This window comes from Strongylocentrotus purpuratus, unplaced genomic scaffold (assembly GCF_000002235.5).
Source record: "Strongylocentrotus purpuratus isolate Spur 01 unplaced genomic scaffold, Spur_5.0 spur5_scaffold_18, whole genome shotgun sequence".
Lineage (NCBI taxonomy): Eukaryota > Metazoa > Echinodermata > Echinoidea > Camarodonta > Strongylocentrotidae > Strongylocentrotus > Strongylocentrotus purpuratus.
The window spans coordinates 27,402,098-27,474,186 of record NW_022145603.1 but is presented as its reverse complement, the minus strand read 5'-3'; the positions used below and the strand labels follow the sequence as shown (position 1 = coordinate 27,474,186).

Below are 72,089 nucleotides of genomic sequence, written 5' to 3'. Positions count from 1 at the left end.
AGGACATTGTTTTTTAGCTGGGGTTAGGATTTTTGTGAAATTTCGGAGATCAACAGAGTTCTGGCTCTCAAAAGACACTGTCTTTCTCCGACAGTCTGTTGTTGCTTAGCCTATAATCTAGGCGGAGTGCCGAGCTTTTTTCTTTGCTGCTAGACTAACCTTAAGCAGAACGTCTGATACGGCGAGACTACGAACCGTGAGCCGCGACTCACGGTTCGTAGTCTCGCCGTATCAGACGTTCTGCTTAAGGTTAGTCTAGCAGCAAAGAAAAAAGCTCGGCACTCCGCCTAGATTATAGGCTAGTTGTTGCTGAAATTGATTTTTTTTTTTTTTTTTTGATAGACTTGTCAGCTTGTTGGATAACTTGATTTATCACTATCACTAGGTCCCTTCTTGATCATTAGTAATAATTATGATGATTTTCAGTGTAGTAATAATGGTAGTAGTATTAGTAGCTGTAGCAGTAGTAGTAGTGGTGGTAGTATTTGCTTGCTTCTGTATTTCACAAATTATGTGGATTACTTATTATTGGCAAAGTTGAAGGTCTTACAAGAAGATTTGTCCATGGGGGGGGGGGTGTCATACGCTCCTCTCTCTCTCTCTCTCTCTCTCTCTCAGAGATTTTTCGGTTGACCTAGCCCCCCCCCCCCCCCCCCGCCCCCATACATCGGTAAAATAGCAATGGTAGTCGGAAGTGTTATGTCGAACAAAGCACCGCCAACGGACGTCAGTCCATATTTTGATTTATAACTATTGTAGTGTAAGTCTGAAATTCTCAAAGGACGTTATCTACAGGATCATAAAAAAGAGACCACTTCGTTCAGTTATCTTTGACGGCTTTCCTTTGCATTGCGGATGTTATAAGTAACCTTGCATTCACACTACCAGGATTCATTGTATAGCTGTACAAGTGTTGTTTACATTTTAAATCTAATCATGAAACATCGAAACGCCTGTTAGAGCATCGTTTCGAGCTAAAACTCGATTTAGAAGCAGCAACCCGCTCTAGTCTTATTGTCGTATCGTACTAAAATTATATATGGTCAAGGCTTATCATAAGCACACATTAATGGTTGGTCAGCTGTCATGTTAAATGACCTCGTCAAAATCAATTTCTTAAATACGATGTTTTGTTACACAATATTTTACTTTTCTCACCTGTACGTTCCTGTCGTATATAATAAAACCATCATTCTTTATAAAACATTTTTATACGGGCTTTCCAGGGGAAACAACAGCGGAGGGTTTCGTATAAATTACCTTCGGTCTGAACGGCTATTAGATCTTTTCGTGACCTTTCTTCGTTTAACCCTTTCCTTACGGTGGCTGAATAATCCTTATGTTTGACAAATAAGCACAAAAAGATAGAGCAAGCAATCGGTTTAAAACATCGTCGTAATTTAAATTCTGCCTCTGCAATAAAGTTGTTTATATTTAGCCGCAAAGTAACCCGGTTGTTGGACGATAAGGTTTATTACTCTTGCAATTAGTGACATAAATTATCAAGCGAGCAAAATCAATGTTGATATGCTTCATGAAACACTTTATGTTGGTTTGTATTTCTCTCATAGCAGTAAAAAAAAAAAAAAAAAAAAAAAAAAAAAAAAAAGGGGGGGTCTTACGTCAATTTATTGTTGTGATTACTGAATATTTTAGCGTTATCGGCGGTCTCTGTAAAGTAAAGAAAAAAATATATATAAACCTCAAACAAATTAAGAAGAATTGATTAGCTTAACGTAGAAAATATTTCTGAACATTACGCATTATTTCATTCTTAGATATTTAATAAATGTACATATAAATCATATGCACGATGGAGACATTTGGAAGTATCATTATTTTTCATTGAACAAATAGATTTCGCTACGAATGTCACTTTAATATAATAATAAATGCCAACTTTCATTTTGTTATCACTTGACTTCCGTGTCCGCGTTTTGTTTTGGTTATCATTTTACCGAGAAAATAGTAAACAGGTCATAAATAACAATATCGGTTTTGCAGACAACCGGTTCATATCTTTTTCTGCCTGTTTGTTAGTTTTGTTGTATTTTGCCTCTTTCGTTGACACGCCAAAATCTATAATGGACGTAGGCGTATTAATCAGTATGTATACATGTCTGGTGTGGTCACAGACGGTGGTTGGGATGGGTAGGGACATGGGGCCTACGGCGAACCAAAACATTTTAATAAAGAGTGCCAAAAAAAAACGTCCGTGGTCACTCGAGTCCCGAAAGATGAAATCACGAAACCACGTTGTTGTCCAACTGAACGCAAATTGTAATAAAAACCAACGACTTTCCATTTTCTCCATGAGATAACACCAAAAAAAACCTAAACGGAAGTATGTAACTTCATACTCATTACTTGTAATAGTCGATCACTCCAGTCCAAAACGTTAGACTAGTGTATATAGTTGAAAACATTTTTTGTTGAAATATTACGAAACTATTCCCGCTTTTTCACTTGCATCTCCTTTCTTTTCGGGGGCGTATTCCCAAGAGTTCTTCTTAAAAAATAATGGTCGCCCCCTCTTGCTGGAGGTCAAGATGGAGACAAAAGTTGTTATACTTGTCTCTCTCTCTCCCTCTCTCTCTCTCTCTCTCTCTCTCTCTCTCTCCTCTCTCTCTCTCTCTCTCTCTCTCTCTCTCTCTCTATCTCTCACTTGCTCTCTTTCTCTATTTCTCTTTTTATGACAAAAGAGTGTATATAGCTAGTGAGCAGGGGGAAAATGTGTGCGTATAGACCGATTCGGTTTCCATACTTCGTCTACTATAGCTGGGAGCCATCCAAGAACATAAAAAAAAAAAAAAAAGATGCAATGTTTTATGTAATCAGACAGGACTGGTACACGGCCAACTAGAATCATGTGAGCTAAAGCGGGATATAGTTATTTAGCATTCTCGATGGCCCAAGTAGGTATGGCGTCTGTCGACATTTCCATGATTATATCTCTGAATGGGTGGGTGTGATTATTTTACCTGACTGTTAAGAAAGCATAAATGCTTGTTAGTAAGCAACCAGACGGCCAACAGCTTTAGGTCCTCTCCGAGGGACCTGGTAATGAGGATTAGTGCCTTTAACCAAAGGGCACTAGCACATCGACTTGGTTTCGAGCCCGTGTTACCGGATTATGAGATCACTGCTCTACCGACTGAGCTATCGGGAGGGGGAAAGGGAAATCTTTAGAAAGAGAGGGACATTCTACGTGAAATGAAACAAAACAAAACAAAGTATTCGTCATGAAGGGGATAACGGATCTATTTGGTGATTTCTTTTTAAATATATAATCCACCATCTGACCGCATTACCGTACGTTTCGCCAAGCAGACGACCAGATAGGTAACTACCAAGCGATCGATATCGATCGACCTTTGATGATCATTTCCGAAACTTCTTCCTTCTGCCTTGTCGCTTATCGATAAACCGTCCGTTATCTGTTGTTTCGGAATAGTTGGGTTAAAAACCTTAAACTGTCTGGCGTTGGCGATGAATTATTTCCGATACCATGACTTGTGTGCTGACAACTGGGATAACTGTTTGCCAATTTTATATACAAAAAAATGTTGTTAAAAGTCGAAGGGGTCAATAATAGATTCTACCTCGGCTTTGTATACGCCTGTGTGTGAGGGTGGGCGTTTATAGGCGTGCGTGTGTGTGGGCGCGCACGTGGACGTGAGCGTGTGTGTGCGCGTATGTGCGTATGTGCGTGTCCTTCTGAAGAACTCTTCACTTTACCATGGTTACCGTTTACTGTATCTTGCACAAGAGGCGATATTCTGACGTGGGATTGCGTTAACTACTGCCCATTTAATTGTGACGCGTCCTTTTAAAGATATTTCGTAGGGAAGATGAATGTTAAATGATCAAATTCACGGCTCCTATTTACTGCCATTTTTGCCTTCATAGACTTAATAAGCGCTGAAAATAACGCAATTGAATGTTGATAATCGTTGCGATGAAGATCATCATCATGGTGGAATGATATTGGTGCTGATGATGATGATGATGATGATGATGGTGGTGGTGGTGGTAGCGGTGATGATGATGATATGGTGTGCGACAGGTATAATTTTAACTTTCCACCCTCTTGGAATATTATAAAAAGGAGAATGGTGTCGCACGGTTTAGGAAAAGTTTATGAAATACCAAATTCTTCTTCTCTTAAGTTTGTTCCCATCTCTCTCTCTCTCTCTCTCTCTCTCTCTTTCTCTCTCTCTCTAGTCATCCAGCCATGAAATCAAGCATTTTCCATTTGATTTCATATTCATAATATTCCTTGTCCCGACTGATTGGATAGACCAGCCGAAATTACCCATCTAGGTCATGAAAACGACGTCAATAATCACGATAATTCAAACCTGTGCATGCAGACTCATTCCGACCCGTCTTTGTCGGCAATCAATTCTTTTACCATTCTAGTTCGTTGCAAGGCTGATCACATATTAGCAGTGTCGCGATCTCTTCAGACACTAGAATATTTTTATAGAGCGGTTTTGTAATTAATAGTAATCGTTACGTCATTGACTATGTGCCATATACAGTATTATATACATATTAAATAAAACATTTTCCTCTCAAAACAAAGGTATTTCCCACATTATTAAAATTTCATCTCTGAAATCATGCGATTATAATGAGAGGGAGGTCTTCACATGAATGTATAATATACAGCGTTTTCATATCAATATTATCATGTTTGTATTGTAATAGTTATATTGTATTCTTATTCATTTTGTGGAAAAATGTTACTATGTGGTAAACTTGTGAATAGTTTGTATCTTCCGTTTTGAAAGTGGAAAAACGAAAAAAAAAGAACCCCCCCAAAAAAAAAAAAATGCCCTTTCCTGTTTTTTAAACAAATATTACCACGTCATTGATATTGGTTCCCCATCATTCTATATAAGGCAAGGGAGTTGCAATACTTTTGCATCAACAGGGTGATTTGGGATGCTAATCATAGGGCTATTTTAGGATGTCGCGTGCTAACAAAAAAGACGCTGTAAAATTCATCTGTTTACCATAGCAATGGGGGAGGTGGTCGTGGATGAAAGGAAAGGAAAGGATAATAAAAGATGGATATGTCGTTAGTATTAAATGAATTGCGGCATATTAATGTTTTTCGGAAGGATGCATGCCGGGACAACAAGTGTGCAGATTGGTATTTCGTTTCAGGGTCAAGTACACGGAGATAACACACATGAAATGGTTTGCCGGCCGGACCGGAATGCTCATGGCCTCAAGACCTTCACCCCCATCTCTGTCCTATCTCTCTCATCTCTCATCCTCCCTCTCCCTCTCTTTCTCTCTCTCTCTCGCTCTGTCTCTCTCTCTCTCTCTCTCTCTCTCTCTCTCATTCTCTCTCTCTCTTTCTCTCTCTCTCTCTCCCCCACATCCCTCTCTCTCTCTCTCTCTCTCGCTCTCTCTCTCTCTCATTCTCTCTCTCTCTTTCTCTCTCTCTTTCTCCCCCACATCCCTCTCTTTCTCTCTCTATCTCTTTCTCCCCCACCTCCCTCTCTCTCTCTCTCTCTTTCTATATCTTTCTCTCTCTTGCTCCCCCACCTCCCTCCCTCTCTCTCTCTCTCTCTCTCTCGTTCTCTCTCTCTCTTTCTCTCTCTATATTTCTCTTTCTCTCTCTTTCTCCACCACTTCCCTCCCTCTCTCTCTCTCTCTCTCTCCTTCTCTCTCTCTCTCTCTCTTTCCCTCTCTCTATCTTTCTCTTTCTCTCTCTTTCTCCCCCATCTCCCTCCCCCTCTCTCTCTCTCTCTAAAAAAAAATTTGTATGGCCCCTTTCCTCCGCCACCCCCTCCATTTCACACTCTCTCAAGCAATCTCCCTAAGTGTCTCTAATTACAGGGGCTCTCTCCCAATTTCCTTCCGTCTTCCTCTTATCGATTTATTCATGTCTTTATTTATCTATCTATCTATTCATTTAATGATTCATTTATTTATTGATCTACCACTCTACCTTTTGACATTCACATATATTTATTTTGCATTCCTCTACATTTATTATACTTGTTTAGTTAAAAACTCATTCTCTCCATTACATATTTATCTTTCTAATATCTATTTTTTGTACTAAGTGATAAAATTTGAACACATTTTGTGTGCATGTGCGTGTGTTTCTCTGCCACTCCCTTTCACCTCTCTCTCTCTCTCTCTCTCTCTCTCTCTCTCTTTTTCTCTTTCTCTCTCTCTCTTTCTCTTTCTCTCACTCCATCTTTCTCTTTCGTCCATCCTTGTTAAATTGTCAAAGAGAATGCCGTTATAGAGGTAAAAGAGGCTTATCATTGTCAACTTAGCGTGCAGATCGGTAAATTACCGAATGGCAAAGCGATGTCCGACCCGGAAGCACTTAACCCGATAAGGTAACTGGAAAACATCCGAATTGACCGCAATAGTTATAGGATGTAGCCGAATATCTTGATATCCTCGATTAAAAACATCCGATTGTTTTATCCATTGACTGGCACAGTGGCGGTTCCAGGGAACAAGTCCCCTGTTCCCCGCCCCTCCCCAGGCTAAAACAAAAGGGCGAGGGGGGGGGCAGAAGAAGCGGGTGGTGACTTTTGTTTTATTGTTGGTTTGTGGGTATAGTTTTGTTAAATTTTGTTTTTGTTTGTGTGTGTGTTTTGTTGCTTTTTTAATTGTCATAAAATGAATTTTCGGACATGTGACACCCCCCCCCCCCTCCCCTTCTCTGCCCAGCATAGAATCCAGGATTCCCCACTGTGGTGGCAGGCACGGCGAGTAGTATACAGAGCAAGGGTAGAGTAATAAAGGAAAGGTCTTTGTAGAAATCGTTCGATGAAAATAACACGGTGACCTTTTTTAACAGGTAGTGTTCAAAATATTAGAGACGGAGAGAAAGAGAGAAATGTTCGTGTGTTCAGTATTTATCTATTTGTGTATCGTTCTTTCCGCCTTTCTATCTATCTTTATTCTAATTTAATTTGTCTGTAATTTGTTTATGTGTTTATTCTTTCAATTATTTATCCACTTACGTGTAAATGTATTCATTTTATCATGTATTCATATATAATTATATTGATAATATTGAATATCTAGGAGCGCTAAAAAGTACCATAGCGCTTACAAATACAAATATATGAAAAGAGGACAAAAAATATACAGTCTCACGGGAAGGATATCAAATAGATCACCGTGGAAAAGGGTAAGTTTTGAGGAATCTTTGAAGGTGGCAAGACAGGTAATTCCCCTCATGGAAAGAGTGATGCCGTTCCAAGTCTTTGATGCAGCTACTGCATGTGATCTTAACGAAAAATAAAGATATCAAATTCAATAACTCATGCATTTCTTTATTCACACTCTGATACTATTTACTACATTATCAAACTATGCTAAAAGTGTTCTTACTAACAATCGTCAATTTTTTTGTCTTCTCTTCCCTTTTTGCCCTATTTTCTTTGTCTTTTGTCCTTAATTGCTCTCCTCTTTCAATTGTCTTTATTCATTTCTGTTACACGTAGGTGTTCTAATTACTCTTCATCTATGTTTTTTAAAAAAGAACTGAAGCAAAAAAAAAGATTTCAATCACTGTTCAAGTATTTGCGTAAAGAAAAATACAATGAGTGGTATCTCTCATCTATCTTTCTTCCTTTTTGCCCCTATTTAATTTTTATTTTGTCCTTGCTTGCTCTCCTCTTTCAATTGTCTTTATTCATTTATGTTACAAGTAGGTATTCTAATTACTCTTCATCTATGTTTTAAAAAAAAATTAAAAAAGATTTCAAGCACTGTTCAAGTATTTGCGTAAAGAAAAATGCGATAAGTAGTATCTCTCTTCTCTCTTTCTTCTCTCTTTACCCCTATATTTTGCTCCTTTCTTGCTCTCTTTTTTCTAATGTCTTTAGTCCTTTCTGTTACACGTAGGTATTCTAATTACTCTTCATCTATGTTTTTTTTAAAGAACAAAAAAAAAGAAAAGATTTCAAGCACTGTTCAAGTATTTACGTAGAGAAAAATGCCACAAGCGGTATCTCTCTTCTACCTTTATTCCCTTTTTGCCCCTCATTTAATTTTTCTTTTGTCCTTAATTGCTCTCCTCTTTCAATTGTCTTTATTCATTTATGTTACAAGTAGGTATTCTCTTTACTCTTCATATATAGATTTGTTTAAAGAACAAACACAAACAAAGACAAAGATTTCAAGCACTATGTTCAAGTATTTACGTGAATGAAAAATACGATGAGTGGTACATTAATCAAGGCGATTGGTCTCGAGTACGACCTGCCGATTGTGAAGATGATTGAAAATCCATGATATTGAAGGATAATTACTGGTAACACACACGTCAAGGAGGGATTAACAAGAAGTGGGCATTATAATAGAATTTTAAAGAGTTTACAGAAGGGTTCAAATATAAAAGGATTAGGGAGGGACACGAGGAGATGGAGAGATAGAGAGCGAAAGGGAAAGAGAGAGGGAAGAAGACAGATAGACATATATAGAGATCGGAGAGGGGGAGTGAATACATAAATACATTGTATTTTCTGAAGATTGTCTTTTTGCAGGGTTACCCGGTTGAAATCAGTCTCGAAAATGAGTATTCCCCCCCCCCCCCGCCCCTCTCTCTTTCTCTCTCTCTCTATCTCTCTCTCTCTCTCTCTCTCTCTCTCTCTCTCTCTATCTCTCTCACTCACTTCCTCCCTCCTGCCTCACCATCTTTCTCATGAACAGGGTGTGAATTAACAAAAAAAAGTATCGACGTCTTTCCCAGTTTCTGAGTTTACATAATCACTTACATAAATCGATTATTATTTTGAAGGCTGGCATGTTTTCCAACCAATAAGTTTGACAAACACTTAACACTGATTGTTTTTCGCTATTTTCAAAGAACAGCTCTTCAGTTGACTGCAGAGGAGGCCGCACCCATACCTCAGGATAATTGTAACAATCTTACATAAGTTGTCTAGCAGATACGTTACCGAACTGTGGGTCACATGTGTAGTGGTTCGAGTCTCGGCAGTGTTCTTTAATTAATCCACTTTAAAGTGTGACTTTTTTTCTGACTCACATATCCTTCACTTTCTCCATATACAGTATGTTCCCTCTCTCTGTCCAATATCTCTCTTTGTCTTGGTATCCATAGCCCCCCATCCCCTTTTTTCTCCATTCACTCTCTATCTCTCTCTCGCTCTTTCTCTCCCTCTCCCCTCCTCTCTTTTTCTCTCGCTCCCTCTCCCCTTCTCTCTGTCCCCCCCCCCCTCTCCCCTTCTCTTCTCTCTCTGTCTTTCTCACTCCCCTTCTCTCTCTCTCTATCTCTCTCTCTCTCTCCCCTTCTCTCTCTCTCTCTCTCTCTCCCTCCCCCTCCCTCCCCTTCTCTCTTCCCCCTCTCTCTCTCCCCCTCATCTCTCTATCTCTCTTCATCTCTCTCTCTCATCTCACTCTCTCTCCATCTGCACCTTTCTCGTCCATCCCTTTTCAAATTCTTAACCCCTTTTGTCACATCTATCCTCGACTTGGTCCATTGCATTTATACACTATGGGATGGAATTACTCCATTCACTCTCTATCTCTCTCTCGCTCTTTCAAAACAGAGAGAGAAGGGGAGAGAGAGAGAGAGAGAGAGAAGGGGAGTGAGAAAGACAGAGAGAGAAGAGAAGGGGAGAGGGGGGACAGAGAGAAGGGGAGAGGGAGAGAAGAAGTAAAATAAAAAATTCTCCAAAATATTCAGCAACAAATCATAGAGCTTATGAACACCAAAATACATGTGCAATCCAACAAAAAAAAACTGAAGACTTCAGAAAATTCTGTCTTTCAAGTTTATTATTTTCTATTACAGTGTATTACAACAAAACCTTGAAATCTACAAAAACATTATTATGTTGAAACTTTTAATCGCCCATGATAAAACAGCATGCTAAAAACATGCTAGCATAACATCATGATAATAACTTCAAGGCAGATAGATCCAGGACTTAATTAGTACATTCAATATGTTTGCTTCATCATGACCCAAAACAATTGAGCACCAATGAACAAAAATTTTCATTTGCAGATAAAGGTGAGTTCTGGTTAAAAAAAAAGGGAAAAAAAGAAAATGAATTCTCTAAGAATCAAACAAAACTTACACTGAATGTTCAAGATTACAAATAAATGTCATTTGCCAAACAAATTTTGGTAGAAAATGTATACTGGCTGAGTAATGAGCATAGAAAGATAAGGAAATCAAGGTTAATAGCCCGACACTATTTGTGTAGTCCCATATACCTCTTTCTGTGTACATTGCTTGTTACTTTACCAAGACTGGGCCAATTTATTATGATTTTGATGACTCCAGAACTTTGCAGTACACACCAATACTTACATGCTACATGATCAACTTTTTCTGATCCATTCCACACCTTTTCTTTCACAATGCAATTGGATAACCAGAACTCACCTTTATCTTTAAGCACAAAATAATGAAGAAATAATGAAGAAATAATGAAGAAATTGAAAAGGGAGATTGCGAGGAGAAAAATGCCAGTTTCAAGACAGCTCTGGCCCATTAGAAATGTGAATAATTCTTCGACGGTTGTTTTCAGTGCGTTGGGTCAAAATCAAAGGCCTTGAGACAATATAAGTGTTCTTCACTCCCACATAATCTTCACTGATTTTACAATGCCTTCAAATGAACTACCATGAAAAGATGATGGCAAATTATGTAAGAGACTCCGTCAGTGTCATACATGTAACTTGGCAACAAATTCTCATTCTGCTATTTTGTATCTTCATACACATTTATTTCCCTTTTCTCTTTAAACTGAAAGGCCCACAGTACTGCTGGTAGGTACTTGCTCCTTCTACATAGAAATAATGCCTAATCAGTGACCATTGGTCCCCCATGATCCTCTTTTTCTTATGTTAATTGAGAGCTAAGTTGATGAGAAAGCCAACTGTCAGTGACCATCCTGTGTGGTCTAATTCCTCCTAGCCAAACTAGTACAGATAAGCTTTAAGGTGCGTGAACCATGAACAAAATGGATCCAGTGTGAAGAACCATTGATGCAATGCCAGTAAGATCTGCAACAGGAAGGTCTTCCAAGGTGTTACAAGTCTAGAGAACTATAGCAGGCTTGGTCAGTCTCTTGATAACTTCTCGCCAAGTTTCTTGCTCTACTATTTTGCTCATTTTGTATTTTGTGTCCTCAGGAAGAGTCCCCTGTGCGAAAATCATTGATGAGCTCCTTGGAACCATAGCAGGCTTGGTCAGTGACAGTCTATTGATAACTTGACCCCAAGTTTCTTGCTCTACTATTTCGCTCATTTCTTGTGTCTTGCGTCCTCAGAAAGAGTCCTCTGTGATCAAATCATTGATGAGCTCCTGGGACTCCTGTGGCTATATCTTCAAGGTTTCTTAGATAGGCAACTACAGTATCAGGCTCGGCAGGTGTCATTAGAACTCGGCCCTAAGTTTCTCGCTCCTTGTTCAGCACATTTCTTTTCTTTTCTATTCCAAAGTCCAAATAAGCACATCCAAAGTAACATCCAAAAGATTCTCATGTGATCACAAAGTCTTAGTGAAGGAACAACGGAACTCCTGTAAGAAAATATCTTCAAAAAGTCTTGGATTCTAGGGTCTCAAGCTGTTGTAGCAGGCTTGGCTGGTGTCATAATAACTCGGCCCCAAGTTTCATGCTCCTTCGTGTGGTACATTTCTTTTCTATTCCAAAGTCCCAATAAGCATCTAGTATCATCCAGAACATTCTCAGTGAAGGATGCTCAAAGGAACTCCTGTGAGAATATCTTCAAAGTGTCTAGGATTCTGTGATCTCAAGCTGTTATAGCAGACTTTGTTGGTGTCACAATAACTCGGCCTCGAGTTTCTCGCTCCTTCGTGTGGTACATTTCTTTTCTATTCCAAAGTCCCAATAACCACCTAGTAACATCCAGAACATTCTCAGTGAAGGATGCTCAAAGGAACTCCTGTGAGAATATCTTCAAAGTGTCTGGATTCTGTGATCTCAAGCTGTTATAGCAGACTTGACTGGTGTCATGATAACTTGGCGCCTAGTTTCTTGCTTTGCCAGTTTGCGTATTTCTTGTACGCAGTTTGAAGGAGCTCTTCCATATGGTTTACCAGCTGTACAAAAAAAATGGAAGAAGAAAAAACATTTTAGAAGACTGTTGCTACACTTTATTTGTTCTAGAAAGGACAGTTGTCCTTTGGGTTAGTTACGATATGTGTTATGGAGAAGAGGAGGGGTAATTGATAGGTGGTCGTTATTGGTGGTTCTTGTCGATTATTGTTGGCGTCGCAGGGTGTACCCAGACGTTTTTGCATCAAACAGGTTGTGTTATCAGACAGTTTATTTAAATCAGTGATTTGACGAAGTTCACATGCAATATTTTATATATCTTATAAGGCTTATGTTAGACAGTTATTATAAAATACAAACATTTATGATGGTTGGTGATATAAGATGCATAGTTTTTCATTAAATACTAAGGCAAAATTGATTGGTTTATTTTTGTGAAGAGTTCGGAGGCACAACCCTCCATCGCCCTAGTGAGGTAAAGCATCCCTCAGGTGAGTATCTTATTCACAAAACCATGTAAGGGGCAATAGAACCCTCTAATTTCTTGAAACTCTGTTATTTTGATTAACTATGAACCCTAACTGTATCCCAGTTTCTCTTGAAATGCAGCTCCAATTACAGGATTTAAAGACACATAGGAGCGAGATCTCATGGGGAATTTGAGACCGTTCGGGCATTCACCCATTAATAGGTGTGTCAATCACCAGGATTAGCCTTATAGTTTTATGACCAACAGGCTTTTTGTCATGCCTTGTTTTGCTTTTCTCTCAACCAAAGACTCTCTGAGAAACAAGGGGGCATTTCTTGATAGGACTCCTGGGGGATATTTCACAAAGATCCTAAGTCGAACTTAACTCTAAGTTGGACTTAAAAATTATGGAAAGCTGTTAGCATCCTTGAAAACATTTTGTAAAAGTCATTTTAAAAGGCATTAATTGTTGATTCAAATCATTCATATTTTCTATTATCATTGGTGATTTCATGTTCTTGTTGTTGAATTTATGAAAAGTCTAAAATACTTGAATTTTTTGCTTTTGAATGTATTTCATTATAAGGCTACAAATGGCTCTCCATAATATTTAAGTCCAACTTAGAGTTAAGTTTGACTCAGGATATTTGTGAAACACCCCCTGGTTTGGTGTGTGCAGACTTGTACACTCATCATCATCACCCATTAATGTTATTTCCACCAAGTCTGGTGTCAGCGATTTATGGCCTTCTGCACGACCCACTCCCTTCCAAATTAGCTTTCATAATACTCACATTGAGTCCTATATGTTGTTTGGCGAGTGTATCCTTGAAAGGCTTAATCTTCTTGGCATGAAACTGTTCCAGAGTGCCCTTCATCCTGAAGACCTTCTCCTCCAGTGAGCGATTGGTGACGGGGAAACACGACCAGAAATGCCTCAGGAGCTCTGCCAATGCTGAATACAGCCTCTTTACTTCTTTCTGGGTTTCAGGGCTGTACATAGCTAAAGAGAAAGACAAGGGGGGTGTTTCACAAAGATCCTAAGTTGAACTTAACTCTAAGTTGGACTTAAACGTTACGGAGAGCCATTTGTAGCCTTGAAATGAAATATATTCATAAGCGAAAATTCAATTTTTTTTTATTTATTTTTTTAAATTCCACATCAAGAACATGAAATCTCCTTGATAATATAAAATATGAATGATTTGTATCAACATTTTATGCCTTCTAAAATAACTTTTTTTAAATATTTTCATAGATGCTAAAGACTTTCCATTATTGTTAAGTCCAACTTAAAGTTAATTTCCACTTAAGATCTTTGTGAAACACCCCCCAGGAGAGACAACTATTAGATAGCAGGGAATAATTTACCTGGTATCGCATCGCAATTTGCTATGCATTTTTGCATGACTGCTATACAAAATATCTTTTGTGTAGCAGTTTTCTTCCATAGAAATGTACAGAATTTCATTTGAAATATTTATCCATCGGCTGAAATTGCTAATCAAAAAATTTGAGGAAAATTATTTCCTGGATAGATACAGATAAAGCAAAATCAAATTACATAAGTCAGGGATGTCAGCTGGTTTTGATTCTTTAGCTGAAAAAGCGGAAACCAAGATATGCTGGAGGCCACCTTGATACCATATTAGAGAAGACACGATGGCTCAGTGGTAGAGCACTACCGGGAGGTCCTGGATTCGATAACAGGTTGATGTGCTAATGCAAATTGGTAAAGAGTCAATCCTCATTACCAAGTCCCTCTGAGAGGACTTCAAACCGTTGGCCTATTGGCTGCTTACATATGCTTTCTTAGCATTCAGGTAAAACAAATCAACAAATCATTGTGGTCAAGTGGATATGTCACCGGACTGATGATCAAAAGGTCAGCGGTTCGAGTCCCACCAAGGCACTAACATCTTTTGGCATGACATTAATCTACATTTGCCACACTCGACCCAGGTGAGGTAAATGTGCCTGGTAGGACAATTCGTTAAAATGCACTGTGTGCTGATAATGGCTAGAGGAGGGATGTTATAACAATGTGATATGCGCTATACAAGAACTGAATATTATTATTCCTAATAATTTCTAGATAATAAAATAAATGGCTTGGTTCCTTTCATCAAATGCCAACTAAGGTCACAATGAACATTTAATCCTGAATATGAGAACTTACTATGAACAGGCTGAGTTGATAAGGATGCCATAAGGGCACCTCCTGGTGTTAGTTCTCCCATTACTGACCTCGCTGTGTTACTGGATATAACCTACAAAAGAAGGAAAACAAAAACAAAAACAAATACGAGAATTATAATAAAGTTAAAGGACCAAGTAACACATTATTCAAACCATTTCCATAGTGAGAAAATGAGTGACAAGGTATAAGAATGTATTCTCCAATAGTGATTTCCAAAGTGCATTTAAAGAGACATTGTTTAGAAACACATATTTGAAAAGCTCCAAATGTCAGTCTATCTGTCTCTGTGTCTGATTGTTTGTTTGTTTATGCATTTGTTTTTTCGTTTGATTGTTTGTCTTACCTTGTGTAGATTAGGTGCAGAAAACATGATTTCAGACTGGACAGATCTCAAGGCACCTTTAACTTCTTCTGATGAGAAATAATGTTTGTTTGTTTGTTTCGGCTCGGGTAGCTTGGGCAGAGAAGACATGACTTCCTCTGTCTGTCTGTCTGTCTGTTTGTTTTGTTTGTTTGTCTTACCTTGTGTAGATTAGGCACAGATGACATGACTTCAGATTGAACGGCTCTCAACGCACCCATCACCACCTCTGATGAGAAGTAGTCTGTAGACTGGACAACGGTGGGACCATGGTAATACCTGATAGAAAGATGGCAAGAATATCGTAATTTCACTCCTCTACGTAGTTTACTTAAAGCCCCACTGCACTACTTATAGCAACTTGCGCCCTCTTTATAGCAAACAATGCCTACTAGGTGCCTGTTCGTCCCCAATGATCCCCTCTTTTAAATATTAATTGATAGCGGATTTGATGAGATAACCACCTGTCAGTAAATTTACAGGGAGGTCTAATCCCCCCTGGCCAAACTAGTACAGACGCGCCTAAAAGTTGATGAGGAAATATTTCTCTTCTTCTGACAGAGGACATGGGCAATTTCAATATAACTTCTATACTTTTCTTCTACTGAAATAAAGATGACTTATACTAAAGGCATCGTTTAACAATGTTATATCTGAAATGCATGGCCCTACGTGTTATCAGTGTTTTTGAAATAGTGTAAATGTATTGAAGACCTTAAAAAATTACGCTTCAAAATGATCATGAAGTGCCTCACAAAAGTAAAAATCTTTGAGTGACTGGTTTTACCATACTCTGTAGTGATATAAAAACCGTTAGGAGAACGAAAAATGCAATTTCGATTTCCAATTATAAATATCTTGATAATCAGACAGGCAATGTTACCAAGTCACTTTAAGTGTTCTATATATCAATATTCCATGGTATTAACAAATATACAGTGCACTACTTCACTTCATACCTGTCTGTTCTTTGCAGCTTCAAGGAGACACCATCTTGTTTGGACGATGACGATAAATCCTCAATCTCGATGGCCTCTCGTAATCTGGCTTTCTTTGCACTGCTCTCGTCTCCGTCTCCTCCTCCTCCGTCTGTCCGGTGGTTTGTGTTGGAGTTCTGGCTCAAAGATTGGGAGCTGGTTGATGGTGCATCAGTGTCGTCTGCAAGGTTTCTCTTACTGTGACAATATAATTTAAAGAGCATGATCAGAGACATGAGAAGGTGCAATGGCTCAGTGGTAGAGAGCAGTGGTCTCGTAACCACAAGATCCCAAGTTAAAAACCAAGTCAATGCCATTTGGTAAGGCATAAATCCTCAAAACCAAGCCCCTCTGAGAGGCCTTAAAACCATAGGTCCCCTAGTTGTTTACCTATACATGCTCTTCAAGCACTCAGGTAAAACAATCACCAATCATCGTCAAAATCTTCTGAATATTGTCCATTGTGAGGCAAAATTAACACCAAATCGTGGATTCACACTTTTTTGTGAATCAATTGATTGATTGATTGATTGGTTGATTTATTTATTTATTTATTCCCCAAAGAATGTGATTCATTCTAACTCCTAAAGCGAAGACTTACTTTGATTCTGAAGCAGCTAATACCCGTGTGTTGTGATGGTTGAACCGTTTGATGATGGACTTATTGACTGCGTTAGGTTTCATCATGTTATCCAAGGAAAATCCAAACTCCTGAGAAGAGATAATGTAAGCTTGTTTAATTTTTTTTATATCCGTATAAAAAGACAACATACATTCAGTAAAACAAAAGCAAATAAAAAAATAAATTACAAGATAAAATAAAGTGTTGGATAGCCCGTATTCAGCAGAATCGTTATGATGCCGCTGGTCTTCCATGGGGACCAGAAATAGTACAGTAAACTCCTGATAAGAGATAATGCAAGAAGTACAGAAGGAACTCAAAAATGTGAAAATACAATCATACTTGCCAACCTTTCACATCAACAATTAGGAATCTCTCAAGGCAAAATAAGGAATACAGTCTTATTTTGTATGCTTTTCATACCGAATATTTTTTTTAGTGAAAGGAATCTAGGGTTCAAAACAGTAGCTTGAAAGCTCCCCCCTCCCCCCCCCCCCCCCCCAAAAAAAAATAGGAATCATTCCTTCAAAATAGGCATAGTTTGCAGCTATGTACAATGTGTACTGCATAATGAAATACTGGTTGTAACTAGACATTACTAATGGACGATTGACTTAAAATGCAACTGTCATGGGTTCGAGCCCCGACACGGCACTAATGTCCTTTGGCAAGGCATTAATCTACATTTGCCACTCCATAGGAGAGTAATGGGGACCTGGTACAATGACAGGAGCCTTTGTGTTAGTAATTGCCATGTGCCTTCATGGTGACAACATGGTGGGAATACTCCCCAAGGAGTGGAGATGGTGCACATTGTGCATGAATGAATCCGATGACCTTGGTAAAAATATCTGTAAAGTACTTAGAGAACGTATTTTTTGTATTAAAGCCCATCTGTACTAGTTTGGTTAGGAGGGATTATACCACCCTGGGGGTCACTGACAGGTGGTTATCTCATCAACTCAGCTCTCAATTAACATAAGAAAAAGAGGATCATGGGGGATCAATGGTTACCAATTAGGCATTGTTTTCTATATAGAGGGAGCAAGTAGCTACAAGTAGTACAGTGGGCTTTTAAGCGCCAGATTAATAGTAATAATAATAATAATAAAGTCATTTTTTATATTGCGCATAATAATATAGTATTAATGACTGCTTTGAGAGAAATAGTTGTTTTATTACGCTCAAGGGAAGGTTAGAATTGTGCTATTCCCCGAGGCTTGCCGAGGGGAATAGCCCAATTGTAACCTTCCCGAGAGCGTATGAAAACAACTATTTCTCGAATATTAAAGCAGTCATTAATACTTTTATATGCCGAAAAAAAATAGACTAAAAAATGAAAAATTAAAAATATTTATCAATTTTGTCGAAGACGGGATTCGAACTCTTGCGTACAACAAGAGGTGTACCGAAAACCAACGCTTAGACCACTCGGCTATGGCCCGCCGTTAACATGCTTGGCAGTTTTCTCCAATATATACATTAAAATGGATTGAAACCGGCTTCGCGTGTGATGAATGCTTCGCAAAAGCTCCATATACGGACTCTTCTTTTACTTTTGCAATGCATATTGGCACGAACTTAGATCAAGATCTATCGGCAGATGTTGTTTTTTTGTTTTTGGAAGTTTATTTTCGTCTTCATGTCAACAATGCAAGATAAAATTGTCGGTAAGATCGATCGAGATTCAATTGTATTGAAATTACCGACCAATCCTTCGCACACATACGGCATCCTCCATCGCTCAAACCATTTTTTAACATGTAAACCTATGGGGTAACCATGGAGGCTGACCAACTTTTTTTAATAACCATGGTTATTAAAAATATTGAAATGTTTTATGCATGGTTACCGAGAATTTTACAGGAACAGTTGAAGTTTATGAATGCAATTCGACCAATCAGATGGCTGGATTTCTTAAGTGAGGTATATAACAAATTCTATATGAGCTTTACAGCAATCAATTATATAATAAATTACATGATTAATCTAAAGATTATTGATTATTGTTCTCATTCAACCCAGAACGTTGTGAGTTGTCCTTATCAGATTTATAGGATGGTGTGTGCATCTTACCTCATTTATTGTGTTGTCAGACAGCCCCTGGATATCAAGGAGTGGGTCTTGGACAGTCTGGTTAGCTTCCTCTGTCATATCTGAGCAGGAAAAGAAAAAAAAATTACATCACTTGAAGAATATTAATTGTTTATATGTCATATTTGATCACCAAAAGAAAGAAAGAAAACGCGACATCACATGACAGGAAAATTACCATCAATGCATTCATCGAAATGTTCCTCTAATTTTTCTGCTTCTATTAAAACTAATTTAATTTAATATTAGGTTGGACTTCTCCTTTAAGACTTGAGAAAATCTTCTCAGAGGAAATATAACCTGGGGGGTGTTTCACAAAGATCCTAAGTTGGAAAGCCGTTAGCACCACCTATGAAAATATTTTGTAAAATTTATTCTAAAAGGCATTTAATGTTGATTTAAATCATTCATATTGTCTATTATCAAGGAGCTTTCATGTTCTTGATGTGGAATTCATAAAAAGTCTAAAATTATTGAATTTTTGCTTTTGAATATATTAATTTTAAGGCTACAAATGGCTCTCCATAATTTTTAAGTCCAACTTAGAGTTAAGTTTGGCTTAGGATCTTTGTAAAACACCCCCCAGGAGTAAAAAGCTAAAATAGTTCATTAATTACCTTTCTCGTCCTTCTTGGCACACTCAGCGAAGAGGTCTTTGCTTCCTGCATTGATTCGATCTCGGTGGAAATACTGGGACTGGAAGAAACACGTCCAGAATTCTTTCTCTGACATAGTATGTGGAACACTCTCAAGATGCTTCTTTCTCACTGGATAATAAAATAAAACGTAATGAGTCAAGGAGGAAAGGAAATGTATTCTTATGAATCCAATACGATCTGCCCTATTCTTCTAGCAACCCTCACAAGATGTTTTGATTTTCAATGTTCCAATTCAAATAGAAAATCATGAATGTAGATTATAAACCAATACTTGGAATTCCATAAGTTGACCTCTGTGACCTTTGATCTTTGATCTAGTTACTACAAAATCTAATCAGATTGTCTTCCTATGGTGATACATACAATATTTAAGTTTGGAGTTCATATCTCAAGTGGTTCTTGTGACATCACGTTAACAAGAAAGCAGGATGGACAGACAAACGGACAGACAACCTGAAAACATAATGTTTTCAGGTTGTCGGTCCATTCGGGCGGAGGCATAGAAACAGAAATACAAAATTTTCTGAAATTTGAAGTGATGTGAAAGACTTAATAAATCAATAGTGTTTTACCTATCAGACAACAAAAACAAATAGTAATGTTTTATAAGAGAAAGCATTTAAAAATTGGCAGTTATAGCAGCAATACAAATGAAGGCTCCTGGCAGGCACATTATTTTCAATTTCTTTTCATGATAGAAAATCTATTATTTGGGGGGAAATCCCCTTATTCTATTACCTGCCGGATAGATACGGAATATAGAATCAATGATGTCAGCTGTGAGGTTGTACTTGACTCCGTTGCAGCCGTCTGTTTGGGGTTTAATGTCAGAGAGGAAGGCCGCTGATACCCCGACCCCTTGACCCCCATCACTGGCTGATGTTGAGGCAGATGAAGCAGCAGCACTCTCTTGCTGGGACATCTAACAAAATACACAAACATTCAAATTATAATCAGGGCTGTATTGTATCAGCTATTTCCTACACTCGATCCAAAGAAGCCATGGGTCTAAGGTTTGATATGTATGAAAGAGTAAGAGTGCTGGGACACTGACCAGACAGTTATCATCTTTTTACTATCACAAAAGACAACATACTTTTCATAATACCAACACAAATTTACAAATGAATGTAGTTTTACAAACTCACATTAATGCGGCTGGCCCAGAATTCATCTGCAGTCATGACACCACTCATCACAAGGTCACGGTACAACTGAAACAGTTCCGGGTCATCCTTCAGCATCCTGTATACATCAAAGATATTACCAGTATTGACAACGATATTGAGCATATACCTAATTAGAATTGGACATGGTCTCAGTAAGAGTCATGTATGTTTCTGAGACTTTTTAATGATAAACTCAAGAGCACCTTCTAATCCATTTTGCAGATATCACAGAAACAGGTTTTTAAAGTTTTATTTTCTATTCTTGATTCTATCTGTCAAAGAAGGAAAGGTTTGTAGATACATGTAAACAAATCTTCATTTCAAAATGTGAATTCCTTTTACCGAACAGTCTGAAAAGAGGCACTGGCAAGAAAAACACTTGAAATGTGGAGATGTCGGGTCTAAAAATAATAATAACAATAGCTGGAAAAATGGCATCCCAGTCAATTTGTTTTTCTTCAAAGTTTTCTCTATTCCAGAAAGTAAGTAAGTCTTCAAGAGTTGCTGGGAAAAGATATTGATGTTAAGTGTAAAATCCCTATTTTATACTTCAGTATCAAAGCATCATGTGGAATAATCTATCAAATACCTTAAAATGTACCAAAAGTCTTCCAGATTTTAAACAAACATATTAAAATCATCTTTAAATTTATGTTAATTTGGCTTCTCCCTTCCTCTCCCATTCATTTCCCCAACCCTTTTTTATTTTGTTATTATAGTTGCTGTTGTTGTATTGCTAAGTTACTTAGTTCATGTTTTTGTTAAATTTGACTTTCAGGTGTATAATAAGGGATTGACCATAGACAGGCCTGTAGGCCTATTGTCGACCCCACCTTTATCTGTTTATGTTATATTTATGTTGTATTCTTGTTTGTCTTTTGATTGTTTTGTATTTTTATCAGATTATGGAAATAGACTTGAATTGAATTCAATCTCTTTGTTGCTTGAGAAAAACTCACTTATTCTTCTCCTCCAGTTCTCTGCTAGCTTGGCTCCTGAACTTGGGCAGGAGCTGCTGTAGGAGCTCCTTCACGTCATTACGGTCCTGCTTCTGGGCCGCAGACCCATCACGGTTTGCAAAGTGGAACTTGGTACTGGACCCGTTGTGGAGCAGGATCTGAAGCTGGACCTTGGAACTGGTGTCCTGACTGATTCTCTGTTCTGATGAAAGAATTTACATAAAATAAATAAATGACATCTGGAAAGACATTATTTCATGATGAATGAGTTATAAGAATGGAGGCATATGACTAAACAAATGTTATGTTTACATTAAAGGAAGTGTGTCATGACGAGACTATGTGTCTCTCCCGTGGCCCTACTCGGGGCCAATCGGGTATAACACGACTTCGGACGACACGACCACAGCATTCACGTGTGTGCAACATACGCGAAACCGAAGCGTGAATAGAACTTCGGTCTGTTTCGATAGCGCGCGCTGACCCAGTTAATCAAGTCCATTCGTTTACATGCAGTTGTCCAAAATAAGACGTCGATAATGTTAACCAGTATTTGCCATGATACACTCCCTTTAAATCGCAGATTGATCCTGCATTGTTTGCTCGGCATCTTCATGGTTTGTCTGGTTCTGTTGTCGATGGTGTAGGGGTGTTTTAGAAGTCACATTCCTTATAAATCTGTAAACTTGTTTGATTGTTAATGGTCTGAATAAATACAGTACAGTACAATACAATGCAGAATTGAGTTGAAGATTATTTTGAAGATTATAAAGTATAGTTTCTGTCTTGACGTGGTAATAAATATAAGAAATGTAATGACGCATACACAGGTTTGATTTAATGGGGTCTGCTCGCTATCTTTAAGGACCGCTTGCCATCTATACGGGCTGCTGTTCATTTTGTCACGCATAATGGATAGCGGTCCTTATGAATAATTAATGAATGGCGTTCCTTATGAATAGCGAGGTAAATTGTCTATGGTTTGCTTGCTATCTATACCGGCCGCTGTTCATTTTGTCACGCGTAATGGATAGCGGTCCTTATGAATAATGGTCCTTATGAATAGTGGTCCTTATGAATGGCATTCCTTATGAATAGCGAGGTAAGTTGCTTGCTATCTATACGGGCTGCTGTTCATTTTGTCACGCGTAATGTATAGCGATCCTTATGAATAATTTATGAATGGCGTTCCTTATGAATAGCGAGGTAAATTGTCTATGGTTTGCTTGCTATCTATACCGGCCGCTGTTCATTTTGTCACGCGTTATGGATAGCGGTCCTTATGAATAATGGTCCTTATGAATAGCGGTCCTTATGAATAGCAATCCTTGTTGATAGCGGTCCTTATGGATAATGGTCCTTATGAATAGCAGTCCTTATGAATAGCGGTCCTTGTTGATAGCGGTCCTTACGGATAATGGTCCTTACGAATAGCGGTCCTTATGAATAGCGGTCCTTGTTGATAGCGGTCCTTGTTGATAGCAAGCTTGAACCAATTTTATACTTACGCTTGACGTCTGCGTAGTAATGGCTGACTGTGAAGACCTCTTTATTGTCCTCCTGCCAGGCCAGACGCTTCCCCATGAGATACAGGCTACCATTGCTCTTCCTGCTGCGGACCTGAGCCACCACCAGCAACACTTCCTCTGATGACATGGCCATGGTTGAAAATAGTCAACAGCCTATAGGATACAGAACGCAAGTACAAATATTACCAAGATGGAACTGTCTACTAGTACTGGAGGGTGTTTCACAAAACTTGTAATCAGTGACAAATAACAGTTTTTGTTAATAAGCTACTGGAATCCTTGCTTCTGACTGGTTATCAGCAGATATGTCACTGATTTTTGTCATTTGTCGTTGAAAAAGGCTTTGTGAAACAGTACCCCGCTGGAGTGGGTAGAACATTTATACAAGTAAAGTTGGAGGTGAGCTTACATTATTAATTTCTTTGATGTGTGATGCTAATAATTTGATTGTAATTGTAGCACACTGGTATTCATAATCACATATTGGTATATCAGACTCTACAGTTTCTTGACTTTATTTCTACCATTGTTTTATCTGTTTGTAATTAAATCTAACCTCATTTTTTGGTTGCAATAAAGTGTTTAAATTAGATCTAATAATAAGAATCCCTACATCAAGGTATAGACCCTACTTGGGACACTAGCTGTCTCTCTTAGTATTGAGACTCAGTTTTGTCAAGATTTTTGGTTGTTGATTTTAGGAGACAGTCTAGTCTCCCAAAACAAATTTTCATTATTTACGTTGCCGCAAAGAAATTCTCGCCTCAAGTTACAACTTAAATATATGATGAGCAGATTCCCCATAAAAAGTTACCTTTTTTTACCATCTACTTTTATTTTCAAATCAGTTTTTATTATGATCCTCACAAAGTAGTCTGAGGTCAGGACCCCATTATTGCAAGATTGGTTTTGTGTGTGGAACTGTGGGTCATAACAAAAACTGTTTTGTTTTAGCAAGACTAAGACTAGTTAGTAAGACTCTAGGCGTTAATTCAGAATCATATCCTTACTTTGACACGTAACTCCGGCATGGAGATACCCTACAAAAACATACAAAAAATCAACTAAATCTTCCCCTCAATTTTTTAGATAATGGTCATGATTTACAATTTGTAAGGTTTATTACCTGAACATTTGTGTCAATTTTCTTATCTTTTTTCAAATATTACCTCCCAAAACGAAGACATAATATAAACTTTCTCACAGGTAACAAGCAAACCGCTGTACCGACGGTGGGGTGCGGGAGCGACTACAGTTCGCGACTGTATTCTTAGATCCTCATTAAATTCATGTGAGTAATTCATCATTATGGTCCCTAACTTCATGCACACGCGCTACTGCACCCCACTGTCAGTACGGTACGCAATTGGGAAAATATCTCAAAAATAAGTAATAAAAAATTGACACGAAACACATGAAACAGCAAAGAAACATGATTTTTGGTATGTTTTAGTAGAGTATCTCCATGCCAGAGTTACAGGTCAAAGTATGGATATGATTCTGAATTAGCGCCAGACTTAAGTCCAAGAGAAGAAAGAGCATCAAGAAAGAGAGGCAAAATTTGGCTAGGAAATTTTTGTTTGAAGCGACCGTCGTTTCTTTTGTGTTTTTTTCAAGCTAAATCTCCAATATTGAAAAAGAGAATATATTTAATGGGAGACATTCTCTCACTCTCCAAAATCAGTAATACATTACACCACTACCAGACTAAACATCATCATCATTTCCAGCTCTCGGGAACGAGCGTCGCGTTGGGCTCAAACTAAGCTTGGCCCTTCGCACTCAGTCACACGCGGCAGCGCGTCAGGGGCAGGTCACGTCTGACTGCCGACTGATTTCATCGAGAATAAGATTCAAGGCAAGCCGAGAGTTATGCGACCGACTCATTTCTGCACAGCCGCGCCATCGGCAAGTCATGCCAACGCTGCGCTAAACACGAAAATAAATACTTCCAACAGCAGATGTAGATCGACATCTAATAACTTGCTGTCATTAAAAGTATTATTATTGACAAGGATTGATTTCCTATTCGAAATGACATACCAGAAAATCATTCAGAAAACACAAGACGACGAATTGTAGCAAAGAATTTTCTTTCATTCAATGTTTTTGCAGGACCATGTAAGTCGCCATTTTATTTTGACGTCATAATGGTCTTCAAGAGCGCCAGCTTTTGTTCTAAGTTTGTATAATGATTAAGAGGCGTTTTTTATTGGACTCTGTCAAAGTTTGTGTCAAAATTATCAAAATTAATTTTGTATAATGTAGACCGACTTCTTTATTTAGAACACGGTAGTTACTATTATTCTGAAAATAATGAAACAATACAACAGAGTCTCCCGTTTTCCCTCAAGCGAAACCCCAACCCGAGTCCATGCATATGCACCTGTCGTTTAGTGTTTCTATGACGACGGGACTTTTGTTTACACCGGTCGCTCCGATATCCGTGCATAACATGCACTGCATGCACAAATCTCTCCCGCATAACATGACAGTGTAGAGACGGAAACATATCCAAGCGAATATACCGACTACAAACTTCGTTAAAATTTGTTACTTTTAAGGTTGCGGAATAAGTTCAAATAATGACGACAACGTTACCATCATTAGAAGGTATGTTACTCTTTATAATTGCATGTATATCCTTGAATTATTTGGTGGAAATGTGATATGCAATTGTGTGGACGAATATATTACTTGGAGTAGGAGATAAATGTTGAGCTGAGTACTGGACTAGTATAGTGGTAATGGTATTGGAAATGTGGAGTTCTATTCTCCCATTCCAAAATAGTTTAAGAAACTAAATAACTTTGGTTATGGATGTGTGAGATAAATCAACAACTATTACACTGAGTTTCGATGTTATTTGTTTTTTATTCTAATTCTATTATTAAAAATAATATGTAAACTAGCTGAGGGAAAAGTTCTGAGAGTTTTAAAGTTTATTTATGATTGAAGATATGGAAGTTTAAAATGAATGTTCTAATATGATTTTATTCACATTTTCATTGACATTTCTAGCCCTTCTTGGGAAGGAAAAGAAGAGCAATGTCTCATTTGGAACAACGGCCCACAGACCTCTCTTTCCCGCCAGCTTACCAGTAAACAGGATAGGGAATGGGATGGCTCTAGACACAAAACCAAACAGAGGACCTGGTTCTTATGATAATGCTGAGGTAATTATCTTTTACCAAATATATGTTACATCTATAGTATGGTTATAAGATAGCGGTGATATAATGTTGCATCGGTGATGAAAACTATATACCGGTACATTAACAATAATTATTATTATTGATAATACTTCTAATAATGATACTTATGATGATTATATTTTAACAATATTAATTTGATGATGAAATAGTGATGGTAGTATGGATGTATTTTACAGACATATTGGGTGGTATTCCGGTAGCGCGTACTAAGTTAGCGTGTACTTAGTTAGTTCACACTTTTATGGAGTGCCTGTTGCAAACTAATTTACCCTGTACAGATTATTTTAATCCTTCAATGAAAAGTGTCAAAAAAATTGACTTTGCAATGAAATCGGAAGAAAAAGATAATATGAGTATGAGCTGAATTTCAACAAAGTCTTTGGTAGATTATCTTTGTCATGAATATTGAAGGAGGAAGATGAAACCTAGCATTCCATAGAAGTGTGAACTAAAATTCTTGTTTAGTCTGGACTTAGTCCCGGCTTAACTTATGAGAATACCACCCATTGTGCTTAATCTTCTACACTATACAAATATCATAAAAAGGCTTCAATATTCAAGATTTTGTTCCATATGTAATACAGAAATTTGTATTCCATGGGTGTTGTAAAGTGTAAGTGCAATGTAAACAGGAGGGCATTATTAGGTTCCGTCAAGTACTTGTCTTTGACTTTAAGATTTTGTTTCTTATTTGGTGATTGTAACTTAGATTTTTGATTTTGCCATTATAATGCTTCTTACTCCAACTGTGGTATATTCTTTACACAGATTATATTTCAATAACAACTTTAATTTTAAAACTGTAACTATATGGCAAGAGATTTGAATGTTTTTTCTTCTTGATCTTGTTTTGAACAGAAAACTACATCTATGTATGATGTAGACAACCAGGTAACAAGCAAGAAGGGCTATACAATGGGAGCCAGGACAGGACCAAGGATAAGAACAGAATTTCAAGTGAGTATTTTTGTCTTCATCTTGATCTTTATGCCAGACAAAAAGAAAGAGAGAAAGAGCAAGTGAGACAGAAATAGACAGGCAGACTAGCAACTGTGGACTCTAGTAGACAGAAGCAAACATTGCAAATATTATATTTTAAATACTTTAACAGAAAAATACAGAATGAATACTAGTAAATAAACATGAGCAGACAGGGAGAATTACCAGTGACAAGTGAGAGAATGAATCTTGCTCCTAATATTATTTGGATTGTCTTTTTTTTAACATCTTTTGATTTATACTAGGAGTTAACATTGTATTTCATTTGCGATGTTTGACATTTTTAAATGTCATTCCAAATGAAAGGATTTTAGTGGAAGTTGTTCGACTGAACTGTTCCATAGAACAATTTTATCACTAATTTAATAGAATAATCACATTTAAGTCAGTAATACATGTAGTAATACATTTGTAGGTTTATTTTGCTCTCATTTGATTTATACATTATAATTATAATTAACAGTATGTTTTCATGATATAAGATATTGATTTTGATTTTGTACCTTTTCTTTGTCCCTCAGACAAAAACACCATGTCCTTCTGCCTACCAAAAACAATGGTCCGCGCCAAAGACCTTTGACACTTCCAATAAACCGTTTGAAGTTGGAGCAAACAGGTTCTACAGAAACACAGTCGATCCTGAACTCACACCAGGGTAAGTGTTTTGTTTACCTCAAAAACATCTGGGGGGTGTTTCACAAAACTTATCATCAGTGACAAATGACAGTTTTGTTATAAGCTACTGAAATCCTTGCTTGTGACTGGTTGTCAGCAGATTTCTCACTGATTTTTGTCATTTGTCATTGAAAAAAGGCTTTGTGAAATGGGTCCCTCATTCGAGAGCACTGAATAATAACAATGATGATAAAAATGGTTCTTACAATTTTTTTGCATTTTCTTTTTGTACTTGTAACCTGAAACCTTTTGGCGGGATTCAGAAAAGAGTGAAAAGAATATCTTGTATCTATAAATTCTCTGGGTACTATATAGTCACAACAATGTATTCCATGAGGGCCTATGAGTGACATGCCAGTAGGAAAGTATCTGTAACTTTAATATACAAGTTGAATGAGCATATACATGTACAGTATGTACACAGTGACATATTACACCCATATAAAATAAAGATAGCAATAAATCCCTACTATATGAGCAGGAATGAAAAACGAAATGGCAATAGATTTGTTTAACATCATAGATAATATTAATTTTCCCCGTTACATATCCCAAGTCCAACATCTCATGTCTCAGTCTGATGGTCAAACTTTGAATGGCTATCACAGATTTCTGCTCTTGAACTTGGTAAATTTTATCATCATTTATATATTCGGGTGTTCAATTTTGTATACATTTAGAGCCGTTTTTTCTGGTACAGTTTGAATAATCTCTTGATTTTCTTTTCCTTTTTTTCTTTTTATAACAGGGCTGGAACTTACGAACACAATGTGCCAAGGAACAGGAAAGTAGCTTACCACGGAACATTCGGAGGTCCACAGCTGCTCAAGATCCCGCCGACAGACGGCTACCTCATGCCGGAAGACTGCAAAGGAACGACGCAAAAGAGCCGCCTCATGACGTACAAAGAGAAGAGGAAATTCGCGATCCGCGAGGCTTACCTCAGTTTGTACTTTTGAGGATGCGACAGCTTATTTTTATGGGCAATTAAAAGACACTTTAGTTCACTTTGAGGAGCTGCAATATTCTGAACAATGTAATTTTCAACGTGTATTTTTGAGCTGTTCTTCATGAGAAATCATCTTTTTCTTCTGTGATTTGTTTTTTTTCTCACAAATAGTGGAGTTTTTTACATGAACTTCTATCTCACTTTGTGACCATCATGTTATATCATCTCTTAAATTGTTATTGAATCCATTATTTTCATGTAGTAATATAGAGGTTGAAAAAAATTCAGTAATTTGTTTCAAATCTCGTTTGCTCTCAATCACTTCCAATTCCTCTCTCTTTCCCCTCTTTCCTTATCTAAGATCACAGAGAAAAAATCCTTTCCATACTTGATACGTTATATGTACTCAAATAATAATGCCATGCTGAAATGTACCTCACAATGAGAAAAATTTGTAAATATTGTACAAATATTAAATGTTAATAAATGTTATTGAACTCAACAAAACAAGAAATGATTGCAGTTTGTTCTTTTTAGTTTTACTCTAGTGTTATTTATTTCCTGAAATAGTTTGCTGTTTCGTTCCAAATCCTACAAAGATAATTAGGAGCCTTGATCAAATAATAGATAAATTGAAGACACATAATACAGGTGTATGTACATATGAAAAGTCGTGTAGAACACATCATTACAACAAACGGACATCACCAACTAAGACTTAAAACCTAAGACTTGTTTGAGAAGAAAATCTACTTCTAGGCCCTGATTCACAAAACTTGTTATCAACAACTAATACCCAATTTCTATGAGAAATTTGCTCTCAGCCAATCAAATGCCACCATTTCAGTAGCTTATAACAGTTATTGTAACTTGTTATTGATAACAAGTCTTGTGAAACAGGGGCCTGGTATTCTTTTAGATCCATCAGGATAACGTTTATGATGAGGAATCATAATACAAGTAGCAAAGAGGGGCAATGATGTCATTCAGGAGGGGTAATACTTCCTCATATTCATGGCTTTTAAACACAAACCGGTAATTGAATTGAACATTGTTTTGAATAATCTCAACCTAAAATTTATTTGCATTCTTTTTCAAAAGAAGTACCGGTATGCACACTTTATCACAATGATATTGGAGTCTTCAAAAAGGCAATTCCTAATAGCCTTTCAAAAAAAGACATTGCCGCCACGAGGAAGCATTAAATATCTTAAATTCATAAATAAATGAAAAAGAAAAGAGAAGTCAAATCTAACATAATATTTGTTGTACCTATCATTTAAAAAACAAATTTCTTTCCAAAGAGCTGATATTTGGTGATAGAAGGTCTGCAAATTTGAGAAATAGGAAATCTTCAGAGCCATAGTGGAAAGCAAAAAAAGAAGTCAAGGAATTTGTTCCTGTATCAAGATGTCTCTGAATCTAGAAAGATGGTTGTCGTCTTCGTCTATACAGTATTTCCCAATCAGCTGGGAACAACAAGTCTGAGTGACTACATGCGTTAGTGAAACAACAGTTTGGGGTTTCTTTGCATGAAAAAGTATGCAAGCAGGGAGGAAGTATCGGCTACAATAAGCCATGATCTTTTTTACGATGACATTACCAAAGCCTCAGTTACTAGCCATTTTTATACATCAATCGTGAAGATAGCTCCCAAAAAAAAGAAAAATTGCAGCAAGTACCTTGTTGATAAAGCTTTAAGCATATAAACGTTGTTGCTACCAGCACGTTTGCATAATTTTCCTTTCTTCATATTACTTTATCATTTACCAATAGAATGACGGGAGAAAATTATTCTAGATTGATTTGTTCATCATCTACCTATACACACATATTATTTTGTCAAGTGATTTCTACACTTAAAGCCCCAATGCACCAATAATAGCTACTTGCGCCCTCTATATAGCAAACAATGCCTAATCGGTACCTGTTGGTCCCCCATGATCCTCTTTTTCTTATGTTAATTGAGAGAGTATTCGATGAGATAACCACCTGTCAGTGACCGTCACCATGGTGGGAGGTCTAATCCCTCCTGGCCAAACTAGTGCAGAGGGGCTTTAATATTGTTGGGAATGGTGTTTTGGGGTTGGGGTAGGCCCTCGCTAGGCCAACATCTGCTGTTGAAGACTCTCAAGTCTGCCCTCTACTGTGGCTAAGTTGTTCTGCCAGTTGACCAGATGCTCTCTAAGCTGCTGCCATTGCTGGCGTCCAAACGTCCGATGCGTCACAAAGCTAAGGAGAGATATGATACAGGCAATCAATTAGGAATTTACATTTTTTCAGGTGTAAAACTGCAATACATACATTGTATACAGTAGGCTTGCGGTTGCACCATGTGAGAGAAAGGGAGGATTGGGGAGTCTTGAAAAGGACTGTCAGTAATATTTCCTTCTCCCCCTCTCTCATATGGTGCAACTGCAAGCCTATTGTATATCTACATCACCATGGAATAGCCTGCCAATAGAAATACGAAGCACTCCATCTTTCAATGTTTTCAAATCCCAATTTAAAAACTTATTTGTTCAACTGAGAGATCTTATTTTGTAGAATTTAGTAAAAAAGAGCTCTTAACCAGCGCAGCTGAATATATTTTGTATAAAAGCTGCGCTATATAAATTTATTATTATTATTATTATTATTATGCAAGCCGATACTTATAACCAGCATGAAATACATATAAAGTCAAACCTGCTTTAGTGAACACCTGTATAGAAAGATCACTTCGTTCCCCTTGAAAATGGTTACTCATTGAAACATGTACTAAAGGAACCTTTACATACAGCCCACCTGCCTATAAAGACCACTGTTCTTGTCTCCCTTGGGTGGTCTTAAAGGCATGTCTTTTTTACATAAAAAGATTGTGATGTAACAATGTAATTTTTGTGGTACCAATGTCCTCATTTCTAATGTATGTAGTAAAAACTAGCATAGTCTAGCAGAGCAAAACGACAACTCACTTTAAATTACATAAGAACCAACACTCATCTCTTTCTATTTCTCTCTCTCTCTCTCTCTTTCTTGGACAATCTTTACAATTTGTTGTTGGTCAACAAAATATCTGTCAGTCTGACAAAAGGAAATTGGAAGTTTTTAAGGTGGTAGGTGGTTGGGTATGGGGTGGGGGGGGGGTTATGTAGAGGGCGTTGAAGTTATCGTATAGCATAGGGGCATGTTGCCCTTTTCTCTGATTAATCTTGAGCATTGCTGATAACTCACCTGACGTTTACTTTGTGCTGTAGCTGATCAATCTTTGCCTTGGCCATCTTGGATTTTACAACTGGGGAAAAAAGAGGAAAAATAAAAATAAATTCAATCTAGAAATATGGCAATATATGTTTCAACCAAAATCATTGAAACAGTAAAATGTGTACAACAACAAAATTAACATTGCAAAAACATGCAACAAAAGAATGATACATACTTAATATGATAATTGAGTTTTATGTGGGGGGGACTAGCAAAGGCCCAAGGCCTATCAAGGGCTAATCCATAGCTAGGTTGGGAAAGAAAGTAATCAAGCTAATACATGTATAAATATAGCTGCCTATAAAGTTTGGGCTTGGTTCTCAATGTTTTCATACCAAAAGATAATTCTTATGTTAAGGGTATGAAATATTTAGCTGTTCACTGTATATACAGTAAAAAATGAGCGTGAACCGTGGAAGTAAAACATGACTTATATCATTATTTGTACATGTAAACTTGTTATGGATAACTAGATTGTAGGAAGCGTGATGCTTGTGATGGGTGTATTGAATGTATCGAGATATACTGTACGGCCTTGTCCTGCAGACGAGTTAGTTTAGTTTGGAGTTTGAGAACGAAGCTCGAAATGACGATTAAATAAGATCACTTCCTGAATCCTAACCACTTTGTGTAACTTTGTCGTCTGTTGAGTGGACTAAGGACCTGGGGACAACGGGTAGAGGACTTCATCCGTAACAATGCTTACCATCGATGACGAATCCTTCGACATCATCTTGTGACATCTTGAGCTCTTGTTGGAGCGTATCAAAGGAGATCTCCTTCACGTCTACAGCCATCCCCATGAAGGTCAGAATCCTCATCTTCTTCATCATCTCATCATGAGAGAGACCTACATGCAAAATAAAAATAATGATTATTACCCGGCTTTAGCACGGATGCCATCAGGCCTAAAAATAAAAGATTTTCTTCTTTTTCTTTTTTGTCCCTCTTTGGGCTGATATTTTTCAGTTTTAAATGCTTTCATATTTTTTAGCCAACCGTAGATTTCAAGATTTTTGGGTCTCTAATCGCTATAACAAACAAAATAGACTGATAAACGATTACATATTAAACAAAACAAGAAAATGCAAAGAAACCTACAAATTACAATACATATGAAATATACATCAATGTGAACAGAGTAAGTTGATCATCAAAAGCAATTTTGAATAAATGTGTCTTAAGACAAGTTTTGAATTGGATAACAGTCTGACATTTTTTTTTACATTTACAGGTAGTTTGATAACTGCGGGTTCTTGTATAGTGCTCATGTCTGTCAGATTTGACACCCCTCGCACTCCATGATTATAAGTCCGGCTTTAGCATGGCTGCCATTATGGCGCTCTAGCATTTCATCATGAGATAGACCTACATGTACATGGAAAATAAGAATAATGATGATAACAGTGGGTTCTTGTGTAGGGTTCTTTTGTAGCGCTCTTGTCTGTCAGACTAGACACTCCTGGCAGCGTAAATTATAATTACACAACTGTTTAGCCATTTTCGCAAACAATTTCCAACGAAACTGCTCACGAAGAGTCTAGACTGTACTTTAAACCTGTGCATGCGAACGTTAGGGTTAGTAATAGAGTTATAATAATCATGCTTTCATCAACTCATCGTTGGCTCAATCGGTAAGGAAAGCGTAATACAATCTAGGAGTTGTGGATTCCAGTCTCAGTATTTATTCTGTCCTATTGTTGGACTTCATAAATAGTGAGACAAAGCATTAAATAATCAAAGTCTACGTACAGCTCTAGCAATAAAAAAAACTACCACCAAGGGTAATGTTAGACTCTAGTCTCTAGTCGTTCGCACAGTATATTTGACTGAAGTGGCTAAACAGTTGTGTAAAGAAATAGGCGCCTCCTGGCGCTCCACAATTATTACCCTTGCTTTAGCATGGCTTCCATTATGGCACTCTAGCAATGAAAGGAATCAATTCCTGCCAGGTACCCATTTACCTCACCTGAGTCGAGTGTGGCAAATGTAGATTAACTGCAGACCATGTGATCCACCTTCTAGTGATGTATCCACTCGACCACGACACCTCTACCACAACATTTAATAATGAATTATGGGTAAGATACTAAAACTATTTCATGAAGTTAGAAATTCAATTGTTGTGTTCAATAGTACGATAACATTGCCCCCTAACCAAGATTTTTTTTAAATATCTGACTTCTTGGCATGACCATCTATAGATAGATAGCACATCTCACAAATTAACGTGACCACAACATTTTGTATCTATATCTCAATCTCTTTCTTTATATTACATAATTCACATATCTCTAAAGCACAATCAGTTATGAAGCTTCACACTACTAGATGGATACAAAATTATGAATTCACCATCAAAACATGCAAGAGAATCTAGGCCATTAAATCACACAAGATCATGCCCGTTAATCACAAGACTCTTTTGCTTATGTAACATTCAGGACGTAAACCCTTCTTGCTTTTACCCCAAAATACAATGTTCATAGCTCACCTAATCCTTTGACGAAATCCTGATTTGCATTGTAGAAATTCAGATAGTCCTCTAACCTGCCTGAGACAAATATCGTCAGGAGCTGCAAGATGATGAGAAAAGAAGTAAATTCATTGGAATGACGCTTATAAGATAAAACTAAAGGAGCTGGGAGTTGGTCTAGCAGTGATGCCCAAAGTCAGCTCTGTTTCTTTAAAAAAAAATCTTAAATGAAAAGCTTAAATTTCAACAAGAAGAAATCGTAATTTTTGCAAGATTGATAAATTTGTATAAAAATGAGGTACCTGTCACAAAGAAGAATAATTTTGATAAAGGTGTGTAAAGTAGATGACATCTTTAGGTTTGAGAATCTCCTATTTGATATTTCCTTTAAGGGAAAGTCCACCCTGATAGTGAGTTGATTGCCATCACCTGAAGACTCTCCAAGAGACTACATGTATGGGGAATTTCTTGATTGGACTACAGGTTTGCTGTGTGCAGACTGTGTACACCAATTTAGTATTTCCACCAAGTATGGTGTCAGAAAATTATGATCTTCTGCACATGGAAACTGATAACCCTCTCCTTTTAAAATCAACTTAATATCCGGGCGGACTTCCCCTTTAATATCATCTTGGGCCCTTAAACCCTCCCGAACAAAAACGAGACTAATTTCCAAATCATGACTCACATCATGAATCCTATCTCCTTCCAGGAACTTGACCGGTCTTAAGGTGAGGAGGTGATCAAAGAGGTAGGCCTGATAACCCCCTCCATTTAAAACCAACTTAATATCAAGGTGTACTTCCCCTTTAATATTTTCTTGGTCTCTTAACCCTCCTGAACAAAAAAAAGACTGATTTCTACCCCATGACTGATAAGGTAAGTCATCGGAATCTATGGATAGCGCCGATAAACCCAACAACAACAACAACTACTCACATCATGAATCCTCTCTCCTTCTAGGAACTTGACCGGTCTGAGGGTGAGGAGGTGATCAAAGAGGTAGACCTGTGGGCCGGCAATGGCGCTGACGATGCACCTGTTGGCCTCATCACGAGCCTGGGAGGCGTTGTCCTCCGTGTAGGTACCCAAGAGCTCAACCATCACCACACTGGCTTCATCACTGAGAGAGAGAGAGAGAGAGAGGGGAGAGGAGGGGAGAGGGGGAGAGGGGGAGATGAGGAGAGAGAGAGGGGGAGGAAGGAAGAGAGTGACAGAGGGTGAGGGAGGAAGAAAGAAAGAGACAAAGAGAGAGAGAGAGAGGGGAGGGAGGAAGACAGAAAATGAGAGAGAAGGAGAGACAGAGAGAGAGACAGAGGGGGAAAGAGGGAGGTAGAAAGAGAAAGAGAGTGAGAGAGAGAGCAAGAGCGAGAGAGAAAGAGGGGAGAGAGCGAGAGAGAAAGAGGGGGAGAGAGAGAGAGAGAGAGGAGGATATAAAAGTTATGAATCAAATTTTCTCTTGTAGAATTGCTATGACATTGTTATAAGTGATAAATCTGTTCTACATCTGAAATTTGTCACTACAGTGTACACTAAACAATCAATATAAGAATGAAGATATGACCTTGCAATGCATTGCTCTCCGTGAAAGGGAAGATGCGTATCAGATTTAATAGCGGCACTATTTAAAATAAAACTTTAACTTCACTTAAAATTCAATCTGAGCACTTTACATTCATTAGCAGCTTCAATGAGTTGCTGGAAAGGATTATCATTTTGAGTTTCAAGGTACAAGGTACATGCAGACAATAGAACCCATAAATATACGACCACATGTATAGAAAGACCACCTGTCTACAAAGACCACATTTTTTGTTTCCCTTGAAAATGGTTTCTCATTGAAACATGTACTAAGGGTATCTGTAAATAAAGAACAGTTTACTTGTCTCCCTTGGGTGGTCATTATAGACAGGTTTCACTGTATATATAAGTTCAGATCCATAAAAGACCATTTGTATAACAGCTAAGATTTAATGTTCAAGCACCAGTATTGTCCTCAGCTACATTAATAATCCACTGTAGGAAGTATGTCAATGGAAAAAGCTATAATGCTGATTAAACTGCCTCCCAAATTGTGTAGTTCTAAAGACTGCACAAACTTTAGAGCCTACCGGTAATTGTGGACTGATCCAGCCCAATTCATCATTATATAACCGGCGGCATAACAAATGACCAACTGACTTGTATCTAGGAGGCGCGATGGCTCAGTGGTCTCGTAACCAAGTCAATGCACCCATGCCCTTTGGTGAGGCATTAATTCTCATTACCAAGTCCCTCAGAGAGGACTTAAAGCCATTGGTCCCCTGGTTGCTTACTTACAAGCATACAATGAGTGATTTCAAGTTGGGTGTTACTGTTAGTGATAGTTTTAGTGTTTAGAGCAGTCAAGAGCTCTTAAATCGAGCTAAATATTTGCTGATAAAATTAAGAGTCTGATACCATAATCAATATTGATAGCTCATCACTAACACCGAACTGGAAATCAAAATTTGCTTATTCCATAGGGGCTAGTTTTAGTGATTAGGACATTAGTACATAAAATGTACCAGAAGTTGATGATATTCAGAGGTCAAAGCCTGAACACCAGCCCTAAACACCCAACTTGAAATCAACCAATGTACATGCCTTTTTTTTAGCAGTCCGGTAAGACAATCATCATCAAACAAAATAATAAACTTACCCATGCTTGCTTTCTTTGAGCCCCTCATACAGCAGCCTGTAGACATTGTTGATTCTGTCTCGGTTCAGTTCCCACTGAATGGTCCATTTTTTCACCTTTGACAAAGAAGAGTAAAATAGAATAATCATAATAATTTAACACAATAATAATAATAATAATCCTTTAAAGTCCACTCCAAATTTTATTAAGTTTAGTTAAACCAAAAATGGAAATTCTTTTTGCCCAATTGATCGTGAGCCCGGCAGCCACTGAGCAGTGCCAGATCGACGTTGCTCTATCCCTTATTGTTGAACGCCAAACAAGGTAGCTCCCGTCTTTTAACGTATTTTGGTATGACGCGGCCGGGGTTCGAACCCATGACCTCCCGGTTGTGAGGCGAACGCTCTACTGACTGAGCCAACACACCGGTTCCTATATGTTTGTATAGCCCATAACACTTACGCATATTTGCATGTCTTTATGAGCTTTTCAGAACAGAATACCAAAGGAGTAAAAATGGTGCACTGGATTAATAACTGTGAGATCTTACAAAGTGCTCAATAGATATGTCTTTAAATTACTTCTGAACTTTTCATAGGTTTCTATATGTCTAAGGTATTCCGGCAAGTTATTCAATAAATTAGTGGTTGCATATGAAAATAACCTTTCCCCATAAAGATCTTGTCAGTTTGTGGCACATAAAATATAAAGTTATTTCAGTCATCAAGTTAAATGGTACATGAGGAAATGTAGCAGCTCTAAAATTGAGCAGAGGTCTCGTAACCTGATTCAAAACCAAGTCGATGAATTTATACCCTTTGGTACGGAACATTTTCATCAAGTCCCTAACGTTGGACTTAAACTGATTATGTACAGGCATAAACTTCTTATAGCAGTAAGGTAAAATAATGATAATAATATTAACATCTTGATAGCGCTTAAAACTACTTTTATAAGTGCTTTACATTGTACTTGTTAATACCCCAGGCATTGGATACAATTGCTAATTTGTTCATGATAGCACACACACTCCGCTCCATAAGGAGTATTCACGCCACATGCCATGCCAACCACATTAAAATTCTCATCCTACTGGGTACCCATTTAACACCCGAGTGGAGAGTGGCAATTGTAGATAAATGTCTGGCCAAAGGACCCAAGGCCCGTGCCTTGAATCCATGACCTTTGCATTCCAAGTGTTGAAACCACTCGACTACAACACCTCAAGATTATATCTTCCATCAACAACCAGAATCAGAATCATACCTTGTCTAAATCTGTGACGACTTGATCAATGTTTTCATATTTAGCAGCAACTCTTAACATGCCTGTGTAGACGTGGTAGGCAAGAGGGTTCGTCTCTCCAACGCCATGGAATAAACTATTCAAACTGGAGAACAGAAACAAGAAGAAATCAGTCAACTCTTTATATGCACACAAATAATCTTGCCGTGCCACATAGTATTGATCATAAGATAGATATACATGTACATGTACTAAACGCTTCAAGATTATTGCATTGTTTCTAGTGAAAGATTTAGCGTATAATCGTGTTTACAGGGTGTCATGGAGGTAATCAAGACCAGAAATGGGAAATTTTGCAAAGCCATTGTGTTGTACTAAGTAATCTTTTAGTTAATTTTGTGCAAAATTACACAATTTTGTGCAAAATTACACATGTAGCAAACAAGCTATTTCATGTAATTAAAGTGTTATTATCTATCTCTTTCGAAAACTTTTGAATTGAGATATATGACATATGCCGTTCATATTTCACAGACAAAGGGCTATTCACAACATGGTAGTCATGTGAATTTGTCTCTCCAATGCGATAAAATAGGCAATTCAAACGAAACTGAAAGACAAATATAAACAAGATGAAATAGAGGAAGGTACCGTGTGCGAGTACAGGTAGTTCTAGCTTTGTATTCCTGTGTATTATGAACCCATTGTCTACTGGAACCGAATGGTCCCTGTGTTATGCCTATGGGAATGAGTGAATTCAGTAAACTGCCAGTAGAGGAAGGAACATAACAAGAGAAGACATTATCAAGAACCATTTCCCTGGTACTTGTACTGAATTCTAGCTGTACAATTGAATATTGGAAGACAAGAGATGGAAAGGGGAAAGGTTAATGATATGTTTATGTTGCAAACAAGTATTTGTTTGAGCCATGTCTATCATTGCTGTGTTATATCTTTCTAAATGTACTATATTTTGTATTTTAACCGTACAGTATAAACGTCATGCTTTTTGATGTAAATATGTTCATGTTTATTCAGGGCCCCATGAAAGACCACTACTTATTGGTGAATGGGCAAAAGATTAGAAATAAATAAAATGGCATCCTACATTTTGATTCTGATGTACGACTGCTCGGCTGTGCCTGACTTGGTGATATGTTCGCTGAGTTTAGGGACAAGTTTTTCCATCGTTTCTTGTGGAAAGTAGATGAGAAGAGACAGGATACTGTTGAAAACACCTTCAATTTCTGTAGAGGAAATAGACAAAGAAAGAGACTTGAAAGGGTTATTTCAAATTAAACATTAAAACTATGGCAGTTTATGAAAATTGTTATCAACATGTTAAAATATTGAAGTTATTCCATTATTTGGTTGGTAGCTCATGAGTTTTAAAACGGTATCAGTTGTTGTAATGAATTATTCATAACAAGTTAGAATCGGGGCAGAGTGTCTTATCAGGGAATAATTTTCCTGGTATCGCATCGCAATTTGCTATGCATTTTTGCATGACTGCTATACATAATATCTTTTGTGTAGCAATTTTCTTCCATAGAAATGTACAGAATTTCACTTGAAATATTTATCCATCAGCTGAAATTGCTAATCAAAAAATTTGAGGAAAATTATTCCCTGCTTATTATAACATGAAGAACAATGGGAATAGCCACTGTAGTTAGGAACTAAAAATACAACACACTTCCAGAACTAGACCATTCATTTGGGAGGGTATTTTTCAATATTATTTTAGAACAATTATCCTAGAAGACAAATTAAATTTGTCTGTAATATAATGAAGTTTTTATTTTCAATAAGTTACACATGATATAAAGAGTGTGGTTCTTCCACGTCATGTGAAATCTACTGTTAGAAGAGAGAGGGGTGAAAGAACTGGGAGTGGTGCTAATAGAGAAGGCTAGAAGTCGAGCATTGTGGAACAGGATGATCGCCAAAGTCAATTGAAATGGCACTTAGAGTAGAAGAAGAATCTCAAAAACATTTTTATAGTCAATTTCAATAACTGGTATCAAGGATATTATAAAACAATCAATCATTGTAATATTTTCTTCTTGCAAAACTAATAATCCTGACTGCCACAATTAAAAACATGTGTGAACTTTAATCCTGAAATGTGTGAATTTTAATTCTGAAATGTGCTTTTTTTTTCACTTACCGTTCACATCTGGTAATTTCCAGACGACTCCCACATTATCGATGACTGCTTCAAGGTCTAATTCTAGACCCTCCTCACTCATCGTCTCTGAGATATCGGCTCCCTTTTCCCTCAGGAAGGACCTCAGCTCCCCGGCCTGAAGAATGAAAAAGATATTAATACAATGCATATTTCATGTTTAGATAACTTTCTTCTTCTTTGCTTCCCTTCCTCCAGTCTGGAGAACTGCAGTTGGTGCAGGTGTTGATAGTACACATAAACAAAGAATTAGTGAGTTTACACACTCCAGCAATGCATAGAGAGTCAATGCTAATGCGTGTTGACCTCTAGCACTGCACTACATGTTAACAGGCAGCATTTGCACACATGAATAGTCAATACACTTATAATACACAAGTGCACACAATCATGCCGATGTGGCTGATCGGCAAGTCTGACAGTAGCCTTACAATTTGAATTTTTAAATTATTCTTTCTAACATCGGTAAGTTTAACAATTTGTATTTTACTACTATTTACATGTACATGTAGGAGTCATCAATTGTCACTATTTAAAGTACCGATTTTGATTGAAATCAGTTGAGTTTTGTACAGTGGTGTTTTTGAAATGTTGAGAATCAATAGCACAGCTTTTAATACACAGCCAGGATAGTAATGCAGCTAGATGTTGATAGTACATACAAAGAATTGTTGAGTTTACAGTGAAGTCACATAGTCAAACATTCAACATGGAGGTCAAGTATGAAACTGAGAGAGAGATTGTGAAAGAGTGAGGGGTTGATCCAGTCGGAAAGCGAGGTGTGAGAGCAGGAGCCAAGTAGTTTCAATTACCTATTCGTTTCTGCCTAATAAATGTGTTAGTTTATTTCATGAGTTTTGTCTGGGGCTGTTGTATTATCAAGCGATCTGCTTACAACGACAGTCCTTCTTCCGCAAACAATTTTATGTTATATAACGTTTGAGGAAATTTATTATTTATAACAGTTTATCATTTCGCTTTTGAAAATAACAATTTATATATGTATTTGCTTATTTATGATTCATTGTCAGTAAAATATTTATTGTACTTTTTATATTATTATTTATATTGAAAAACTGTGTACTTACATGAATGCAGAAGAAAATCAAATCAAATCAAGTAACATTAGTTTTGTGAAGCATTCACCCTTCAATTTTTGTTTGTATTACAATAATGCCTATCCAAACGTCTTGGTTTGTGATAGTGCAAAATTTCACGCTCCTACAAATGAAAGAGGTGAAAAAGCACAACCAATTACATAATTTTATAGTCTTTTTTTAACTTGTTTGAAATCATTTCCAAGGGGTGATCATTGCTACTTTGAAAGAATTTTTATTGATATTGTGTAGCTCATATGATGCCATCACAGGTAACTAAGTTCTCACTGATTTCAGACATGAATTGCACAAATGACAAACGGCACTGGTAGAAAAAATGTAGACCTAACTAGGTACAGGGCTTATGCAGGAGAAATACATTTACAGTCATAATTGTAAAGATTCAAGATTCAAGATTCAAGATTCAAGATTTTATTGTCTAAGACTCCATAATATAATACAGAAATTTGTTTTCCATTGGTATAACATGTAATACATAAAACAGAAGACAAAAACATAATGTCGTGTGCTGAAAGCCAGAAGGGCGTCAAGACTATACAAAAGAAATGTTTAATTATTTTGAGCAGCAAATGAATCCCATCTACTCTAATCGCAACTAATGAATGGTAGGGGTGCTAGTCTAAGAATAAGGATCTTCCGCATAAACAAGGATATCTTTGTAACCGCAGACAAATCGCATCCTAAAACATACATGTTAGTAGGCTGTAGGCAAATACATACAAAAAAATAAATTCACAAAATTGGCTTGAAAATACATCAGACAATTAGTCTGAACCACGTCAGGAGCAAATTTCAAAACAAAATTGTTATTTAGGTGCTGTACAACCAAAGAAATAAGAGAAAAACTGACAAGATATATTATTTGTAATAAAAATTGTACAGTACATGTAAAATTGTCCTTACTCTAAATTTTCATTCGACAGTTGATTGGTGACGGCCGTTACGCGCACGGGTGCGTAATAAGAGTTTTTTAAACCAAAATTGTACCGCGAAAACACTTAGGGGTCAGACAAGATAACATAGAAAAGATATATCCTTCCACCTGGCCTGATTATTGGCGACTCATCTAATCATAGACTAGACTATAGAGTAAAGGAGGGGGTAATCGACCATCGGCAGTTTTCGGCCGATCTACGGGCATGCGCGCTTCCTATTGACTTTGTACATCCGGCCGAAAACTGGTTCGCTATGCCGATAACTGGCTCCGAAACAGTGAAATGAATATTGTCATGGCAATTCATGATTTTTTTCTGGGATTCTTTTTTTGTTTAAATAATAAGAATATTTGCTTCATGATTTGAACAAGAAATGATAATAAATAGGAAGTGAAGAGTCCAAAAAATAGAATTTTGTCTTAAGTGGCCGAAAAACCCCTCCTTTAGTTTTACTCTAGAACTGAAATAAAGTGAAGGCTAAGGCTAAGCCTAAGCCGAAGGCTAAGGCTAAGCCTAAGCCGAAGGCCATTCAGATTTCTGTATGCGCGCGAAGCTCCCTCTTGTGCCCCATGAACGTCCGCATATTCGCGCACATTTTTTTCCAATGTACCTGATATTTTATTTTTTTGAAGACGCAATTTTCTAAACTTTTTAAATTAGGATTTTGGATTCTAACCAAAAAAAATCACTCGCATCTTTACTATCACTTCATTCACAAACACGTATTTCAATATGTGGGAATTAATAAAGAAACAAAATAAATCTTGTTGTACAAAGCGATAATTACGAAAATAAATGTCAGATTTAAAGATCATTATACGGAGATATTTCATAACTTACCTGTTCGGCTTCGGGGATATTAATAAAAGCTGGTAAACTCATGATTTTGCGGTTATTTTCACTCCCGTATGTCTCACAGAAAATTAACACACACGGCACGCGGGTAGATATTACTCCGATTTGGGGAGTACGATTGGAGATGTGTAGACACGAGTGAAGACAAGAGAATAGGTTCCAGTCTGCTCGCCACTTCATTTCGCCGATTCACCACCGAGCTATACAATCTCCATAACATTTGATACCGGTCCCATTCTTTGCAGTATCGCCGCCATATTGAAGCTCCTAGATCGACCCAGACTACGATATTGCAATTTTGATATAGACTATATATCTATTTAGACCAAATCTTTTTTCTTTTTTTATGCCTAATTCGTGAGAAAATATTTAGCGGCGAATCAGCAAACCGGCGAACAAGCGGGATGCGATGAGCTTACAGTGAACTTGAAAAGTAGTTGACAGCAATTCTGGTTTATCCATCACACATAGTCTAGACTCTAGATCTAATTTCATTCATTACTTTTTCAGTCCGAGTGAGAGATAGAGAGAGACAGAAAGAGACAAGAGAAAAGAATCCAACTAATCAAATAAAGACTGAAAATCTCAATCCACATATTTACAATTATTTTGCAGAGAAAGCCAGAAATTAAAATATTATTATTTGGCCAATTTTGGAGTTATATCATAATGATTGTTGTTGTTGTTGTTGTTGTTGTTGATCTAAAAAGAAAATAAAATGGGGACCTATTGCGAGGGATGGGGTGGGCAATGTAGAAAAAAGCCTTGGACGTGGTCACTCAAAAGGGCCTTTTTATGGGCAATCGGACAACAAAAATAATGTATCCGAAAGCGTAGAATCAATAAATAAGCATATTTTGTAACGTCATTCCTAGATTCCCAGCTACGCCTTTACTGACCCCATTTTATTTGTATCATTTTGTTTTTTCACCCCATGATATTGACTTGTCCATCTCTTTTTTTTAATGGGACCCCCCCCCCCCCCCCACCTTCTAATCAAAGGAGAAAATAACATGTGATACTCTTTCTTTAACAAGCGACTCTCTGAATAGGCTATTTTCGTAATGTATCCAAATTTAATGCATTTTTTTTTTGCTCAAGAGGGGGTGTGGGGGGGGGGGGGTCTTGATTTAAAAAAAATGGAGCTCCAACCCCCCCCCCCCCCCGACCTCCCATTGAGCATCAAAAAATAATACTCACTCCCATGAATTTAGATGAACTATTTATATAAAAAATCAATAATAAAATATACAATATTCAGAAATAGTAATGTTCATAAAAGATTTTGTGAAATGTCATGAACGCAATATAATACAAGGCATGGGATATTAAGTTTAGGGGACAGAAAGGGAAATTAATGGGATATAGTGAGGCATCAGAGGCAATGACGTCCCAGACTGATAACCAAATTGGCAGTTTGTGTAGTGATTTCCATTGCTCCATATAGTTTGTCACCCTTTTTCAAAAATTCATAACTTCATTATTAGTTATCCGATTTTACCCAAATGTACATTGCTGTGCTTTTAGTGTTTTTCTGCATCTATCAAAAGCAAATTATTTCTGGAGTGGACTTAGGCTTAACTCTCATTGTCTAGATTCATTGGGAGCTTAACATCTAAAGCGCAATTTGATTTATTTCACATTTTGTCAACAACTTAAATGGTAATTCCTATAGCACTTTTATTTATTTATTTATTTATTTCTGATATTTATACAGGGTGGAACCAATTTGGTGGTCTTCCATGAGGCCCAGTGTGGTAATAATAAAAACAAATAACAGCATCAAAAACAAAATAGATAAATACAAGCATATAAACAGGTAAAATACAAATTCAAAATGCTCAAGGTGATAAAATTTTACAATACTTGTTTAGGAGTACACTTTTTTGAAATACCAATTTAGGGTGTGAAGTCAGGGGGAAAAACACGCAAAATCCTCATTGAGGGTATATTTTGGCTTCAGAAAAAATCCTCGTTTAGGGGGTGTCTCGGAAACCTGTGGTCACGCATGCTTACAGTATTTCTACATGGCTGAGACCCCCGTGACACACTATGGCAATTTGGAGGAATTATCATCGAACCTTTCATTAAGCATTTCAGTGTAACAAAAAGTGGGGAAGCTTGGTCACGACCCCCCCCCCCCCCCCCCCCTCTATACAGTATGCCAATATTTCTGGAGATTGATGTAACGATGTGTTTTACATGTTCGCTCCAGTCAAGTTTTTCATTGATATAGACACCAAGGAACTTTTTACATGTCTTTCTCTCTATAGAAATAACATCTATTTTATTATTTAGAGCAAGGTTATCATTAGATTTTCTACCTCTATAATATATTAATAGAATAATATCTATCGTTAATTCTATGAATTTTTATTTTGAAGTCATTCACAGTTCCATATCATCTTTTGGTTATGGTTTGTGCAATGCTGGAGCAAGAACACTGACTGAAATTCTAGAAAATGACACATATTACGAAAATGATCAGTAAAACAATAAAGGCGGTGTCACACAGAAAAATCGCTTAAAAATCGCTTAAAAATCCCTTGAAAAATCCTTTCAAGGCAGAATTTTCTTGCTTCGTTAGAGAATTTTTAATGAGATAATTGATGACAGGCAGCAATTAAGAGGATAACTAAAATCTGGATAACTAAAATCCGGATTTTTGGCCTCTGTGTGACACCGCCTAATAAGGATACTACATAACTACTGTACCGCAGTCTATTGCACTGTACAACGCAAGCTGAGCAATAAAGATGACGGATCGTGACGTCATATAATCATGTTTATTCATGTTCATCCAGCCTAGCACCTTCATACACTACCGATAGAAACGTGCAAGTTGCTCGTAATGCATGCCGGGCAGGCGTAGGAAAGATGACGTAATGGTATCGAAATACAACAAATGATATTCATATCAAATAGCGTAGTCTATTATGTAGAAGCTCTTTGTCCTTGTCTGGGAGGACAAGCACTTTAGACTGGGGCTGTAGTCTCATTTAAAGAAAGGAAAACAATTTTGGGACAGTTCAAAATAATGCTTGGAAATGGAAATTCAAATGATACCGTTTTAAAAACCAGAAAGATATGGTTTGAGGACAAGAAGCAGGATGTAATTCATTGCTCGGCAATCTTGACTGTATTTAAAACAGAGCATCCAATATACCTGATATTTAATAGTACTGTACAATGTCAATTAAATAAAATAACTAAATAAACAAACAAATAATGGACCTCTTTAGCCAAGACTGTGGATTTTTATTGTTGAGCACTAAATGATTCTGCTCGGTCATACAGGCTAGGTGGGGGAATGCTTGCAATAGACTTAAATTTGAAAGGCCCTTTGTATCACTTCGTGCAAAATGACATAGGGCGCTTCTAATAAACTTATACGAGAAGTAAGACCCTGTTCATCATTGTTTTGGTATGTTTACAGACTAAAAAAGGGATAGTACGGGACTGTAGAGAGTGAATAAAACTAGGAAATTATAATTGAAAATGTAAAACAACGTTGTAAACCTAGCAATAAGAGGCTCTTGAATCCAGTTTTTAAATGGACATAGCTTTGGGGCTATCCGCTATCGCCGCCAGGCTACGCTGTCGATTGCCAGCTAGCTGTCGATTGCCAGCTAGCTGTCGATTGCCAGCTAGCTGTCGATTGCCAGCTAGCTGTCGATTGCCAGCTAGCTGTCGATTGCCAGCTAGCTGTCGATTGCCAGCTAGCTGTCGATTGCCAGCTAGCTGTCGATTGCCAGCTAGCTGTCGATTGCCAGCTAGCTGTCGATTGCCAGCTAGTAGCTGCCAAGATGGGACCCCCCTGGCGATTAATGTGGGTGGGGGGGGGGGGGGATTTTTCAAATTTTCGAGGGCCAAACAAAAAAATAGTGCTCTCTACCCCCCCCCCCCCCCCCTCCCCCTTCCCCCACTACCACTGAGTGAAATATCGGCCGGCACGATTTTTTTTTTATTTCAGCACATTAAATTTCAAATTGATTTCAAGTTTGGGCCCCCCTAAGAAATCCTGAATCCGCGCCGATACACACCCCCCCCCCCCCCCCAAATAAAAATTCCAAGGCTCCCCTGTAGTTTTTTCTACATTGCTCCCCCCCCCCCCCCCGCAAAAGGTCCCTATTTTCTCATTGTTTTACATCATCAACAACAACAACAACAATAATATTTATTATAAAACTCCAAAATTGGTTTGTTTTTATAAATAATAATATCTGCCCGGCAAAATATTTGAAGTGAGTATGTAGATAAAGATCATCAGACTTTATTACACTGATGAGGTGTATTGGGTTCTCTTCACTTGTCTCTTTCTGGCTCTCTTTCTCTTTCTCTCTCTCTCTCTCTCTCTCTCATTGGGACTGAAAAAGTATTGAATGTAATAATGTTTGATAAATAGATAAAACAGGATTCCTGTCCTTCTTGTACTTCGTAAATATAATACTTTACCTTGCTTACAAGTTAATTGCAAGCTCATTGTATAGATCAATTAAGAGAATAGCAATAAATATGGACTTTGAGTGAGATCAAAATGGGTTTAACATCAGTTTTTCTTTTTCAAAGATTAAAAAAAAAAGCAACAGCTGGGTGTCGAACCCGATACCTTCCAGTTACCAGGCGATTGCCTACCCACTAGACTAAAGTGTCACATTGCTAATCTCCATGTATTCTTCATACTTACACTATGTAGCAAAAGATGTTTTCTGACTAATTCAGAGAGTCGCTTGTTAAAGAAAGAGTATTACATGCTATTTTTTTCTTTGTTGAGGGGGGGGGGGTGTCCCCTTTAAAAAAGAGATGACAAGTCAATATTATGGAGTGAAGAAGAAAAAATAACATGGGTTTATATAAAGGAGAAACTGAGACTCGAACCGAGTACATTACATTGTGAAGTGATCACTTTTATCCACAAGACCATTTTGCCTCACCGTGATAACTGGTTCGCTTTTTGTTGTTAACACTTTCTGCATGCTAATGACTTTACAAAATGTGCCGATTTACTGATTTGACGCTTTCGGGATGCATTATTATCATTATTTTTGTAGTCCGATGTTGTGAAGATTGCCCGTATTTTTTTCTTTCAGTTACTGATATTACTGATATAATAGTGAGGTTTTATGTTTATTTCATTTAATTTGCAAACTCCTGACTTAAACTTAAAGTGATATGACAAGAGGCCACTGCCCTCACATAGTATAATGAATAGAACACGGGTCTATTCAATTCAGTATATGCTACGAATTCTATAACAGGGCACCAATGAATAGGGAAGCTTGGCTATTCGATTCTGTTTTCAATAGCTTGCACCTGCAATTTTTGAATAGTTACGTAACAAACTACTCAGCTCTTTCTGACATGGCATCAATAATATTAGTGAATTGAAAACAAACCTGACCCTCCCTTCATTGAGCGACTTTTGTTTGGTCAAATGCGAGGATTACCAAAGAGGAGGTAATAATAGCATTCCTGACATTGCAACAATGACCGCGTTATTTTGATGCATTGTCCCTAAACCTACCGAAGAGGCTCTTTGTCCTTGTCTGGGAGGACAAGCACTTTAGACTGGGGCTGTAGTCTCATTTAAAGAAAGGAAAACAATTTTGGGACAGTTCAAAATAATGCTTGGAAATGGAAATTCAAATGATACCGTTTTAAAAACCAGAAAGATATGGTTTGAGGACAAGAAGCAGGATGTAATTCATTGCTCGGCAATCTTGACTGTATTTAAAACAGAGCATCCAATATACCTGATATTTAATAGTACTGTACAATGTCAATTAAATAAAATAACTAAATAAACAAACAAATAATGGACCTCTTTAGCCAAGACTGTGGATTTTTATTGTTGAGCACTAAATGATTCTGCTCGGTCATACAGGCTAGGTGGGGGAATGCTTGCAATAGACTTAAATTTGAAAGGCCCTTTGTATCACTTCGTGCAAAATGACATAGGGCGCTTCTAATAAACTTATACGAGAAGTAAGACCCTGTTCATCATTGTTTTGGTATGTTTACAGACTAAAAAAGGATAGTACGGGACTGTAGAGAGTGAATAAAACTAGGAAATTATAATTGAAAATGTAAAACAACGTTGTAAACCTAGCAATAAGAGGCTCTTGAATCCAGTTTTTAAATGGACATAGCTTTGGGGCTATCCGCTATCGCCGCCAGGCTACGCTGTCGATTGCCAGCTAGCTGTCGATTGCCAGCTAGCTGTCGATTGCCAGCTAGCTGTCGATTGCCAGCTAGCTGTCGATTGCCAGCTAGCTGTCGATTGCCAGCTAGCTGTCGATTGCCAGCTAGCTGTCGATTGCCAGCTAGCTGTCGATTGCCAGCTAGCTGTCGATTGCCAGCTAGCTGTCGATTGCCAGCTAGCTGTCGATTGCCAGCTAGCTGTCGATTGCCAGCTAGCTGTCGATTGCCAGCTAGCTGTCGATTGCCAGCTAGCTGTCGATTGCCAGCTAGCTGTCGATTGCCAGCTAGCTGTCGATTGCCAGCTAGTAGCTGCCAAGATGGGACCCCCCTGGCGATTAATGTGGGTGGGGGGGGGGGGGGGATTTTTCAAATTTTCGAGGGCCAAACAAAAAAATAGTGCTCTCTACCCCCCCCCCCCCCCCCCCCCCTTCCCCCACTACCACTGAGTGAAATATCGGCCGGCACGATTTTTTTTTTATTTCAGCACATTAAATTTCAAATTGATTTCAAGTTTGGGCCCCCCTAAGAAATCCTGAATCCGCGCCGATACACACCCCCCCCCCCCCCCCCAAATAAAAATTCCAAGGCTCCCCTGTAGTTTTTTTCTACATTGCTCCCCCCCCCCCCCCGCAAAAGGTCCCTATTTTCTCATTGTTTTACATCATCAACAACAACAACAACAATAATATTTATTATAAAACTCCAAATTGGTTTGTTTTTATAAATAATAATATCTGCCCGGCAAAATATTTGAAGTGAGTATGTAGATAAAGATCATCAGACTTTATTACACTGATGAGGTGTATTGGGTTCTCTTCACTTGTCTCTTTCTGGCTCTCTTTCTCTTTCTCTCTCTCTCTCTCTCTCTCTCATTGGGACTGAAAAAGTATTGAATGTAATAATGTTTGATAAATAGATAAAACAGGATTCCTGTCCTTCTTGTACTTCGTAAATATAATACTTTACCTTGCTTACAAGTTAATTGCAAGCTCATTGTATAGATCAATTAAGAGAATAGCAATAAATATGGACTTTGAGTGAGATCAAAATGGGTTTAACATCAGTTTTTCTTTTTCAAAGATTAAAAAAAAAAGCAACAGCTGGGTGTCGAACCCGATACCTTCCAGTTACCAGGCGATTGCCTACCCACTAGACTAAAGTGTCACATTGCTAATCTCCATGTATTCTTCATACTTACACTATGTAGCAAAAGATGTTTTCTGACTAATTCAGAGAGTCGCTTGTTAAAGAAAGAGTATTACATGCTATTTTTTCTTTGTTGAGGGGGGGGGGGTGTCCCCTTTAAAAAAGAGATGACAAGTCAATATTATGGAGTGAAGAAGAAAAAATAACATGGGTTTATATAAAGGAGAAACTGAGACTCGAACCGAGTACATTACATTGTGAAGTGATCACTTTTATCCACAAGACCATTTTGCCTCACCGTGATAACTGGTTCGCTTTTTGTTGTTAACACTTTCTGCATGCTAATGACTTTACAAAATGTGCCGATTTACTGATTTGACGCTTTCGGGATGCATTATTATCATTATTTTTGTAGTCCGATGTTGTGAAGATTGCCCGTATTTTTTTCTTTCAGTTACTGATATTACTGATATAATAGTGAGGTTTTATGTTTATTTCATTTAATTTGCAAACTCCTGACTTAAACTTAAAGTGATATGACAAGAGGCCACTGCCCTCACATAGTATAATGAATAGAACACGGGTCTATTCAATTCAGTATATGCTACGAATTCTATAACAGGGCACCAATGAATAGGGAAGCTTGGCTATTCGATTCTGTTTTCAATAGCTTGCACCTGCAATTTTTGAATAGTTACGTAACAAACTACTCAGCTCTTTCTGACATGGCATCAATAATATTAGTGAATTGAAAACAAACCTGACCCTCCCTTCATTGAGCGACTTTTGTTTGGTCAAATGCGAGGATTACCAAAGAGGAGGTAATAATAGCATTCCTGACATTGCAACAATGACCGCGTTATTTTGATGCATTGTCCCTAAACCTACCGAAGAGGCTCTTTGTCCTTGTCTGGGAGGACAAGCACTTTAGACTGGGGCTGTAGTCTCATTTAAAGAAAGGAAAACAATTTTGGGACAGTTCAAAATAATGCTTGGAAATGGAAATTCAAATGATACCGTTTTAAAAACCAGAAAGATATGGTTTGAGGACAAGAAGCAGGATGTAATTCATTGCTCGGCAATCTTGACTGTATTTAAAACAGAGCATCCAATATACCTGATATTTAATAGTACTGTACAATGTCAATTAAATAAAATAACTAAATAAACAAACAAATAATGGACCTCTTTAGCCAAGACTGTGGATTTTTATTGTTGAGCACTAAATGATTCTGCTCGGTCATACAGGCTAGGTGGGGGAATGCTTGCAATAGACTTAAATTTGAAAGGCCCTTTGTATCACTTCGTGCAAAATGACATAGGGCGCTTCTAATAAACTTATACGAGAAGTAAGACCCTGTTCATCATTGTTTTGGTATGTTTACAGACTAAAAAAGGGATAGTACGGGACTGTAGAGAGTGAATAAAACTAGGAAATTATAATTGAAAATGTAAAACAACGTTGTAAACCTAGCAATAAGAGGCTCTTGAATCCAGTTTTTAAATGGACATAGCTTTGGGGCTATCCGCTATCGCCGCCAGGCTACGCTGTCGATTGCCAGCTAGCTGTCGATTGCCAGCTAGCTGTCGATTGCCAGCTAGCTGTCGATTGCCAGCTAGCTGTCGATTGCCAGCTAGCTGTCGATTGCCAGCTAGCTGTCGATTGCCAGCTAGCTGTCGATTGCCAGCTAGCTGTCGATTGCCAGCTAGCTGTCGATTGCCAGCTAGCTGTCGATTGCCAGCTAGCTGTCGATTGCCAGCTAGCTGTCGATTGCCAGCTAGCTGTCGATTGCCAGCTAGCTGTCGATTGCCAGCTAGCTGTCGATTGCCAGCTAGTAGCTGCCAAGATGGGACCCCCCTGGCGATTAATGTGGGTGGGGGGGGGGGGGGATTTTTCAAATTTTCGAGGGCCAAACAAAAAAATAGTGCTCTCTACCCCCCCCCCCCCCCCCCCCCCCTCCCCCCTACCACTGAGTGAAATATCGGCCGGCACGATTTTTTTTTTATTTCAGCACATTAAATTTCAAATTGATTTCAAGTTTGGGCCCCCCTAAGAAATCCTGAATCCGCGCCGATACACACCCCCCCCCCCCCCCAAATAAAAATTCCAAGGCTCCCCTGTAGTTTTTTCTACATTGCTCCCCCCCCCCCCCCCCGCAAAAGGTCCCTATTTTCTCATTGTTTTACATCATCAACAACAACAACAACAATAATATTTATTATAAAACTCCAAAATTGGTTTGTTTTTATAAATAATAATATCTGCCCGGCAAAATATTTGAAGTGAGTATGTAGATAAAGATCATCAGACTTTATTACACTGATGAGGTGTATTGGGTTCTCTTCACTTGTCTCTTTCTGGCTCTCTTTCTCTTTCTCTCTCTCTCTCTCTCTCTCTCATTGGGACTGAAAAAGTATTGAATGTAATAATGTTTGATAAATAGATAAAACAGGATTCCTGTCCTTCTTGTACTTCGTAAATATAATACTTTACCTTGCTTACAAGTTAATTGCAAGCTCATTGTATAGATCAATTAAGAGAATAGCAATAAATATGGACTTTGAGTGAGATCAAAATGGGTTTAACATCAGTTTTTTCTTTTTCAAAGATTAAAAAAAAAAGCAACAGCTGGGTGTCGAACCCGATACCTTCCAGTTACCAGGCGATTGCCTACCCACTAGACTAAAGTGTCACATTGCTAATCTCCATGTATTCTTCATACTTACACTATGTAGCAAAAGATGTTTTCTGACTAATTCAGAGAGTCGCTTGTTAAAGAAAGAGTATTACATGCTATTTTTTCTTTGTTGAGGGGGGGGGGGTGTCCCCTTTAAAAAAGAGATGACAAGTCAATATTATGGAGTGAAGAAGAAAAAATAACATGGGTTTATATAAAGGAGAAACTGAGACTCGAACCGAGTACATTACATTGTGAAGTGATCACTTTTATCCACAAGACCATTTTGCCTCACCGTGATAACTGGTTCGCTTTTTGTTGTTAACACTTTCTGCATGCTAATGACTTTACAAAATGTGCCGATTTACTGATTTGACGCTTTCGGGATGCATTATTATCATTATTTTTGTAGTCCGATGTTGTGAAGATTGCCCGTATTTTTTTCTTTCAGTTACTGATATTACTGATATAATAGTGAGGTTTTATGTTTATTTCATTTAATTTGCAAACTCCTGACTTAAACTTAAAGTGATATGACAAGAGGCCACTGCCCTCACATAGTATAATGAATAGAACACGGGTCTATTCAATTCAGTATATGCTACGAATTCTATAACAGGGCACCAATGAATAGGGAAGCTTGGCTATTCGATTCTGTTTTCAATAGCTTGCACCTGCAATTTTTGAATAGTTACGTAACAAACTACTCAGCTCTTTCTGACATGGCATCAATAATATTAGTGAATTGAAAACAAACCTGACCCTCCCTTCATTGAGCGACTTTTGTTTGGTCAAATGCGAGGATTACCAAAGAGGAGGTAATAATAGCATTCCTGACATTGCAACAATGACCGCGTTATTTTGATGCATTGTCCCTAAACCTACCGAAGAGGCTCTTTGTCCTTGTCTGGGAGGACAAGCACTTTAGACTGGGGCTGTAGTCTCATTTAAAGAAAGGAAAACAATTTTGGGACAGTTCAAAATAATGCTTGGAAATGGAAATTCAAATGATACCGTTTTAAAAACCAGAAAGATATGGTTTGAGGACAAGAAGCAGGATGTAATTCATTGCTCGGCAATCTTGACTGTATTTAAAACAGAGCATCCAATATACCTGATATTTAATAGTACTGTACAATGTCAATTAAATAAAATAACTAAATAAACAAACAAATAATGGACCTCTTTAGCCAAGACTGTGGATTTTTATTGTTGAGCACTAAATGATTCTGCTCGGTCATACAGGCTAGGTGGGGGAATGCTTGCAATAGACTTAAATTTGAAAGGCCCTTTGTATCACTTCGTGCAAAATGACATAGGGCGCTTCTAATAAACTTATACGAGAAGTAAGACCCTGTTCATCATTGTTTTGGTATGTTTACAGACTAAAAAAGGGATAGTACGGGACTGTAGAGAGTGAATAAAACTAGGAAATTATAATTGAAAATGTAAAACAACGTTGTAAACCTAGCAATAAGAGGCTCTTGAATCCAGTTTTTAAATGGACATAGCTTTGGGGCTATCCGCTATCGCCGCCAGGCTACGCTGTCGATTGCCAGCTAGCTGTCGATTGCCAGCTAGCTGTCGATTGCCAGCTAGCTGTCGATTGCCAGCTAGCTGTCGATTGCCAGCTAGCTGTCGATTGCCAGCTAGCTGTCGATTGCCAGCTAGCTGTCGATTGCCAGCTAGCTGTCGATTGCCAGCTAGCTGTCGATTGCCAGCTAGTAGCTGCCAAGATGGGACCCCCCTGGCGATTAATGTGGGTGGGGGGGGGGGGGGGATTTTTCAAATTTTCGAGGGCCAAACAAAAAAATAGTGCTCTCTACCCCCCCCCCCCCCCCCCCCTCCCCCTTCCCCCACTACCACTGAGTGAAATATCGGCCGGCACGATTTTTTTTTTATTTCAGCACATTAAATTTCAAATTGATTTCAAGTTTGGGCCCCCCTAAGAAATCCTGAATCCGCGCCGATACACACCCCCCCCCCCCCCAAATAAAAATTCCAAGGCTCCCCTGTAGTTTTTTCTACATTGCTCCCCCCCCCCCCCGCAAAAGGTCCCTATTTTCTCATTGTTTTACATCATCAACAACAACAACAACAATAATATTTATTATAAAACTCCAAAATTGGTTTGTTTTTATAAATAATAATATCTGCCCGGCAAAATATTTGAAGTGAGTATGTAGATAAAGATCATCAGACTTTATTACACTGATGAGGTGTATTGGGTTCTCTTCACTTGTCTCTTTCTGGCTCTCTTTCTCTTTCTCTCTCTCTCTCTCTCTCTCTCATTGGGACTGAAAAAGTATTGAATGTAATAATGTTTGATAAATAGATAAAACAGGATTCCTGTCCTTCTTGTACTTCGTAAATATAATACTTTACCTTGCTTACAAGTTAATTGCAAGCTCATTGTATAGATCAATTAAGAGAATAGCAATAAATATGGACTTTGAGTGAGATCAAAATGGGTTTAACATCAGTTTTTCTTTTTCAAAGATTAAAAAAAAAAGCAACAGCTGGGTGTCGAACCCGATACCTTCCAGTTACCAGGCGATTGCCTACCCACTAGACTAAAGTGTCACATTGCTAATCTCCATGTATTCTTCATACTTACACTATGTAGCAAAAGATGTTTTCTGACTAATTCAGAGAGTCGCTTGTTAAAGAAAGAGTATTACATGCTATTTTTTCTTTGTTGAGGGGGGGGGGGTGTCCCCTTTAAAAAAGAGATGACAAGTCAATATTATGGAGTGAAGAAGAAAAAATAACATGGGTTTATATAAAGGAGAAACTGAGACTCGAACCGAGTACATTACATTGTGAAGTGATCACTTTTATCCACAAGACCATTTTGCCTCACCGTGATAACTGGTTCGCTTTTTGTTGTTAACACTTTCTGCATGCTAATGACTTTACAAAATGTGCCGATTTACTGATTTGACGCTTTCGGGATGCATTATTATCATTATTTTTGTAGTCCGATGTTGTGAAGATTGCCCGTATTTTTTTCTTTCAGTTACTGATATTACTGATATAATAGTGAGGTTTTATGTTTATTTCATTTAATTTGCAAACTCCTGACTTAAACTTAAAGTGATATGACAAGAGGCCACTGCCCTCACATAGTATAATGAATAGAACACGGGTCTATTCAATTCAGTATATGCTACGAATTCTATAACAGGGCACCAATGAATAGGGAAGCTTGGCTATTCGATTCTGTTTTCAATAGCTTGCACCTGCAATTTTTGAATAGTTACGTAACAAACTACTCAGCTCTTTCTGACATGGCATCAATAATATTAGTGAATTGAAAACAAACCTGACCCTCCCTTCATTGAGCGACTTTTGTTTGGTCAAATGCGAGGATTACCAAAGAGGAGGTAATAATAGCATTCCTGACATTGCAACAATGACCGCGTTATTTTGATGCATTGTCCCTAAACCTACCGAAGAGGCTCTTTGTCCTTGTCTGGGAGGACAAGCACTTTAGACTGGGGCTGTAGTCTCATTTAAAGAAAGGAAAACAATTTTGGGACAGTTCAAAATAATGCTTGGAAATGGAAATTCAAATGATACCGTTTTAAAAACCAGAAAGATATGGTTTGAGGACAAGAAGCAGGATGTAATTCATTGCTCGGCAATCTTGACTGTATTTAAAACAGAGCATCCAATATACCTGATATTTAATAGTACTGTACAATGTCAATTAAATAAAATAACTAAATAAACAAACAAATAATGGACCTCTTTAGCCAAGACTGTGGATTTTTATTGTTGAGCACTAAATGATTCTGCTCGGTCATACAGGCTAGGTGGGGGAATGCTTGCAATAGACTTAAATTTGAAAGGCCCTTTGTATCACTTCGTGCAAAATGACATAGGGCGCTTCTAATAAACTTATACGAGAAGTAAGACCCTGTTCATCATTGTTTTGGTATGTTTACAGACTAAAAAAGGGATAGTACGGGACTGTAGAGAGTGAATAAAACTAGGAAATTATAATTGAAAATGTAAAACAACGTTGTAAACCTAGCAATAAGAGGCTCTTGAATCCAGTTTTTAAATGGACATAGCTTTGGGGCTATCCGCTATCGCCGCCAGGCTACGCTGTCGATTGCCAGCTAGCTGTCGATTGCCAGCTAGCTGTCGATTGCCAGCTAGCTGTCGATTGCCAGCTAGCTGTCGATTGCCAGCTAGCTGTCGATTGCCAGCTAGCTGTCGATTGCCAGCTAGCTGTCGATTGCCAGCTAGCTGTCGATTGCCAGCTAGCTGTCGATTGCCAGCTAGCTGTCGATTGCCAGCTAGCTGTCGATTGCCAGCTAGCTGTCGATTGCCAGCTAGCTGTCGATTGCCAGCTAGCTGTCGATTGCCAGCTAGCTGTCGATTGCCAGCTAGTAGCTGCCAAGATGGGACCCCCCTGGCGATTAATGTGGGTGGGGGGGGGGGGGGATTTTTCAAATTTTCGAGGGCCAAACAAAAAAATAGTGCTCTCTACCCCCCCCCCCCCCCCCCTCCCCCTTCCCCCACTACCACTGAGTGAAATATCGGCCGGCACGATTTTTTTTTTATTTCAGCACATTAAATTTCAAATTGATTTCAAGTTTGGGCCCCCCTAAGAAATCCTGAATCCGCGCCGATACACACCCCCCCCCCCCCCAAATAAAAATTCCAAGGCTCCCCTGTAGTTTTTTCTACATTGCTCCCCCCCCCCCCCCGCAAAAGGTCCCTATTTTCTCATTGTTTTACATCATCAACAACAACAACAACAATAATATTTATTATAAAACTCCAAAATTGGTTTGTTTTTATAAATAATAATATCTGCCCGGCAAAATATTTGAAGTGAGTATGTAGATAAAGATCATCAGACTTTATTACACTGATGAGGTGTATTGGGTTCTCTTCACTTGTCTCTTTCTGGCTCTCTTTCTCTTTCTCTCTCTCTCTCTCTCTCTCTCATTGGGACTGAAAAAGTATTGAATGTAATAATGTTTGATAAATAGATAAAACAGGATTCCTGTCCTTCTTGTACTTCGTAAATATAATACTTTACCTTGCTTACAAGTTAATTGCAAGCTCATTGTATAGATCAATTAAGAGAATAGCAATAAATATGGACTTTGAGTGAGATCAAAATGGGTTTAACATCAGTTTTTCTTTTTCAAAGATTAAAAAAAAAAGCAACAGCTGGGTGTCGAACCCGATACCTTCCAGTTACCAGGCGATTGCCTACCCACTAGACTAAAGTGTCACATTGCTAATCTCCATGTATTCTTCATACTTACACTATGTAGCAAAAGATGTTTTCTGACTAATTCAGAGAGTCGCTTGTTAAAGAAAGAGTATTACATGCTATTTTTTCTTTGTTGAGGGGGGGGGGTGTCCCCTTTAAAAAAGAGATGACAAGTCAATATTATGGAGTGAAGAAGAAAAAATAACATGGGTTTATATAAAGGAGAAACTGAGACTCGAACCGAGTACATTACATTGTGAAGTGATCACTTTTATCCACAAGACCATTTTGCCTCACCGTGATAACTGGTTCGCTTTTTGTTGTTAACACTTTCTGCATGCTAATGACTTTACAAAATGTGCCGATTTACTGATTTGACGCTTTCGGGATGCATTATTATCATTATTTTTGTAGTCCGATGTTGTGAAGATTGCCCGTATTTTTTTCTTTCAGTTACTGATATTACTGATATAATAGTGAGGTTTTATGTTTATTTCATTTAATTTGCAAACTCCTGACTTAAACTTAAAGTGATATGACAAGAGGCCACTGCCCTCACATAGTATAATGAATAGAACACGGGTCTATTCAATTCAGTATATGCTACGAATTCTATAACAGGGCACCAATGAATAGGGAAGCTTGGCTATTCGATTCTGTTTTCAATAGCTTGCACCTGCAATTTTTGAATAGTTACGTAACAAACTACTCAGCTCTTTCTGACATGGCATCAATAATATTAGTGAATTGAAAACAAACCTGACCCTCCCTTCATTGAGCGACTTTTGTTTGGTCAAATGCGAGGATTACCAAAGAGGAGGTAATAATAGCATTCCTGACATTGCAACAATGACCGCGTTATTTTGATGCATTGTCCCTAAACCTACCGAAGAGGCTCTTTGTCCTTGTCTGGGAGGACAAGCACTTTAGACTGGGGCTGTAGTCTCATTTAAAGAAAGGAAAACAATTTTGGGACAGTTCAAAATAATGCTTGGAAATGGAAATTCAAATGATACCGTTTTAAAAACCAGAAAGATATGGTTTGAGGACAAGAAGCAGGATGTAATTCATTGCTCGGCAATCTTGACTGTATTTAAAACAGAGCATCCAATATACCTGATATTTAATAGTACTGTACAATGTCAATTAAATAAAATAACTAAATAAACAAACAAATAATGGACCTCTTTAGCCAAGACTGTGGATTTTTATTGTTGAGCACTAAATGATTCTGCTCGGTCATACAGGCTAGGTGGGGGAATGCTTGCAATAGACTTAAATTTGAAAGGCCCTTTGTATCACTTCGTGCAAAATGACATAGGGCGCTTCTAATAAACTTATACGAGAAGTAAGACCCTGTTCATCATTGTTTTGGTATGTTTACAGACTAAAAAAGGGATAGTACGGGACTGTAGAGAGTGAATAAAACTAGGAAATTATAATTGAAAATGTAAAACAACGTTGTAAACCTAGCAATAAGAGGCTCTTGAATCCAGTTTTTAAATGGACATAGCTTTGGGGCTATCCGCTATCGCCGCCAGGCTACGCTGTCGATTGCCAGCTAGCTGTCGATTGCCAGCTAGCTGTCGATTGCCAGCTAGCTGTCGATTGCCAGCTAGCTGTCGATTGCCAGCTAGCTGTCGATTGCCAGCTAGCTGTCGATTGCCAGCTAGCTGTCGATTGCCAGCTAGCTGTCGATTGCCAGCTAGCTGTCGATTGCCAGCTAGCTGTCGATTGCCAGCTAGCTGTCGATTGCCAGCTAGCTGTCGATTGCCAGCTAGTAGCTGCCAAGATGGGACCCCCCTGGCGATTAATGTGGGTGGGGGGGGGGGGGGGGGGGATTTTTCAAATTTTCGAGGGCCAAACAAAAAAATAGTGCTCTCTACCCCCCCCCCCCCCCCCTCCCCCTTCCCCCACTACCACTGAGTGAAATATCGGCCGGCACGATTTTTTTTTTATTTCAGCACATTAAATTTCAAATTGATTTCAAGTTTGGGCCCCCCTAAGAAATCCTGAATCCGCGCCGATACACACCCCCCCCCCCCCCAAATAAAAATTCCAAGGCTCCCCTGTAGTTTTTTCTACATTGCTCCCCCCCCCCCCCCGCAAAAGGTCCCTATTTTCTCATTGTTTTACATCATCAACAACAACAACAACAATAATATTTATTATAAAACTCCAAAATTGGTTTGTTTTTATAAATAATAATATCTGCCCGGCAAAATATTTGAAGTGAGTATGTAGATAAAGATCATCAGACTTTATTACACTGATGAGGTGTATTGGGTTCTCTTCACTTGTCTCTTTCTGGCTCTCTTTCTCTTTCTCTCTCTCTCTCTCTCTCTCTCATTGGGACTGAAAAAGTATTGAATGTAATAATGTTTGATAAATAGATAAAACAGGATTCCTGTCCTTCTTGTACTTCGTAAATATAATACTTTACCTTGCTTACAAGTTAATTGCAAGCTCATTGTATAGATCAATTAAGAGAATAGCAATAAATATGGACTTTGAGTGAGATCAAAATGGGTTTAACATCAGTTTTTCTTTTTCAAAGATTAAAAAAAAAAGCAACAGCTGGGTGTCGAACCCGATACCTTCCAGTTACCAGGCGATTGCCTACCCACTAGACTAAAGTGTCACATTGCTAATCTCCATGTATTCTTCATACTTACACTATGTAGCAAAAGATGTTTTCTGACTAATTCAGAGAGTCGCTTGTTAAAGAAAGAGTATTACATGCTATTTTTTCTTTGTTGAGGGGGGGGGGTGTCCCCTTTAAAAAAGAGATGACAAGTCAATATTATGGAGTGAAGAAGAAAAAATAACATGGGTTTATATAAAGGAGAAACTGAGACTCGAACCGAGTACATTACATTGTGAAGTGATCACTTTTATCCACAAGACCATTTTGCCTCACCGTGATAACTGGTTCGCTTTTTGTTGTTAACACTTTCTGCATGCTAATGACTTTACAAAATGTGCCGATTTACTGATTTGACGCTTTCGGGATGCATTATTATCATTATTTTTGTAGTCCGATGTTGTGAAGATTGCCCGTATTTTTTTCTTTCAGTTACTGATATTACTGATATAATAGTGAGGTTTTATGTTTATTTCATTTAATTTGCAAACTCCTGACTTAAACTTAAAGTGATATGACAAGAGGCCACTGCCCTCACATAGTATAATGAATAGAACACGGGTCTATTCAATTCAGTATATGCTACGAATTCTATAACAGGGCACCAATGAATAGGGAAGCTTGGCTATTCGATTCTGTTTTCAATAGCTTGCACCTGCAATTTTTGAATAGTTACGTAACAAACTACTCAGCTCTTTCTGACATGGCATCAATAATATTAGTGAATTGAAAACAAACCTGACCCTCCCTTCATTGAGCGACTTTTGTTTGGTCAAATGCGAGGATTACCAAAGAGGAGGTAATAATAGCATTCCTGACATTGCAACAATGACCGCGTTATTTTGATGCATTGTCCCTAAACCTACCGAAGAGGCTCTTTGTCCTTGTCTGGGAGGACAAGCACTTTAGACTGGGGCTGTAGTCTCATTTAAAGAAAGGAAAACAATTTTGGGACAGTTCAAAATAATGCTTGGAAATGGAAATTCAAATGATACCGTTTTAAAAACCAGAAAGATATGGTTTGAGGACAAGAAGCAGGATGTAATTCATTGCTCGGCAATCTTGACTGTATTTAAAACAGAGCATCCAATATACCTGATATTTAATAGTACTGTACAATGTCAATTAAATAAAATAACTAAATAAACAAACAAATAATGGACCTCTTTAGCCAAGACTGTGGATTTTTATTGTTGAGCACTAAATGATTCTGCTCGGTCATACAGGCTAGGTGGGGGAATGCTTGCAATAGACTTAAATTTGAAAGGCCCTTTGTATCACTTCGTGCAAAATGACATAGGGCGCTTCTAATAAACTTATACGAGAAGTAAGACCCTGTTCATCATTGTTTTGGTATGTTTACAGACTAAAAAAGGGATAGTACGGGACTGTAGAGAGTGAATAAAACTAGGAAATTATAATTGAAAATGTAAAACAACGTTGTAAACCTAGCAATAAGAGGCTCTTGAATCCAGTTTTTAAATGGACATAGCTTTGGGGCTATCCGCTATCGCCGCCAGGCTACGCTGTCGATTGCCAGCTAGCTGTCGATTGCCAGCTAGCTGTCGATTGCCAGCTAGCTGTCGATTGCCAGCTAGCTGTCGATTGCCAGCTAGCTGTCGATTGCCAGCTAGCTGTCGATTGCCAGCTAGCTGTCGATTGCCAGCTAGCTGTCGATTGCCAGCTAGCTGTCGATTGCCAGCTAGCTGTCGATTGCCAGCTAGCTGTCGATTGCCAGCTAGCTGTCGATTGCCAGCTAGCTGTCGATTGCCAGCTAGTAGCTGCCAAGATGGGACCCCCCTGGCGATTAATGTGGGTGGGGGGGGGGGGGGATTTTTCAAATTTTCGAGGGCCAAACAAAAAAATAGTGCTCTCTACCCCCCCCCCCCCCCCCCTCCCCCCTTCCCCCACTACCACTGAGTGAAATATCGGCCGGCACGATTTTTTTTTTATTTCAGCACATTAAATTTCAAATTGATTTCAAGTTTGGGCCCCCCTAAGAAATCCTGAATCCGCGCCGATACACACCCCCCCCCCCCCCAAATAAAAATTCCAAGGCTCCCCTGTAGTTTTTTCTACATTGCTCCCCCCCCCCCCCGCAAAAGGTCCCTATTTTCTCATTGTTTTACATCATCAACAACAACAACAACAATAATATTTATTATAAAACTCCAAAATTGGTTTGTTTTTATAAATAATAATATCTGCCCGGCAAAATATTTGAAGTGAGTATGTAGATAAAGATCATCAGACTTTATTACACTGATGAGGTGTATTGGGTTCTCTTCACTTGTCTCTTTCTGGCTCTCTTTCTCTTTCTCTCTCTCTCTCTCTCTCTCTCATTGGGACTGAAAAAGTATTGAATGTAATAATGTTTGATAAATAGATAAAACAGGATTCCTGTCCTTCTTGTACTTCGTAAATATAATACTTTACCTTGCTTACAAGTTAATTGCAAGCTCATTGTATAGATCAATTAAGAGAATAGCAATAAATATGGACTTTGAGTGAGATCAAAATGGGTTTAACATCAGTTTTTCTTTTTCAAAGATTAAAAAAAAAAGCAACAGCTGGGTGTCGAACCCGATACCTTCCAGTTACCAGGCGATTGCCTACCCACTAGACTAAAGTGTCACATTGCTAATCTCCATGTATTCTTCATACTTACACTATGTAGCAAAAGATGTTTTCTGACTAATTCAGAGAGTCGCTTGTTAAAGAAAGAGTATTACATGCTATTTTTTCTTTGTTGAGGGGGGGGGGTGTCCCCTTTAAAAAAGAGATGACAAGTCAATATTATGGAGTGAAGAAGAAAAAATAACATGGGTTTATATAAAGGAGAAACTGAGACTCGAACCGAGTACATTACATTGTGAAGTGATCACTTTTATCCACAAGACCATTTTGCCTCACCGTGATAACTGGTTCGCTTTTTGTTGTTAACACTTTCTGCATGCTAATGACTTTACAAAATGTGCCGATTTACTGATTTGACGCTTTCGGGATGCATTATTATCATTATTTTTGTAGTCCGATGTTGTGAAGATTGCCCGTATTTTTTTCTTTCAGTTACTGATATTACTGATATAATAGTGAGGTTTTATGTTTATTTCATTTAATTTGCAAACTCCTGACTTAAACTTAAAGTGATATGACAAGAGGCCACTGCCCTCACATAGTATAATGAATAGAACACGGGTCTATTCAATTCAGTATATGCTACGAATTCTATAACAGGGCACCAATGAATAGGGAAGCTTGGCTATTCGATTCTGTTTTCAATAGCTTGCACCTGCAATTTTTGAATAGTTACGTAACAAACTACTCAGCTCTTTCTGACATGGCATCAATAATATTAGTGAATTGAAAACAAACCTGACCCTCCCTTCATTGAGCGACTTTTGTTTGGTCAAATGCGAGGATTACCAAAGAGGAGGTAATAATAGCATTCCTGACATTGCAACAATGACCGCGTTATTTTGATGCATTGTCCCTAAACCTACCGAAGAGGCTCTTTGTCCTTGTCTGGGAGGACAAGCACTTTAGACTGGGGCTGTAGTCTCATTTAAAGAAAGGAAAACAATTTTGGGACAGTTCAAAATAATGCTTGGAAATGGAAATTCAAATGATACCGTTTTAAAAACCAGAAAGATATGGTTTGAGGACAAGAAGCAGGATGTAATTCATTGCTCGGCAATCTTGACTGTATTTAAAACAGAGCATCCAATATACCTGATATTTAATAGTACTGTACAATGTCAATTAAATAAAATAACTAAATAAACAAACAAATAATGGACCTCTTTAGCCAAGACTGTGGATTTTTATTGTTGAGCACTAAATGATTCTGCTCGGTCATACAGGCTAGGTGGGGGAATGCTTGCAATAGACTTAAATTTGAAAGGCCCTTTGTATCACTTCGTGCAAAATGACATAGGGCGCTTCTAATAAACTTATACGAGAAGTAAGACCCTGTTCATCATTGTTTTGGTATGTTTACAGACTAAAAAAGGGATAGTACGGGACTGTAGAGAGTGAATAAAACTAGGAAATTATAATTGAAAATGTAAAACAACGTTGTAAACCTAGCAATAAGAGGCTCTTGAATCCAGTTTTTAAATGGACATAGCTTTGGGGCTATCCGCTATCGCCGCCAGGCTACGCTGTCGATTGCCAGCTAGCTGTCGATTGCCAGCTAGCTGTCGATTGCCAGCTAGCTGTCGATTGCCAGCTAGCTGTCGATTGCCAGCTAGCTGTCGATTGCCAGCTAGCTGTCGATTGCCAGCTAGCTGTCGATTGCCAGCTAGCTGTCGATTGCCAGCTAGCTGTCGATTGCCAGCTAGCTGTCGATTGCCAGCTAGCTGTCGATTGCCAGCTAGTAGCTGCCAAGATGGGACCCCCCTGGCGATTAATGTGGGTGGGGGGGGGGGGGGGATTTTTCAAATTTTCGAGGGCCAAACAAAAAAATAGTGCTCTCTACCCCCCCCCCCCCCCCCTCCCCCTTCCCCCACTACCACTGAGTGAAATATCGGCCGGCACGATTTTTTTTTTATTTCAGCACATTAAATTTCAAATTGATTTCAAGTTTGGGCCCCCCTAAGAAATCCTGAATCCGCGCCGATACACACCCCCCCCCCCCCCAAATAAAAATTCCAAGGCTCCCCTGTAGTTTTTTCTACATTGCTCCCCCCCCCCCCCCGCAAAAGGTCCCTATTTTCTCATTGTTTTACATCATCAACAACAACAACAACAATAATATTTATTATAAAACTCCAAAATTGGTTTGTTTTTATAAATAATAATATCTGCCCGGCAAAATATTTGAAGTGAGTATGTAGATAAAGATCATCAGACTTTATTACACTGATGAGGTGTATTGGGTTCTCTTCACTTGTCTCTTTCTGGCTCTCTTTCTCTTTCTCTCTCTCTCTCTCTCTCTCTCATTGGGACTGAAAAAGTATTGAATGTAATAATGTTTGATAAATAGATAAAACAGGATTCCTGTCCTTCTTGTACTTCGTAAATATAATACTTTACCTTGCTTACAAGTTAATTGCAAGCTCATTGTATAGATCAATTAAGAGAATAGCAATAAATATGGACTTTGAGTGAGATCAAAATGGGTTTAACATCAGTTTTTCTTTTTCAAAGATTAAAAAAAAAAGCAACAGCTGGGTGTCGAACCCGATACCTTCCAGTTACCAGGCGATTGCCTACCCACTAGACTAAAGTGTCACATTGCTAATCTCCATGTATTCTTCATACTTACACTATGTAGCAAAAGATGTTTTCTGACTAATTCAGAGAGTCGCTTGTTAAAGAAAGAGTATTACATGCTATTTTTTCTTTGTTGAGGGGGGGGGGTGTCCCCTTTAAAAAAGAGATGACAAGTCAATATTATGGAGTGAAGAAGAAAAAATAACATGGGTTTATATAAAGGAGAAACTGAGACTCGAACCGAGTACATTACATTGTGAAGTGATCACTTTTATCCACAAGACCATTTTGCCTCACCGTGATAACTGGTTCGCTTTTTGTTGTTAACACTTTCTGCATGCTAATGACTTTACAAAATGTGCCGATTTACTGATTTGACGCTTTCGGGATGCATTATTATCATTATTTTTGTAGTCCGATGTTGTGAAGATTGCCCGTATTTTTTTCTTTCAGTTACTGATATTACTGATATAATAGTGAGGTTTTATGTTTATTTCATTTAATTTGCAAACTCCTGACTTAAACTTAAAGTGATATGACAAGAGGCCACTGCCCTCACATAGTATAATGAATAGAACACGGGTCTATTCAATTCAGTATATGCTACGAATTCTATAACAGGGCACCAATGAATAGGGAAGCTTGGCTATTCGATTCTGTTTTCAATAGCTTGCACCTGCAATTTTTGAATAGTTACGTAACAAACTACTCAGCTCTTTCTGACATGGCATCAATAATATTAGTGAATTGAAAACAAACCTGACCCTCCCTTCATTGAGCGACTTTTGTTTGGTCAAATGCGAGGATTACCAAAGAGGAGGTAATAATAGCATTCCTGACATTGCAACAATGACCGCGTTATTTTGATGCATTGTCCCTAAACCTACCGAAGAGGCTCTTTGTCCTTGTCTGGGAGGACAAGCACTTTAGACTGGGGCTGTAGTCTCATTTAAAGAAAGGAAAACAATTTTGGGACAGTTCAAAATAATGCTTGGAAATGGAAATTCAAATGATACCGTTTTAAAAACCAGAAAGATATGGTTTGAGGACAAGAAGCAGGATGTAATTCATTGCTCGGCAATCTTGACTGTATTTAAAACAGAGCATCCAATATACCTGATATTTAATAGTACTGTACAATGTCAATTAAATAAAATAACTAAATAAACAAACAAATAATGGACCTCTTTAGCCAAGACTGTGGATTTTTATTGTTGAGCACTAAATGATTCTGCTCGGTCATACAGGCTAGGTGGGGGAATGCTTGCAATAGACTTAAATTTGAAAGGCCCTTTGTATCACTTCGTGCAAAATGACATAGGGCGCTTCTAATAAACTTATACGAGAAGTAAGACCCTGTTCATCATTGTTTTGGTATGTTTACAGACTAAAAAAGGGATAGTACGGGACTGTAGAGAGTGAATAAAACTAGGAAATTATAATTGAAAATGTAAAACAACGTTGTAAACCTAGCAATAAGAGGCTCTTGAATCCAGTTTTTAAATGGACATAGCTTTGGGGCTATCCGCTATCGCCGCCAGGCTACGCTGTCGATTGCCAGCTAGCTGTCGATTGCCAGCTAGCTGTCGATTGCCAGCTAGCTGTCGATTGCCAGCTAGCTGTCGATTGCCAGCTAGCTGTCGATTGCCAGCTAGCTGTCGATTGCCAGCTAGCTGTCGATTGCCAGCTAGCTGTCGATTGCCAGCTAGCTGTCGATTGCCAGCTAGCTGTCGATTGCCAGCTAGCTGTCGATTGCCAGCTAGCTGTCGATTGCCAGCTAGTAGCTGCCAAGATGGGACCCCCCTGGCGATTAATGTGGGTGGGGGGGGGGGGGATTTTTCAAATTTTCGAGGGCCAAACAAAAAAATAGTGCTCTCTACCCCCCCCCCCCCCCCCTCCCCCTTCCCCCACTACCACTGAGTGAAATATCGGCCGGCACGATTTTTTTTTTATTTCAGCACATTAAATTTCAAATTGATTTCAAGTTTGGGCCCCCCTAAGAAATCCTGAATCCGCGCCGATACACACCCCCCCCCCCCAAATAAAAATTCCAAGGCTCCCCTGTAGTTTTTTCTACATTGCTCCCCCCCCCCCCCCGCAAAAGGTCCCTATTTTCTCATTGTTTTACATCATCAACAACAACAACAACAATAATATTTATTATAAAACTCCAAAATTGGTTTGTTTTTATAAATAATAATATCTGCCCGGCAAAATATTTGAAGTGAGTATGTAGATAAAGATCATCAGACTTTATTACACTGATGAGGTGTATTGGGTTCTCTTCACTTGTCTCTTTCTGGCTCTCTTTCTCTTTCTCTCTCTCTCTCTCTCTCTCTCATTGGGACTGAAAAAGTATTGAATGTAATAATGTTTGATAAATAGATAAAACAGGATTCCTGTCCTTCTTGTACTTCGTAAATATAATACTTTACCTTGCTTACAAGTTAATTGCAAGCTCATTGTATAGATCAATTAAGAGAATAGCAATAAATATGGACTTTGAGTGAGATCAAAATGGGTTTAACATCAGTTTTTCTTTTTCAAAGATTAAAAAAAAAAGCAACAGCTGGGTGTCGAACCCGATACCTTCCAGTTACCAGGCGATTGCCTACCCACTAGACTAAAGTGTCACATTGCTAATCTCCATGTATTCTTCATACTTACACTATGTAGCAAAAGATGTTTTCTGACTAATTCAGAGAGTCGCTTGTTAAAGAAAGAGTATTACATGCTATTTTTTCTTTGTTGAGGGGGGGGGGTGTCCCCTTTAAAAAAGAGATGACAAGTCAATATTATGGAGTGAAGAAGAAAAAATAACATGGGTTTATATAAAGGAGAAACTGAGACTCGAACCGAGTACATTACATTGTGAAGTGATCACTTTTATCCACAAGACCATTTTGCCTCACCGTGATAACTGGTTCGCTTTTTGTTGTTAACACTTTCTGCATGCTAATGACTTTACAAAATGTGCCGATTTACTGATTTGACGCTTTCGGGATGCATTATTATCATTATTTTTGTAGTCCGATGTTGTGAAGATTGCCCGTATTTTTTTCTTTCAGTTACTGATATTACTGATATAATAGTGAGGTTTTATGTTTATTTCATTTAATTTGCAAACTCCTGACTTAAACTTAAAGTGATATGACAAGAGGCCACTGCCCTCACATAGTATAATGAATAGAACACGGGTCTATTCAATTCAGTATATGCTACGAATTCTATAACAGGGCACCAATGAATAGGGAAGCTTGGCTATTCGATTCTGTTTTCAATAGCTTGCACCTGCAATTTTTGAATAGTTACGTAACAAACTACTCAGCTCTTTCTGACATGGCATCAATAATATTAGTGAATTGAAAACAAACCTGACCCTCCCTTCATTGAGCGACTTTTGTTTGGTCAAATGCGAGGATTACCAAAGAGGAGGTAATAATAGCATTCCTGACATTGCAACAATGACCGCGTTATTTTGATGCATTGTCCCTAAACCTACCGAAGAGGCTCTTTGTCCTTGTCTGGGAGGACAAGCACTTTAGACTGGGGCTGTAGTCTCATTTAAAGAAAGGAAAACAATTTTGGGACAGTTCAAAATAATGCTTGGAAATGGAAATTCAAATGATACCGTTTTAAAAACCAGAAAGATATGGTTTGAGGACAAGAAGCAGGATGTAATTCATTGCTCGGCAATCTTGACTGTATTTAAAACAGAGCATCCAATATACCTGATATTTAATAGTACTGTACAATGTCAATTAAATAAAATAACTAAATAAACAAACAAATAATGGACCTCTTTAGCCAAGACTGTGGATTTTTATTGTTGAGCACTAAATGATTCTGCTCGGTCATACAGGCTAGGTGGGGGAATGCTTGCAATAGACTTAAATTTGAAAGGCCCTTTGTATCACTTCGTGCAAAATGACATAGGGCGCTTCTAATAAACTTATACGAGAAGTAAGACCCTGTTCATCATTGTTTTGGTATGTTTACAGACTAAAAAAGGGATAGTACGGGACTGTAGAGAGTGAATAAAACTAGGAAATTATAATTGAAAATGTAAAACAACGTTGTAAACCTAGCAATAAGAGGCTCTTGAATCCAGTTTTTAAATGGACATAGCTTTGGGGCTATCCGCTATCGCCGCCAGGCTACGCTGTCGATTGCCAGCTAGCTGTCGATTGCCAGCTAGCTGTCGATTGCCAGCTAGCTGTCGATTGCCAGCTAGCTGTCGATTGCCAGCTAGCTGTCGATTGCCAGCTAGCTGTCGATTGCCAGCTAGCTGTCGATTGCCAGCTAGCTGTCGATTGCCAGCTAGTCTTGTCGATTGCCAGCTAGCTGTCGATTGCCAGCTAGCTGTCGATTGCCAGCTAGCTGTCGATTGCCAGCTAGCTGTCGATTGCCAGCTAGTAGCTGCCAAGATGGGACCCCCCTGGCGATTAATGTGGGTGGGGGGGGGGGGGGATTTTTCAAATTTTCGAGGGCCAAACAAAAAAATAGTGCTCTCTACCCCCCCCCCCCCCCCCCCCCCCCTTCCCCCACTACCACTGAGTGAAATATCGGCCGGCACGATTTTTTTTTTATTTCAGCACATTAAATTTCAAATTGATTTCAAGTTTGGGCCCCCCTAAGAAATCCTGAATCCGCGCCGATACACACCCCCCCCCCCCCAAATAAAAATTCCAAGGCTCCCCTGTAGTTTTTTCTACATTGCTCCCCCCCCCCCCCCGCAAAAGGTCCCTATTTTCTCATTGTTTTACATCATCAACAACAACAACAACAATAATATTTATTATAAAACTCCAAAATTGGTTTGTTTTTATAAATAATAATATCTGCCCGGCAAAATATTTGAAGTGAGTATGTAGATAAAGATCATCAGACTTTATTACACTGATGAGGTGTATTGGGTTCTCTTCACTTGTCTCTTTCTGGCTCTCTTTCTCTTTCTCTCTCTCTCTCTCTCTCTCTCATTGGGACTGAAAAAGTATTGAATGTAATAATGTTTGATAAATAGATAAAACAGGATTCCTGTCCTTCTTGTACTTCGTAAATATAATACTTTACCTTGCTTACAAGTTAATTGCAAGCTCATTGTATAGATCAATTAAGAGAATAGCAATAAATATGGACTTTGAGTGAGATCAAAATGGGTTTAACATCAGTTTTTCTTTTTCAAAGATTAAAAAAAAAAGCAACAGCTGGGTGTCGAACCCGATACCTTCCAGTTACCAGGCGATTGCCTACCCACTAGACTAAAGTGTCACATTGCTAATCTCCATGTATTCTTCATACTTACACTATGTAGCAAA

General features: G+C 38.2%; 2 protein-coding genes and 1 long non-coding RNA gene across 3 annotated transcripts; 1 reads left to right on the top strand and 2 right to left on the bottom strand.

The window, feature by feature from the left end:
* Positions 1-11,671: 11,671 nt before the first annotated feature.
* Positions 11,672-25,257, bottom strand: LOC594243 (general transcription factor IIH subunit 1). Its single transcript, XM_030989650.1, has 13 exons — positions 25,130-25,257; positions 23,066-23,239; positions 21,558-21,759; positions 20,578-20,674; positions 20,168-20,351; positions 19,388-19,537; positions 18,753-18,832; positions 16,656-16,765; positions 16,037-16,252; positions 15,239-15,356; positions 14,696-14,786; positions 13,311-13,519; positions 11,672-12,091 (listed from the first exon to the last, which is right to left on the bottom strand). The coding sequence occupies exons 2-13, from the start codon at positions 23,217-23,219 to the stop codon at positions 12,002-12,004; spliced, it is 1,701 nt and encodes a 566-aa protein (XP_030845510.1). The 5' UTR covers positions 23,220-23,239; positions 25,130-25,257; the 3' UTR covers positions 11,672-12,001.
* A 276-nt stretch (positions 25,258-25,533) lies between these two features.
* Positions 25,534-30,131, top strand: LOC589981 (protein pitchfork). Its single transcript, XM_789607.5, has 5 exons — positions 25,534-25,699; positions 26,108-26,262; positions 27,160-27,258; positions 27,822-27,955; positions 28,724-30,131. Exons 1-5 carry the CDS (start codon positions 25,672-25,674, stop codon positions 28,932-28,934), a joined length of 627 nt encoding a protein of 208 aa, XP_794700.1. The 5' UTR covers positions 25,534-25,671; the 3' UTR covers positions 28,935-30,131.
* LOC105439092 lies at positions 29,461-43,762 on the bottom strand. Its single transcript, XR_004064783.1, has 10 exons — positions 43,632-43,762; positions 40,721-40,856; positions 39,659-39,797; positions 38,572-38,695; positions 37,327-37,421; positions 35,586-35,769; positions 34,665-34,746; positions 32,877-33,020; positions 32,141-32,201; positions 29,461-31,156 (listed from the first exon to the last, which is right to left on the bottom strand). It is a non-coding gene; the product is annotated as a eukaryotic translation initiation factor 3 subunit M (long non-coding RNA).
* Between the last annotated feature and the right edge of the window lie 28,327 nt (positions 43,763-72,089).

What these genes read in the sequence shown, in the direction of transcription:
- LOC594243 (XM_030989650.1), bottom strand. Translation starts at nt 23,219, where the DNA reads ATGGCCATGTCATCAGAGGAAGTGTTGCTGGTGGTGGCTCAGGTCCGC. An exon ending in GAACTGGAGGAGAAGAATAA is followed by an intron (nt 20,675 to 21,557) that starts GTGAGTTTTTCT and finishes TGATGTATACAG; the next exon opens with GATGCTGAAGGATGACCCGG. An exon ending in TGCCAAGAAGGACGAGAAAG is followed by an intron (nt 18,833 to 19,387) that starts GTAATTAATGAA and finishes TTTCCTGCTCAG; the next exon opens with ATATGACAGAGGAAGCTAAC.
- LOC589981 (XM_789607.5), top strand. Translation starts at nt 25,672, where the DNA reads ATGACGACAACGTTACCATCATTAGAAG. An exon ending in GTTCTTATGATAATGCTGAG is followed by an intron (nt 26,263 to 27,159) that starts GTAATTATCTTT and finishes TGTTTTGAACAG; the next exon opens with AAAACTACATCTATGTATGA. An exon ending in GGATAAGAACAGAATTTCAA is followed by an intron (nt 27,259 to 27,821) that starts GTGAGTATTTTT and finishes TTTGTCCCTCAG; the next exon opens with ACAAAAACACCATGTCCTTC.